The 72,089-nt window shown below is 39.3% G+C and overlaps 3 protein-coding genes and 1 pseudogene across 3 annotated transcripts; 1 reads left to right on the top strand and 3 right to left on the bottom strand.

The window, feature by feature from the left end:
* Positions 1 to 22,454: 22,454 nt before the first annotated feature.
* Positions 22,455 to 23,394, bottom strand: LOC131760327 (olfactory receptor 10T2-like). The gene is given in 2 exon segments (XM_059070250.1): positions 22,455 to 22,865; positions 22,867 to 23,394. Coding segments are annotated over 2 exon segments (939 nt in total).
* Positions 23,395 to 38,788: 15,394 nt separating this feature from the next.
* Positions 38,789 to 47,705, top strand: LOC131760326 (olfactory receptor 10T2-like; annotated as a pseudogene).
* A 392-nt stretch (positions 47,706 to 48,097) lies between these two features.
* On the bottom strand, positions 48,098 to 49,024 carry OR5P2 (olfactory receptor family 5 subfamily P member 2). Its single transcript, XM_059069127.1, is given in 3 exon segments — positions 48,098 to 48,449; positions 48,451 to 48,539; positions 48,542 to 49,024. Coding segments are annotated over 3 exon segments (924 nt in total).
* A 14,452-nt stretch (positions 49,025 to 63,476) lies between these two features.
* OR5P3 (olfactory receptor family 5 subfamily P member 3) lies at positions 63,477 to 64,371 on the bottom strand. The gene is given in 5 exon segments (XM_059069128.1): positions 63,477 to 63,544; positions 63,547 to 63,771; positions 63,774 to 64,015; positions 64,017 to 64,071; positions 64,074 to 64,371. Coding segments are annotated over 5 exon segments (870 nt in total). The 5' UTR covers positions 64,354 to 64,371.
* Between the last annotated feature and the right edge of the window lie 7,718 nt (positions 64,372 to 72,089).

Raw genomic sequence — 72,089 nt, 5'->3', positions numbered from 1 at the left:
AACACTCTTCCCACTCTTCCTTTCCCCAATATCCCTGAAATTCCTGGACATAATTAAACCTCTTCTCTTCTCTGGAATCCTCCCATTCATATTCTAAGACTCATAATGTGAGGAGAGGAGTACTTCTTTCTTCTTACAGTTTCCCACTGTTACACTTCTCATTTCCAAATCATCTCTTCCTTTTTATACTGGATGTTTTAAAATAATACCCTCATAGTTTTTGTTTGTTTTCATGGCATTCTCTGCTTGCCCTTAGTTATTTTATAGTTCACCTCACAATCTCCACCTTTCACTTGCCTTCAGTGTCAAGTGTATTTTCTCCTGTCCAACAGGAAATAAACAAGGCATCTATAAAGACAGAGTCAGTGACTCCCACCTAGAGACTGGATTAAAGTCGAAGTCTGAGAACATACTGTAACTTCTTGTTCCTGATCCAAATTCATAATAAGAAATGCATATTGAATAAATGAACTAATGGCAGTTTTGAAAAACCAGAAAGGTGAAGGGTATTTAATGGGCCCTAATTATTAGTATTCCTAGAAAGATAAAATCCAACCAAAGGAAAGATGCCTATTAGAAGAAAACTGCTGAAAAAGTTCAAGATTAATAGAACTTTGGAGGCACTAGCAAAGGTGAGAAGAATTTCCTGGATAATAAATATTATTTTTTGAGGTATCCCAGTAGAAGAATTAGGCATTTTAATCTGTTCCACTCTAATTTCAAGCAGGAATCTGTTTCAGTGTTTTCCCCTGGAAGGGAGATGAAAGGAATTATTTGGGTCCAAGAAACAAAGGCAGCATTCCAGGTGGCTGGCAACATCCAGAAAGAATAAGAAATGAACAAGTCCAGAAGTCCAGCCCCTGGGACTTCCTATCTACCAGTACATCTTGTCTCAGAGGCACTGAGGTGGCTTTGGTAAGTATTTATGGCATTCATATAAACGCTAATGGATAATTGGAAGTACAAAGTTGACCAAACAACAAGAAAGAGCTAATCATTGAGAAAAAAAACAAAAAAACCCAATACCATGAAATACTAAATGTAATCATCAAAAGATCCAATGCCTAAGGAAATGAGTTAATAAAGTAATTAGAATAAAGACTCTGGAATAAGTATAATTAATATACTCAGAGGAAAATAAGAATATATTGCATACATAAAAATCAACTTGAGATGCTGGAAATAAGTTTATTGTTGAAATTAAAAAAAAAACCATCAAGAGATGGGTTGAACATCAAAATGGACATAGGGAGGACTCTACTAGTGAGATGGAAAACAAAGCTGAAGAATGTGCCCAACATGTAGCAAAAATGATCAAAGAGGTAAAGAAAAGAAAAGTTAAAATCTGTGGAGGCTAGATCAAGAAGTTCCAACATGTATCTAGTGGGAGTCACAGAAAAGAGAGTGAGAATGGGGGAGTGGGAGAAGAGAATTAATACCTAATGCCATAATTGAAGAAAAAATCTCAGTGCTGGACAGACAAGAGTCTGCAGAGAGGAAGATTTCCTTCAGTACCAAGTATGAATAATGGTGAGAAAGTGCTATCTTCAAAATTGTGTGATGGGGCTTCCCTGGTGGCGCAGTGGTTGAGAATCCGCCTGCCGATGCAGGAGACACGGGTTCGTGCCCTGGTCCGGGAGGATCCCACATGCCGCGGAGCGGCTAAGCCCGTGAGCCATGGCCACTAGGCCTGCGTGTCCGGAGCCTGTGCTCCGCAACGGGAGAGGCCACAACAGTGAGAGGCCCGCATACCGCAAAAAAAAAAAAAAAAAAAAAAAAAAAAAAAAAAAAAAAAATTGTGTGATGAAATATAGAAAACACCCTAAAAGTTTCTATAAATAGCAATAACAATCTATAGAAGGACAAAATATTGACATCAGACTTTTCATCAGCAAGGTAGGAGGCAAGAAGATAAGGAAGGAACTCTAAGCTGGGAGGTGGGGAATTCTTATGTATACAGAACTCTATACTTTAAAAGTATATGATTCAGGGCTTCCCTGGTGGCGCAGTGGTTGAGAGTCCGCCTGCTGATGCAGGAGACACGGGTTCATGCCCCAGTCCGGGAAGATCCCACATGCTGGGAAGTGGCTAGGTCCGTGAGCCATGGCCACTGAGCATGCACGTCCGGAGCCTGTGCTCTGCAACGGTAGAGGCCACAACAGTGAGAGGCCCGCGTACGGCAAAAGCAAGAGGGAATCTAAAGACATTTTCATATCATGGAAGGACTCAGAAATTATTACTACTCGCCTGACATATTTTTCTGGATGAAGAGAGAGAGAAACTAAGGAGACACATAAAACACAATAAGCTGGAATGAGCAAAGGAACAAACAAAATTAATTTAGAGAAACTAATTCCAGACACTGGTAGAAAATGTAAACAAAGTGTTGAAACTTTAAGAGTTGTGAAAGAATAGAAATACGATGCATAAATTCTATATTATTAGATTAAAAAATAGTTCAAAGGAAACTGATTCAACCTAGAGTAAATAATGATAGGAAAACAACCACAAAACAACAACAAAGAGAACATAGTAAATAGAAAACTTGATAATTCACATTAGATCACATTGTTCATTGCAAATGAACAAGTTTAATAATATCAATGGTTAACTAAGGAGTGAGGGAATGTGTACTCTCAGATACTGTCAGTAGAGAGCAAATCCACACAGATATTTTTAAAGGGTTTATAAAAATAAAAGGTATAATTTACATGGAAGTCATAGCAGTGTTAAACATCTATAAACCCAGTAATACAGTGCCTAAATATTTAAAGCAAAACCTAATAGGAATATAAGAAACTGAAAAATCTGCAATCATAATGCAAGACTTTCAGAAGTTGGTAGGTCAAATAAATGACTAAAAAGTTAGTTTGATCTAATAAATTATTAATATAAACATCATTTAAAAACAATGTAGTTTTCTTTAAGTGTAATTTGGCAGTATCTGCTGGAATTTAAACTGTGCAAACCTTTTGACCTAGTAATTCCACTTCTTAGAGTACATCTAAAAGAACTACTGGTATACAAGCACAGTAAACACTAACAGTGGTATAATTAAATACTCATTAAATACTCTGGAATACTGTGAATCATTACAAAGAATGAAGACAATTAATATATACTCACATGAATTTGTCTAAAAATATTTTTTAGTAAAGAAAACCAATTTCAGAGCAGTACAAACAATAACATCACTTATGAAAAATCACATGGAAATCAGGAACAAGGAAGATATTCTCAGCTTATCAGAATGGGAGAGTTGGGATGGAGATAAATATGGAGCAGGGAAAAGAAGAAGTATCTTTTTTAAAAAATTGAAGTACAGTTGTTGTACAATATTATATAAGTTACAGATGTACAATATAGTAATTCACAATTTTTAAAGACTACACTCCATTTATAGTTATTATAAAATATTGGTTATATCCCCCACATTGTACAATATACCCTTGTAGCTTATTTTATACCTAATCATTTGTACCTTTTACTCCCCTATTCCTACACTGTCCCTCTCACTTCCCTCTCTCCACTAGTAACCACTAATTTGTTCTCTATATCTATGAGTGTGCTTCTTTTTTGTTATAAGGAAGAAGTATCTTTGATAACTGGCTATCTATCTATCTCAAGAGTCCAGGGTTTGAGGAAAACACTATGATAAGTGGGAAATGCCAAGGCTGAATTAAATCATGGGTCACTCTGACAAAGAGAAAAGCATCTGGCTCTTCCTGCAGTTTCCACAGGTGCAGCTAAACAGGAACCACAGGACCGTGCTCAAGAAAATAGTTCCAGGTACCTTGTCATGGTTGCTTCTCAGAAATGTCACAGATGATCACAGCATAGCCCACATTAATTATGTTGGTCCAAATCAAGTTTCAAACCTAATTAGATCTTTGTAGTTATAATAACTGTATAAAAATAATGAAGAGAATAAATGAAACCCTTGAGACCTAAATATCCCAGCAAGCATAATCATGTAGGAACATATAAACACATCTGATTTCCTCAATCTCACTGGATTTTCTCCCATTGGATTTTCAATAGGATATTAACAAACCTGTGCATGTCTGATGCTAGGGCACTTATGGTCTTTCTTGTACTCCAAATGGTCCTAAATCCTGCAAAAATAAGCCCTGTTGTACAGAGGTGATTCCTGGAGTTTGTCCCCATCATAATATTAAGCAGGTAACGTTCATACATTGTTACTGATTTATAAATGTCCTTTGCACTTGTAGTGGAAGCTCATATTTGCTTATTTGAAGTGATCCTCATTTATGGATTATTCATTCATTGCCATCCATTGCTAGCTGTATTAACATATACCATTTAGGGCTTCCCTGGTGGCACAGTGGTTGAGAATCCGCCTGCCGATGCAGGGGACACGGGTTCGTGCCCCGGTCCTGGAAGATCCCACATGCCGTGGAGCAGCTGGTCCCATGAGCCATGGCCGCTGAGCCTGCACGTCCGGAGCCTGTGCTCCTCAACAGGAGAGGCCACAACAGTGAGAGGCCCGCATACCGCAAAAAAAAAAAAGAAAAAAAAATACCATTTAACACAGTGACCTTGTGAGGTAAATATTATTATCTCAATTTTTAAAATAAGGAAATTCCATCTCAAGAGGGTTTTATAACTTTTCCAAGATCACCCAGTTAGTGGCAGACCTGGATTTTATCCCTAGAGCTTTTGGCTCTGAAATCTTTTATTTTCATTGTAGCACTGTATGTCATGCTTTCCATATCATACTGGGATTCATGTCATATTTTGATTTCATCTGAGTCTTTCATGTATATATTTTCTCATAAAAATATAAGATTTATTCCAGATTTGTGTCTTTTGAACCTCTGACACAATCCTGGGACTAATTAATGAAGTCAGAGATTTAGCATTCTTACATTATTCTTATGAAGTTAATTTATATGAACAATTGATTAAATGCATTAGTTTTAATCATGACTTCGTAGAGTATAAGGTTTTCATAGTTGACTAAGAATTGGGTTAAAAATAAGGTACAGATAGTTATTTACCTGTATATTTAGTAAAAAATTTTCAATGTTGAGGTCTTTTAAAAAGTAGCAAATATTCCAATTGACAATTCAGGAGTCTACACATGGTCAACTCTGTTCCTTTCAAAATCCATGCTATTTCTTCTCCCTCAAGGCTTTTGATATTTAATAGCAGTACTTCTGAAGTACTATTTGATATTTGATAGTACTTGCTGATTGTTTTCATTTTTTTGTACTTGCTTTTTCAGTGGTCTGGCTTACTTCTTACTGGGATGCTGGAATGACCTCAAAACTATAGGTAGCTGCAGTTTAGTTGAGCTTCTTCTCTTTTTAAAAAATCCTGTAGGGCTTCCCTGGTGGCACAGTGGTTGAGAGTCCGCCTGCTGATGCAGGGGACGTGGGTTCGTGCCCCGGTCCGGGAAGATCCCACTTGCCACGGAGTGGCTGGGCCCGTGAGCCATGGCCACTGAGCCTGCGCATCCAGAGCCTGTGCTCCACAACGGGAGAAGCCACAAAAGTGAGAGGCCCGCATACCACACACACAAAAAAATCTTGTATTGGCATTCTCTTCACATTTCCCCTGACTCAACTACATATTCCTCTTTAACACATCAAATATTTCCCTAATATGTCCACTATCCTCATTCCTTATTACTGCCCCCAAGCCAGCACCATATTGCACCTGGACTACTACAACATTCTAGCAGGGCTTTCTGTTAATTCTCTTACTCCTCTGCAATTTAGTCCCCTCGATTTGCTGGAGTTATCTTATTATTATGTAAATTAGAGTACGACATTTTGATTAAGACTTTGCATTGTTCCCATTGACTTAGAATAATGTTTAAACTTCATCTTCACGTGGTTGTTTTTGTGTCATTTATGCTTTATTTTAAATGCCCCCTCTACATAGACATTTCTCCTGACTAATTTAAAATTAGCCACAAACCCACTATCAAATCACCTTATTTTAGTTCTCTGCATAGCACTTATCATTGTCTAAAATTTCTTGCTTATTTACTTTTTTTCCCTTCTTTTTGCAATGTCTGCTGTCCACAATAGAATGTACAACATAAGAGGGCAGTATTCTTGTCTGTTTTAGCAGAAACTCACAAATACCTAGATGAGTGTCTGATAAACAGAAAGCACTCAATAAATTTTTTTTTTTTTTTTTTTTTTGCAGTACGCGGACCTCTCACTGTTGTGGCCTCTCCCATTGCAGAGCACAGGCTCCGGACACCCAGGCTCAGCCGCCATGGCTCACGCAATCCTCCCAGACCGGGGCGCGAACCAGCGTCCCCTGCATCGGCAGGCGGACTCCCAACCACTGCGCCACCAGAGAAGTCCAATAAATATTTTTAAATGAAAAATAATTTGTGCCTTTTTGATATTTTCCTAGATATAATGAATCCAGTATGCATTCTGATATCTGATTTTCTTCTTTGGACAATTGCATGGAAGCTATGTGCTCTTCAGCTGTAGTCATCAATTAGGTAATGGAATATATGTTCCAGTTTTCAGCTTAGTTAACAATAATATGTATGACAATGACAAACTTTTCTAATCTCTGTAGGCCACAGTATACTCACTCTTTATGAGACATGAGGTTGGAATGGAAGGATAAAAAAATGAATTTACTAGGAAAATATAGTATAACTGGACATCTATGTAGGCAAACTTGAAGATTGTGGTCATAACTTAAAGTGATACCAGTCAACATATTTGTGTGTTTTTCTCAAGACACAGTTTGATATTAGAGTATAGGTGTAGGGTAAGCTGAAAAGTGCTTTCAATCACTTTTACAAGAATAAAAGAAAAGAGCAGCAAGGAAATTGAGATGTAACCATAGGAATGATTATAATGATGATTTGTGGCATCCTAACTAGGTAAGAAGGGATGTGGAGACATAACAGAAGGCAGAGTTTGAAAATATGGTTGCATCAATGATTGGTGCTTCCAGTGGGATCAAAGAAATTTTGAACAATGGACCTAGAGTTGACACTGAGAGAGTGGAATGTCTGAAATTGTTATTTTGGAATTGATAAAATTATTGATAATGACAAAATCTATGCCATAATCATATGAATGGGTATGAAGAGTAAAAGCCTTTTCTCCCTTTATGTCTCTGTCTCTTTACTCTCCCCTGTTTATTACACTACAGTTGTTTTAAGTATTTCTTCTACATATGTTAAGAACCACATCAGAAAGTCTTATAGTTTTTGCTATGATCATCAAACATCATTTAGAAAACTTAAGGAGAATATCTTGTTTATCCATATTTTAACTTCTGTTTTACTTTCTTGCTTCCTGATGTTTCAATATTCTTTCTTTTAAGTTATTTTATATTTAAAGGACTTCCTCTAACCATTAATTTAGCTTTTGTCTGTTGGTAATCAGTTCTCTTAGTTTCCCTTCATCTGAGAATGTCTCAATTTTCTCTTCATTCCTGAAAGGTATTTTTGCTGGATATAGAATTCATGGTTGACAGTTTCTTTCATTAGCACCTAAAAATTCTCCTTCTGACCTCTATAGTTTCTGATAAGAACTTGGCTATAATTTGAATTGGTTTTCTGCTATAGGTAATGTGCCATTTCTCTCTCACTAGTTTCCAAATTTTTTCTTTGTCCTTAGTTTTCAGAAATTTGATCATGATGTATCTTGGTGTAGATGTCTTTGGATTTATACTTTTGTGGTTTGCTCAAACGTTCTGGAATGTATAGTTTTGGATCTTTTGCCAAATCTGAAAAAGTTTAAGCCATTATTCCTTCAAATATTTTTTTAACACCACCTATTTTCTCCTCTGTTTCTAAGACTCTGATAACACAAATGTTAGATCTTTTGTTACAGTTCCACAGTTCCCTGAGTCTCTCTTCATTTTTTTTAGTCTATTTTCTCTCAGTGTTAGAATGGGTACTTTCTTTTGTTCTAGCCACTATGTTAGTGATTCTTTCCTAGATCCCCTCCATTCTGTTGTTGAGTTCATTCATTGGGTTTTTAATTTGAGGTATATTTTTCAGTTCCAAGATTTTCATTTGCATCTTATTTATATCTATTTCTCTGCTGAGACTTTCTATTTTAAAAAATAGTTCAATTATGTTTTTGATTACTTGTTGAAGCATTTTTATGGTGACTAGTTTAAAATCCTTGTCAGATAATTCAAACATCTCTGTCATCTTGGTGTTAATGACTGTTGATTGTTTTTTCTCATTCAAGTTGATATTCTGGTTCTTGTTATAATGACTGATTTTCAGCTGAGTCCTTGACTTTGGGGTATTACATTATGAGACTCTGGATATTCCTTAAAACTTTTTAAATTTTTCCCCCTTAAATCTTCTGTGCAACTGGCCTCCTCCAACACTGCTCTGTTGGGGAAAGGTGGAGAGTGAGGGTGCTACCTTATTATTGTCAGATGGGGACAGAAGTTTAGGTTCCCCACACGGTCTCCACTGACAGTGTGGTCTGAGAGGCAAAGGCAGAGATGAAAGTTTTAGCTTCCTACTCAGTCTTTTCTGACACCATCCTAGCAGAAGATTGAGATATGTCATTATATCCTGGTGAATATGGAAGTCTAGGCTCCCAATTCATCCTTTTCTGGCGGGAGTGAGACTTGGATTTTTGTGTGCGTGTTACATTTAGCTGGAGCAGAACACTTATTGTCCAAAAGTTTTCTGTCTTACTAGGCTGCCTCCTCTCCAGTTGTTTGGCTAGAAAGAGCTAAACTTTGTTGGGGCTATTTTTTGGTCTTCACCTGTTGGTGTTTTTAAGTTGCTGCCTTTGTCATCCCCACCTCTGGGATATAAAAGACAAAAGAAAAGCCTGGCAACTTATTTCTCTGTCATTCTTTTGGTCCTGGGGTTCCTAACCAGTCTGTATTCCATTCTCCACCTTTTAGAGTCTCCTTATGCTTATTTCATGTATGATATCCAGGGTTTAAAGTTATTCTTAACAGTAGGAATAGGGAAATGTACTACACCTTTCTGGAAGTGCAATTTTGTCATTTACTTTAAAATTTTGATCTTAAATCCAAAAACACTGCCAAACTTTTAAATCACAGTAATTAATTTATACACTCTTTTAAATTTTCTATATAGATCAGACTATGATATCATCTATGTATTATGAGAGTTTATTTTTCTCCCCATGTCATATTTGCTCAAACACTTCTGGAATATGTAGTTTTGTGCCTTATATATTGTGGGATTTAATATACTGTTTTGGAGTGAGAAGATGGCGGAAGAGTAAGACGCGGGGATCATCTTCCTCCTCACAGATACATCAGAAATACATCTACACGTGGAACTTCTCCTATAGAACACCCACCGAACGCTGGCAGAAGACCTCAGACCTCCCAAAAGGCAAGAAACTCCCCACGTACCTGGGTAGGGCAAAAGAAAAAAGAATAAACAGAGACAAAGAATAGGGACGGGGTCTGCACCAGTGGGAGGGAGCCGTGAAGGAGGAAGGGTTTCCACACACTAGGAGCCCCTCCGTGGGTGGAGACTGCGGGTGGCGGAGTGGCGAAGCTTCGGAGCCGTGGAGGAGAGCGCAGCAACAGGGTGCAGAGGGCAAAGCGGAGAGATTCCGCAGAGGATCGGTGCCGACCAGCACTCACCAGCCCGAGAGGCTTGTCTGCTCACCCGCCGGGCGGGCGGGGCTGGGAGCTGAGCCTCGGGCTTCAGTCGGATCCCAGGGAAAGGTCTGGAGTTGGCAGACTGAAAACAGCCTGAAGGGGTTAGCGCACCACGGCTGGCCGGGAGGGAGTCCTGTTGAAGTCTGGAGCTGTCGAAGAGGCAGGAGACCTTTTCTTCCCTCTTTACCTCCTTGTGCGCAAGGAGAGGGGTTTAAGCGCGCCACTTAAAGAGCTCCAGAAACGGGCGCGGAGCTACCGAAGAGACAAGAGACTTTTTCTTGCCTCTTTGCTTCCTGGGGCGCAAGGAGAGGGGATTAAGGGCACCGCATAAAGGACCTCCAGAAACGGGCGCGAGCCGCGGCTGTTGGCACAGACAGTAGAGACGGGTGTGGGACGCTAGCGCTGCTGCTGCCGCCACCAAGAGACGTGTGTGCGAGCACAGATCACTCTCCACACCGCCCCTCCCGGGAGCCTGTGCAGCCCGCCACGGCCGGGGTCCCAGAATCCAGGGACAGCTTCCCCGGGAGAACGCATGGAGCGCCTCAGGCTGGTAAAGCATCACGCCGGCCTCTGCAGCCACGGGCTCGCCCCACATCCGTGCCCGTCCCTCCCCCTGGCCTGAGCCAGAGCCCCCGAATCAGCTGCTCCTTTAACCCCGTCCTGTCTAAGCAAAGAGCAGACGCTGGTGGACGACCTACGTGCATAGGCGGGGCCAAGTCCAAAGCTGAACCCCAGGAGCCGTGCAAACAAAGAGGAGACGGGGAGGTCTCTCCCAGCAGCCTCAGAAGCAGCGGATTAAATCTCCACAATCATCTTGAAGTGCCCTGCATCTGTGGAATACCTGAATATACAGCGAATCATCCAAAGTTAAGGAGGTGGACTTCGGGAGCAAGATACATTATTATTTTCCCCTTTGTCTCTTTTTGTGAGTGTGTATGTGTGAGTTGCTGTGTGAGATTTTGTCCGTATAGCTTTGTTTTCACCATTTGTCCTAGGGTTAGACCGACCTGTGTTGGTTTTTTTTTTCTTTAATAGAAATTTTTCTTCTTAATAATTTTTTATTTTAATAACTATATTTTATCCTATTTTATTTTGTCTTCTCTCTTTCTTTCTTCCTTTCTTCCCTCCTTTCTTCTGTACTTCCCTCCTTCATTCCTTCCTTCCTTCCTTCCTTCCTTCCCTTCCTCCCTCCTTCCTTCCTTCCCTTCTTTCCTTTCTATTTTTTCTCCCTTTTATTTTGAGCCGTGTGGATTAAAGGCTCTTGGCCCTCCAGCCAGGTGTCAAGGCTGTGTCTCTGAGGTGGGAGAACCAACCTCAGGACACTGGTCCAACAAGAGACCTCCCAGCTCCACACAATATCAAATGGCGAAAATCTCCCAGAGATCTCCATCTCAACACCAAGACCCAGCTTCACTCAAGGACCAGCAATGAACAGTGCTGGACACCCTACGCCCAACGAAGAGCAAGACAGGTCTACAGCCCCATCCATTAGCAGAGAGGCTGCCTAAAATCATAATAAGGCTACCAACATCCCCAAACGCACCACCAGACGTGGACCTGCGCACCAGAAAGACAAGATCCAGCCTCATCCACCAGAACAGAGGCACTAGTCCCCCCAACCAGGAAACCTACTCAACCCACTGAACCAACCTCAGCCACTGGGGACAGACACATAAAACAACGGGAACTACGAACCTGCAGCCTGTGAAAAGGAGACCCAAAACAGTAAGTTAAGCAAAATGAGAAGACAGAAAAACACACAGCAGATGAAGGAGCAAGACAAAAACACACCAGACCTAACAAATGAAGAGGTAATAGGCAGTCTACCTGAAAAAGAATTCAGAGTAATGATAGTAAATATGATTCAAAATCTTGGAAATAGAATAGACAAATTGCAAAAAACAGTTAAGAAGGACCTAGAAGAAATAAAGAGGAAGCAGGCAATGATGAGCAACACAATAAATGAAATGAAAAATACTCTAGATGGGATCAATAGCAGAATAACTGAGGCAGAAGGATGCATAAGTGACCTGGAAGATAAAATAGTGGAAATAACTACTGCAGAGCAGAATAAAGAAAAAAGAATGAAAAGAACAGAGGACAGTCTCAGAGACCTCTGGGACAACATTAAACGCACAAACATTCGAATTATAGGGGTCCCAGAAGAAGAAGATAAAAAGAAAGGGACTGAGAAAATATTTGAAGAGATTATAGTTGAAAACTTCCCTAATATAGGAAAGGAAATAGTCAATCAAGTCCAGGAAGCACAGAGAGTCCCATACAGGATAAACCTAAAGATAAACACGCCAAGACACATAATAATCAAACTGTCAAAAATTAAATACAAAGAAAACATATTAAAAGCAGCAAGGGAAAAACAACAAATAACACACAAAGGAATCCCCATAAGGTTAACATCTGATCTTTCAGCAGAAACTCTACAAGCCAGAAGGGAGTGGCAGGACATATTTAAAGTGATGAAGGAAAAAAACCTACAAGCAAGATTACTCTACCCAGCAAGGATCTCATTCAGATTTGATGGAGAAATTAAAACCTTTACAGACAAGCAAAAGCTGAGAGAGTTCAGCACCACCAAACCAGCTTTACAACAAAGGCTAAAGGAACTTCTCCAAGCAAGAAACACATGAGAAGGAAAAGACCTACAAGAACAACCTGGAACAATTAATTATATGGTAATAGGAACACACATATCAATAATTACCTTAAATGTAAATGGATTAAATGCTCCCACCAAAAGACACAGACTGGCTGAATGGATACAAAAACAAGACCCATATATATGCTGTCTACAAGAGACCCACTTCAAACCTAGGGACACTTACAGACTGAAAGTGAGGGGATGGAAAAAGATATTCCATGCAAATGGAAATCAGAAGAAAGCTGGAGTAGCAATTCTCATATCAGACAAAATAGACTTTAAAATAAAAACTGTTACAAGACACAAAGAAGGACACATAATGATCAAGGGATCAATCCATGAAGAAAATATAACAATTGTAAATATTTATGCATCCAACATAGGAGCACCTCAATACATAAGGCAAATACTAACAGCCATAAAAGGGGAAATCAACAGTAACACAATCATAGTAGGGGAGTTTAACACCCCACTTTCACCAATGGACAGATCATCCAAAATGAAAATAAATAAGGAAACACAAGCTTTAAATGAAACATTACACAAGATGGACTTAATTGATATTTATAGGACATTCCATCCAAAAACAACAGAATACACATTTTTCTCAAGTGCTCATGGAACATTCTCCAGGATAGATCATATATTGGGTCACAAATCTAGACTTGGCAAATTTAAGAAAATTGAAATCGTATCAAGTATCTTTTCCGACCACAACACTATGAGACCAGATATCAATTACAGGAAAAGATCTATAAAAAGTACAAACACATGGAGGCTAAACAATACACTACTTAATAACGAAGTGATCACTGAAGAAATCAAAGAGGAAATCAAAAAGGACTTAGAAACAAATGACAATGGAGACACAACGACCCAAAACCTATGGGATACAGCAAAAGCAGTTCTAAGAGGGAAGTTTATAGCAATACAATCATACCTTAAGAAACAGGAAACATCTCGAATAAACAACCTAACCTTGCACCTAAAGCAATTAGAGAAAGAAGAACAAAAAACCCCCAAATTTAGCAGAAGGAAAGAAATCAAAAAAGATCAGATCAGAAATAAATGAAAAAGAAATGAAGGAAACAATAGCAAAGATCAATAAAACTAAAAGCTGGTTCTTTGAGAAGATAAATAAAATTGATAAACCATTAGCCAGACTCATCAAGAGAAAAAGGGAGAAGACTCAAATCAACAGAATTAGAAATGAAAAAGGAGATGTAACAAGTGACATTGCAGAAATACAAAAGATTATTAGAGATTACTACAAGCAACTCTATGCCAATAAAATGGACAACCTGGAAGAAATGGACAAATTCTTAGAAATGCACAAGCTGCCGAGACTGAACCAGGAAGAAATAGAAAATATGAACAGACCAATCACAAGCACTGAAATTGAAACTGTGATTAACAATCTTCCAACAAACAAAAGCCCAGGACCAGATGGCTTCACAGGCGAATTCTATCAAACATTTAGAGAAGAGCTAACACCTGTCCTTCTCAAACTCTTCCAAAAGATAGCAGAGGGAGGAACACTCCCAAACTCATTCTGTGAGGCCACCATCACCCTGATACCAAAACCAGACAAAGACAACACAAAGAAAGAAAACTACAGGCCAATATCACTGATGAACATAGATGCAAAAATCCTCAACAAAATACTAGCAAGCAGAATCCAACAGCACATTAAAAGGATCATACACCATGATCAAGTGGGGTTTATTCCAGGAATGCAAGGATTCTTCAATATACGCAAATCAATCAACGTGATACACCATATCAACAAACTGAAGAAAAACCATATGATCATCTCAATAGATGCAGAGAAAGCTTTTGACAAAATTCAACACCCATTTATGATAAAAACCCTGCAGAAAGTAGGCATAGAGGGAACTTTCCTCAACATAATAAAGGCCATATATGACAAACCCACAGCCAGCATTGTTCTCAATGGTGAAAAACTGAAACCATTTCCACTAAGATCAGGAACAAGACAAGGTTTTACACTCTCACCACTCTTATTCAACCTAGTTTTGGAACTTCTAGCCACAGCAATCAGAGAAAAAAAAGAAATAAAAGGCATCCAAATAGGAAAAGAAAAAGTAAAGCTGTCACTGTTTGCAGATGACATGATACTATACATAGAGAATACTAAGGATGCTACCAGAAAACTACTAAAGCTAATCAATGAATTTGGTAAAGTAGCAGGATACAAAATTAATGCACAGAAATCTCTGGCATTCTTATACACTAATGATGAAAAATCTGAGAGTGAAATTAAGAAAACACTCCCATTTACCATTGCAACAAAAAGAATAAAATACCTAGGAATAAACCTACCTAAGGAGACAAAAGACCTGCATACAGAAAACTATAAGACACTGAAGAAAGAAATTAAAGATGATAGAGACTGATGGAGAGGTATATCATATTCACGGATTGGAAGAATCAACATTGTGAAAATGACTCTATTACCCAAAGCAATCTACATTCAATGCAATCCCTATCAAATTATCACTGGCATTTTTCACAGAACTAGAACAAAAAATTTCACAATTTGTATGGAAACACAAAAGACCCCGAATAGCCAAAGCAATCTTGAGAACGAAAAATGGAGCTGGAGGAATCAGGCTCCCTGACTTCAGACTATACTACAAGGCCACAGTAATCAAGACAGTATGGTACTGGCACAAAAACAGAAATATAGATCAATGGAACAGGATAGAAAGCCCAGAGATAAACCCACACAAATATGGTCACCTTATCTTTGATAAAGGAGGGAAGGATATACAGTGGAGAAAAGACAGCCTCTTCAATAAGTGGTGCTGGGAAAACTGGACAGCTACCTGTAAAAGTATGAAATTAGAACACTCCCTAACACCACACACAAAAATAAACTCAAAATGGGTTAAAGACCTACATGTAAGGCCAGACACTATCAAACTCTTAGAGGAAAACATAGGCAGAACACTCTATGACATCAATCACAGCAAGATCCTTTTTGACCCATCTCCTAGAGAAATGGAAATAAAAACAAAAAAAAACCAAATGGGACCTAATGAAACTTAAAAGCTTTTGCACAGCAAAGGATACCATAAACAAGACCAAAAGACAACCCTCAGAATGGGAGAAAATATTTGCAAATGAAGCAACTGACAAAGGATTAATATCCAAAATTTATAAGCAACTCAGGCAGCTCAATAACAAAAAAACAAACAACCCAATCCAAAAATGGGCAGAAGAACTAAATAGTCATTTCTCCAAAGAAGATATACAGATAGCCAACAAACACATGAAAGAATGCTCAACATCATTAATCATTAGAGAAATGCAAATCAAAACTACAATGAGATATCATCTCACACCGGTCAGATTGGCCATCATCAAAAACTCTAGAAACAATAAATGCTGGAGAGGGTGTGGAGAAAAGGGAACACTCTTGCACTGCTGGTGGGAATGTAAATTGATACAGCCACTATGGAGAACAGTATGGAGGTTCCTTAAAAAACTACAAATAGAACTACCATACGACCCCGCAATCCCACTACTAGGCATATACCCTGAGAAAACCATAATTCAAAAAGAGTCATGTACCAAAATGTTTATTGCAGCTCTATTTACGATAGCCAGGACATGGAAGCAACCTAAGTGTCCATCAACAGATGAATGGATAAAGAAGATGTGGCACATATATACAATGGAATATTACTCAGCCATAAAAGGAAATGAAACTGATTTGTAATGAGGTGGATAGACCTGGAGTCTGTCATACAGAGTGAAGTAAGTCAGAAGGAGAAAAACAAACACCGTATGCTAACACATATATATGGAATCTAAGAAAAACAAAATGTCATGAAGAGATTAGTGGTAGGACGGGAATAAAACACAGACCTACTAGAGCATGGACTTGAGGATATGGGGAGGGGGAAGGGTAAGCTGTGACGAAGTGAGAGAGTGGCAGCGACATATACACACTACCAAATGTAAATTAGACGGCTAGTGGGAAGCTGCCGCATAGCACAGGGAGTCCAGCTCTGTGCTTTGTGACCACCTAGAGGGGTGGGATAGGGAGGGTGAGAGGGAGGGTGACGCAAGAGGGAAGAGATATGAGAACATATGTATACGTATAACTGATTCACTTTGTTGCAAAGGAGAAACTAACACACTATTGTAAAACAGTTATACTCAAATAAAGATGTTAAAAAAAAGAAAAAGATTAAAAATTTTTAAAAATTCAAAAAAAAAGGGGGAAAAAATATTAGGAGTGGTACAAAGCATCTTCCCTAAACAGTGTGTCAAAAACTAAGGATTGGGCTTCCCTGGTGGTGCAGTGGTTGGCAGCCCGCCTGCCGATGCAGGGTACACGGGTTCGTGCAACGATCCATGAGGATCCCGCATGCCGCGGAGCTGCTGGGCCCGGGGGCCATGGCCGCTGGGCCTGCGCGTCCGGAGCCTGTGCTCCGCAACGGGAGAGGCCGTAGCGGTGAGAGGTCCGCATACCACACACACAAAAAAACCACCAAAAAACACACACAAAAAAAAAACCCAAAAAAAACTAAGGATCAAGAACACCCCTGTGGGGACAATAAAAAACTCCTTTTGTAAGATTATTTTTTTGCAAGTTCCCTACTTACTATGGATTATATAGATTGTTACATAGAAGGCAGGATTTGATTGGGGAAATTTTAAAAGATCCTGAACTGTTGTGATATTAAAAGATTCTTAGTCTATATAAATTTCAGGAAGATTTTCTTCTTCTGAAATGGACTGGGACTTATGAGGTCACTGACATTTCCCAGATTCTGTAAAATACTCACTCTGTAGTGGACTGCTGGAGAAGATTGAAAGCAAAGGGGCAAGAGGTAATATCTTGGTGGTGAGGAAATCACTGTATATTGTGATTGGGTTGGTGGTTATACTTGTCAAAAGTCATCAACCTGTATATTTAAATTGTTCATATGTAAATTATACTTCAAAAAGGTCGCTATTTTAGAAGGTATTACAAGAGAGTACTCTTTCTTTTTCCCATTTTAAACTGAGTCTATAGGAAGTGGTAACCGTATCATCATCATCCACCTACCCATGTAAGCCAACTGAGTTCCTTAATTATTTCTCAAAGATGTTCCCTTACCTAGTGTACCTTCTCTAGTTTCATATATATTTATTATTTTTGGTGACCTTCATTCCTTTCTTTAAAACCTATACCTATATCAGCATTAATTTTACTTCTGCTTTAAAAAACACTTTATTATTTCTTCTTTTAATGCAGGTTTGCTTGTGATGCATTTTAACAGATTTTTTTTAATCATAAAAAAGGTCTTTATTGCACCTTCATTTTTGAGAGATATTTCTATTTTAGGTAGAATTCTAGGTTACCAGCCAAAAATCTTTGAGCACTTTTAAGATTTAATTTTCTTGCTTCCATCAATACTTTCCAAAACTCAGTTATTAGTCCTTTGATTTTTTTTGAAGGGAATATGTCTTTTACTTCTCCTCTGGAAGCTTTTAACATTTTTCTTTTGTTTTGGGCTTCCTGCAGTCTTTTTATGATTTCCTTGACTGTGGTTTTTCTTATACTTATCATGTTTGGAATCTGCAAAGTTTCTTGAATTTGTAGCTCATGGTCCTTCATCAGTTTGGAAAATTATCATTGAATATTGCTTCAGAAATTTCTCCACTTTTTTTCTAGAAATTCATTACACGTTAGATCTTTTTATAATTTCTTATACAGCTCTCACACTCTTTTTGTATTTTTGATGATTTTTTCTTTGTCTTGTAATGTGTATGTTTTCTACTAACCTACCTTTCAGTTTACTAATCATCTTTTCTGCTGTGCCCAATCTACTATTAACCCAACAGCTGAATTCCTAATTTATTTTGTTTTTCATGTTTTAAGATTTAAACTTGATTCCTTTTTTCTTTTTGTATTCATTTCTGTGGTATGACTCTTTTCTTAGATGTATTATTAATATTTATTTAATATTTAAGTACCTGGTTTTTATGCATTTGGTCCTATCTTGTGGCATATCTTATCTTTTTTTTAACTGATGAGCAATGTGGATAAAAAATTTTAGAGGTTCTAGATGAGATTATCTTCTTCCGTACTGTTTTCAATTTTATTCTAGCAGAAAAATAAAGCACTGGCTTGATCCCTTTGAGGAAATGAAAATAGAGTGCCCAAAGGGGTCATTCACATAAAAAAAGAACTGATGCCTCCATGTACAGTATAACTCCTAAACTTGCATCCTAATAGAATGTGGTGGTTGGGTGTTGTACTTTGTTGGGGATAATCTATTTCTGGTTTGACCTTATTTCTAGGATTCAGCAATTCCTCCTAAGGTGTAGTACTTCAGGACTCTCAAATAAAAGCATAAGGTGTTATAGGGCCCTCTACCTTAAACAGCCTACCTATCAAACTCTATCAAACCAGCAATGCAAAATGCCAAAATCTCTGCTAAGATCATCAGGCTCTCATAGGCTGATTTCCACTTGATGTTTGATATCTCACCAGCCCAAGTGCAACTTGGGAGTAGTCAAATTCCATAATGAGGAATTATATGTAGAATTTCAGGCTCACTTCTCTACAGCTTTTCCTCTCCAGGATCTTGGCCTCACAAGTCTTAGGCATCTTTAACCTCAAAGTTCTATGTACTTACCCTACCTCACTGCCAAAAGCCCCAGGCTGTGTCTTTTTGCTCAGTCTCTATTCCATAATATCATTTGGCAAATGCATTTATTTGTGAGGCTCAAGAAAGGCTTTACCAGAGAAATGACATTTAAACTGAGACATAAGGAAAAAAAGAGTTAACTGGTCATTAAGAGCTGGTAATGCAGTTGCAGAAACTTTGGTGGGTGGGTAAAAGTAGTGATGTGGGAGGTTGAACTAATTATCCTTAGCTCAAAGTACAGTGTCTGGTACACAGCAAGTATTCAACAAATGTCTGTTGGTTAAACATTAACTCTAATTCAATGAATATTTATTTAGTGTCTCTTCTATTTCTAGCACGAGGTTATGAACTTTGGAAACAAAGTTAAATAGGTTATGTGCTTGTCTTTCAAGAAGTTCACAACAAAGAAATGTTTCTTAAAAATAGAATGGTTTCAGGGCTTCCCTGGTGGCGCAGTGGTTGAAAGTCCGCCTGCCGATGCAGTGGACGCAGGTTTGTGCCCCGGTCCGGGAGGATCCCACATGCTGCGGAGCGGCTGGGCCCGTGAGCCATGGCTGCTGCGCCTGCGTGTCCGGAGCCTGTGCTCCGCAACGGGAGAAGCCACAGCAGTGAGAGGCCCGCATACCGAAAAAAAAAAAAAAAAAAAAAAAAAAGAATGGTTTCAGGCTTCCCTCGTGGAGCGTTGGTTGAGAGCTGGCCTGCCGATGCAGGGGACACGGGTTCATGCCCCGGTCCAGGAAGATCCCACATGCCTTAGAGTGGCTAGGCTCATGAGCCATGGCCGCTGAGCCTGCGCGTCCGGAGCCTGTGCTCCGCAACGGGAGAGGCCACAACAGTGAGAGGCCAGCGTACCGCGAAAAAACAAAAAACAAACAACAACAACAACAAAAAACCAATGGTTTCCATTCAAGCGGTATGAATAAAGTGCTAGTTGACATGTTCTTTTAACCTTTAAAACAATTTTAAGATGTTTTAATTTTTTTAATAAAATTTATGATTTAAAGTGTTCAGCATGATGTTTTGACATACATATACATAGTGAAGTGATAAATATAACCAAGCTAACATATCCATCTACTCACATCTCTTTATCTTTTTTAGGTGTGATAAGAGTAACTTAAATTTACTCCTAGAAAATATCCAGTATAAAATACAGTATTATTAACTACAGTTACAATGCTCTACATTCGATCTCTAGAACTTATTCATCCTATATAACTGTAACTTTGTACCCTTTGACCAGCATCTCCCCATTCCCTCCATTTCCCCAACTGTGGTAACTACCATTCTATTCTCTGCTTCTATGAATTTGACTTTCTTAGATTTCACTTATAAGTGAGCTCATGCAGTATTTTTCCTTCTGTGTCTGGCTTATTTCATTTAGCACAATGTCTCCAGGTACACCTATGATGTCACAAATGGCAAGAGTTCCTTCTTTCTTAATGGCTGAATAATATTTCATTGTGTATATATTCTACATCTATTGACAGAATCACGTGGTTGTTATTTTTCATTCTATTAATATGGTGTATCACACTGATTGATTTTCATATGTTAAACCAACCTTGCATCAGAGGGATAAATACCATTTGGTCAAAATTTTGAGTCTTAATGAATGAAATAAAAAGTTTAGATAATTATATGAGGAGGCAGAGACTTTTACACTAAACAGGACATTTGTGAAAATGGAATGGTGAAGTTTATGAGGTGGTTGGTCAGAGAACCTCTAGCCAAATTTTAATTCAATGTTGAGCAAAGAATGAGAAATGTAGACCCAATAGGCTCTGACACCACCTATAGTCAATGGAGCTATGATTTGAATCTCAGCTGCAAGCCTTTTGGGAGCTCTCTTCGCCAGTATTCACTTATTCACAACTCTCGGCGTCATCTCTTTGAAATTCTCTTTGTTTGCTGGGGTTTCTCCTATATGTTTTACTTTCATTCTGGAATCTCCTTTCTATTCCACCCATCAACTTTTCCCAGAGTACATGCTCCACCTACCTCTCCATCTTAACCAAACCTAGTTGTCCGAGGAGGGCACATATGCTTCTCAGCAATACTGAAGAGAAGCTGCTCATTCCTATTCTATAGATATCTGCACACAATGTTGACATTCTCCTAGCTCCTTACCATATTTCTAAATCATTCATTGGCAATCTGTATGACAAAACATTTTACTCATTGACACAAATATTATCCAGATATGAAACAATATACTATTGTTTTCAGAGTCCTTTACTGACCACCCAGTTTCTTCTCATTTATTAAAGACTTTGCCACCAGCCCCTTGATTCTTTCTCCCATCTCGGTCCCTCAGTCCTGCCACAGCATTGGTAACATTACTCACCATATGGATTCGCCATTAGACAATGTGACCTCAAAATGCCAAGCCTTCCCTACAGCATCTCCCTAAGTATCCACGTGAGAACCTTACGACAATGGCCTTGATTAGACTCAGTTATTTATAGCACCTTCCACCTCTGTGGTTTTCATAAATTCCAAGCTATTTATCTTTGTCTATGCTGTTACTCAAACAGCATTTGAATTATTTGCTTTTTGTGGAAGTTCATTATGAAACCATCTAGTCTACTCCTTTGTTGGGGGCTGGAAAGAATAGCTCTTTGACAGACGTCTATATTATTCCTGGAATTTGGTATGTTAAAAATGCATATTTCTTCTGCAGTAACTTTCATCATTTTATTTTTTTTTCAGAAATTCATCCATTCCCATCTAGTTTCCATGTTTCTTTGAATAGAGTTAAACAGGTATTTTCTTAAAATGTTTTGAGGGTAGGATAGGGAGGGTGGGAGAGAGGGAGATGCAAGAGGGAAGAGATATGGGAACATATGTATATGTATAGCTGATTCACTTTGTTATAAAGCAGAAACTAACACACCACTGTAAAGCAATTATACTCCAATAAAGATGTTAAAAAAATTAAAAAATAAATAAAAAATAAATGTTTTGAAATTTCTCTGCATTGTGGTCTTTCACTCATTTCAATGCTAAATTTGTGTGTTTGTGCTTTCTCCTTTTTTGATTAAGTAAATCAGTGATCTTTCTCTTTCCCTCCTTCTCTCTCTCTCATTCTGTCTCTCTCTCCCTCTCTCTTTCCTTCTTTCTTCTTTTCCTTTCTAATATAATTTTCTTCCTTCTCCAAAGGAAACCAAAATTATGAAAATACAGTATTCTAAAACATTTTTGATACATTTACTACATACATATGTGCATGTGTGTATGCATGTATGTGTATATATGTATATGTACATATATATGTAATAACATTTTAGAATATTTTATTTCATTTTAAAATGTTTTAAAACTACATCTGGTTTCATAGTAAGAAAGAAGTGAGACCAGAGCATATCAGGCAGTTAGAACACACTTTAATTGCTTTGTATACAAAGTGATGATTTTTATTGGAAGTACTCCACTTTCTCCACTTTAATTTATCAATGCTCTGTAAAAATTTTAAAAAGTGTTCAGAGCTCTTTTATTTACCATCTAGGGGAAAACCTACATATATTGCCTAGTACTTTCTTTAGGGACATTTTCATTTCTTTCTTTCTTAGACTGTAAACAATGGGATTAAGCAGAGGTGTCAGTACTGTATATGTCACAGCCATCAGCATATCTTCACAGAATGAGTCACTGTCCTTGGGTCTCAGATAGACAAAGCCATCAAATCCATAGTGTATGCACACCACAGTGAGGTGGAAGGAGCAAGTTGAGAAGGCCTTAAACCTCCTCTGGGCAGATGGCATCCTCATAACTATGGACCCAATGAAGACACAGGAAATCGTAATGAAAATAAAGCTCCCCACCAAAACAAAGGCAGTGAAGGCAAGAACCATTTTCTGAAAAAAGGTGTAATCACAGGCAAGGGAGACTACAGATGTAATGTCACACAAAAAAGTGCTTGATGGTGCTGGAGTCACAGAAAGACAAGTTGAATACTACAAGGACAATGCACAGTGACACCACAATCCCAGTAACACAAGCAACTGTCATGAGCTGAAAGCAGATCTTTTGGGTCATCAAGACGGTGTAGTGCAGCAGGTTGTGAATAGCAGTGTAATGGTCATAGGACATGGCAGCCAAGAGTAAGCAGTTGTTAGCTCCCAAGCCAAAGAAGAAAAACATCTGTGTGGCACGCTCAGGAAGAGAAATGGTCTTGCTTTCTGATAGCAAGTCCACAAGCATGCAGGGGATGATTACCATAGTGGTACAGTTTTCTGAAAAGGACAAACCACAGAGGAAAAAGTACATGGGGGTGTGAAGATTTTGATTGAGCTTGATGGCCACCGTTATGGACACATTTGCAACTACGATGGTCACATGGGAGAAGAAAATTATCACGAAGGAGAGATCTTGCAGGTCTGGAAAACTGGAAAATCCCCACAGAAAGAATGTGCTCACTGTGGTATGATTGTCCATCCTCCTGGTGCACATAACAACTCTCCTCCAAAGGTGCAGAGGTTCTTGGGGTCAAGACTCTGATAAGATTGCAGAAAGCACTGACATCACCTGGCCTTTAATCAAGGACATTTACAGACAACTCTTAATGAGAAAGCCTGAGAAATGGAAGTTAAATGTAACTGGCTGAATTCCAGGTCAGGACTCAGAGTGATGAAGAAAAAGATTCTCAAGGGAGAATGTATGTAAATGCCATAGAGTAGCCCCAAATATATTCTGGGAACCCCCTAATTTATCACCCCTTTCTATCTTCAACAGTCAGAATCTGAATGAATGAGGGAAATATGAAAAAAAAAGTTCATTTTCTCACCTACAGAAGTATGAGGAGTAAAGGGTATAAAATGTTTATGTGTGGTCTAATCACAGCCTGGCATACATTAGTACTTAACAATGTTGACTGAATCAATACTAACTTAAGGAGAAGTAAGGAAAATTGTTTCTCTATTTGCAGTGTTCTTCCCCCCTGCTTCTTAAACCACAGTCCTTGTTTCAAACCCAGTTTAAATGTCACCTCCTTAAATGTAAACTGGTGCAACCACTGGGGAAAACAGTATAGAAGTTTCTCAAAAAACTAAAAATAGAACAGCCATATGACCCAACAATTCCAGTCCTGGGTATGAAATCCAGAAAACCCCAAAAATGCTAATTCAAAAAGACACATGCACTCCAGTGTTCACAGTATTATTTACTATTCCCAAGGTATGGAAGAAAGCTAAGTATCCATCAACAGATAAATGGAAACACACATGTATACACACCATACACACACACACACACACACACACACACACACACAAAAATGGAATACTACTCATCCACAAAAAAGAATGAAATTTTGCCATCTGCAGCAACATTGATGGATTTTGAGAATGTTAACTGAAATAAGTCAGACAGAGAAAGACAAATACTGTATGATATTACTTATTTGTGGAATCTGAAAATACAACAAAGTAGTGAATAAAACAAAAAAGAAGCTGACTTACAGATATAGAGAACAAACTAGTGGTTACCAGTGCAGAGAGGGAAGGTAGGTGGGGCAATAAAGGGGTAAGGGGGGAAAAAGGCTTATTATGGGATTATATGAAATAACATGTGTGAAACTTTTAAAACTGAAAAGCACTATAGAATTTAAAGAATCTTTCATTCAATAAAATAATTTCATTACACATATATATGTTACAGAAAAAATACAGTTTCATCTTGATTGCTTTTGAATTTTATTAAAATGGAATTCTACAAAAAAAGTCACTTTCCTAAAAAATCATATCCAATCACTCTGATTGAGTTAATGAGTTCCGTGTTCATGTCTGATTGTATTAGGATGACATTTTAACATATCTGGCTTCTATACTAGTCAGAGCAGAGGGCTATTTTACCATTTTGTATACTACCTGCAGCAAAATATGGTAAATATGAAGGTTCGTGTCATGAGAGTTCAGTGAGTAAATGGAGTGCCATCTTCCCCCAGGAAACTTCCCTTGTTTTTTTTCTAGATGCACTGACTAATTATTTCCAATTAAATTGTTTTCTCTATCATTTACTTAAACGGGACATGTGCTAAATGTTGTTCACTGTCTCTTTCAATACATTTCAAGACCCATTAAGGAATAGCCACATCACCTAGCAATGTGATAGTATCAATACATACCAATACCACTTACAGCAAACCCATAGCTAATATAATACTCAAGGCTGAAAAGCTGAAAGCCTTCCTACTAAATTCTAGAACAAAACAACAATGCCCACTCTCATCTCTTCTATTCAACATAGTATTGGAAGTTCTAGCCACAGCAATTAGAAAAAGAAATGAAAGGTACCCCAACTGGAAGGGAAGAGGTAAAACTGTCATTGTATGCAGATGACATGATACTCTATAGAAACCCTAAAGACTCCACATAAAAACTATTAGAACTAATAAATGAATTCAGCAAGGTAGCAGGATACAAGATTAATATGCAGAAAACTGTTGCATTTCTTTATACTAACAATGAAATATCAGAAAGTAAAAAAAAAAAATCCCATTTAAAACTGCGTCAGAAAAAATACTTAGGAATAAATCTAACCAAGGATATGAAAGACCTATATGCTGAGAACTAAAACACTGATAAAGGAAATTGAATATGATACAAAGAAATGGAAAGATATCCCATGCTCTTGGATTGCAATAATTAATATTGTTAAAATGGCCATACTACCAAGGCAATCTACAGATTTAATGTGATCCCTATCAAATTACCCATGACATTTTTCACAGAGCTAGAACAAATAATCATAAAAATTTATATGGAACCACAAAAGACCCAGAATTGACATAGCAACTCTGAGGAAAAAGAACAAAGCTGGAGGCACAGCCCTCCCAGACTTTAGACAACACTACAAAGCTACAGTAATCAAAACCACATGGTTTGGGCACAAAAACAACCATATGATCAATGGAACAAACATAGACAGTCCAAAAATAAACCCACACACCTACGGTCAATTAATCTTTGACAAAGGAGGCAACGTGGTACAATGGAGAAAAGACAGTCTCTTCAGCAAGTGGTATTGGGAAAGCTGGACAGCCCCATGTAAATCACTGAAGTTAGAACACTCTCTCACACCATACACACACACACACAAACTCAAAATGGCTTAAGGATTTAAATATAAGACATGACACCATAAAAATCCTAGATAGAACATAGGCGAAGCATTCTCAGACATAAATTGCAGTAATATTTTCTTAGTTCAGTCTCCCAAGGTAATAGAAATAAAAGCAAAAATAAACAAATGGCACGTAATCAAAATTATGCTTTTGTATGGCAAAGGAAACCAAACAAAATGAAAAGACAACCTATGGAATGGGAGAAAATATTTGCAAATGATGCTACCAACAAAAGCTTAATTTCCAAAATATACAGACAGCCTATGCAACTCAATATCAAAAACCAAATAACATAATCAAAAATGGGTAGAAGACCCAAATAGACATTTCTCCAAAGAAGACATACAGATGGCCAACAGGCACATGAAAAATAGCTCCACATTAGCTGATTATTAAAGAAATGCAAATCAAAACTACAATGAGATATCACCTCATGGTAATCAGAATGGCCGTCATTAAAAAGTCCACAAATAATAAACACTGGAGAGATGGTGGAGAAAAGGGGACCCTCCTACACTGTTGGTGGGAATGTAAATTGGTGCAGCCACTATGGAAAATAGCTGGGAAGTTCCTTAAAAAACTAAAAATTGAGTTACCATGTGACCCAGAAATTCCAGTCCTGGGCAATACTGGGAAAAGATGAAAACTCTAATTCGAAAAGATACATGCACCCTTATGTTCACAGCAGCACTATTCACAATAGCCAAGACATGGAAGCAACCTAAATGTCCAATGACAGAGGAATGGATAAGGAAGATGTGATATATATATATATGTGTGTGTGTGTGTGTGTGTGTATACACACACACACACACACACACACACACAATGGAATATTACTCAGACATAAAAAAGAAAGAAAGAACGCCATTTGCAGCAACATGGATGGACCTAGAGGTTATCATACTAAGTGAAGTAAGTCAGACAGAGAAAGACAAATATTATAGGATAGCACATATTTAGAATCTAAAAAAAAAATGCAAATCAACTTATTTACAAAACAGAAGCAGACTCACAGACATAGAAAACAAACTTATGGTTAACAAAGGGGAAAGAGGAAGGGAAGGGATAAATTAGGAGTATGGGGTTAAAAGATACATACTACTATATATAAAACAGAAAACAACAGGGATTTACCTTAGAGGACATGGAACTATATTCAATATCTTGTAATAACCTATAATGGAAAAGAATCTGAAGTTGTACACCTGAAACTAACACAATGTTGTAAATCAAGTATAGTTTTGGGTTTTGTGAGGGGGGGGTTGTGTGGTACATGGTGCGGAGCACAGGCTCCAGACACGCAGGCTCAGCAGCCATGGCTCACGGGCCCAGCCACTCCGCAGCATGTGGGATCTTCCCGGACTGGGGCACGGACCCGTGTCCCCTGCATTGGCAGGAGGACTCTCAACCACTGCACCACCAGGGAAGCCCTTTTTCCTCCATTCTTTTGCCGAGGTCCTGGATCATCTTCACTGTCATTATTCTGGATTCTTTTTCTGGAAGGTTGCCTACCTCCACTTCATTTAATTGTTTCTCTGGGGTTTTATCTTGTTCCTTCATCTGGTACATAGCCCTCTGCCTTTTCATCTTGTCTATCTTTCTATGAATGTGGTTTTTGTTCCACAGGCTGCAGGATTGTAGTTCTTCTTGCTTCTGCTGTCTGCCCTCTGGTGGATGAGACTATCTAAGAGGCTTGATGGGAGGGACTGGTGGTGGGTAGAGCTGACTGTTGCTCTGGTGGGCAGAGCTCAGTAAAACTTTAATCCACTTGACTGTTGATGAGTGGGGCTGGGTTCCCTCCCTGTTGGTTGTTTGGCCTGAGGCAACCCAACACTGGAGCCTACCTGTGCTCTTTGGTGGGGCTAATGACAGACTCTGGGAGGGCTCACGCCAAGGAGAACTTCCCAGAACTTCTGCTGCCAGTGTCCTTGTCCCCATGGTGAGCCACAGCCCACCCAGCCCGCCTCTGCAGGAGACCCTCCAACACTAGCAGGTAGGTCTGTTTCAGTCTTCCCTGGGGTCACTGCTTCTTCCCCTGGGTCCGGATATGCACACTACTTTGTGCGCCCTCCAGGAGTGGAGTCTTTGTTTCCCCCAGTCCTGTCAAAGTCCTGCAATCAATTCCCACTAGGCTTCAAAGTCTGATTCTCTAGGAATTCCTCCTCCCGTTGCCAGACCCCCAGGTTGGGAAGCCTGACGTGGGGCTCAGAACCTTCACTCCAGTGGGTAGACTTCTGTGGTATAAGTGTTCTCCAGTTTGTGAGTCACCCACCCAGCAGTTATGGGATTTGATGTTACTGTGATTGTGCCCCTCCTACCATCTCATTGTGGCTTCTCCTTTGTCTTTGGATGTGGGGATCATTTTTGGTGAGTTCCAGTGTCTTCCTGTCGATGATTGTCCAGCAGCTAGTTGTGATTCTGGTGTTCTTGAAAGAGGAAGTGAGAGCACGTCCTTCTACTCCGCCATTTGGTTCCTCCTCTATGCTCCCTATTATAGGAGCAGTTATGGCAATTGTGTCTTATTTGATGCCACATAAAGTGAAGCCTATTGTCCAGGCCAGAAAGTAATAGTCCTCTTTTCTTTGTTCCAAGTTTAGAGGGGGAGAGGGGAAATACACTTTATTCATTAAACAAACATGTATTAAATACTGGTATGTATTTACTTTTTTAATTTGCTGAGTCATGCATTTATTTTTTTAACTACTTTCATCTCTAGTTTCCTATTCTTTTGCCTGTCTTTTTTTAATTGTTAAACTATAGTTGTGGGCTTCCCTGGTGGAGCAGTGGGTTGAGAGTCCACCTGCTGATGCAGGGGACACGGGTGAGAGGCACACGTACCACAAAAAAAAAAAAAATGGAGGCAAAGATCAAGAAGATGCAAGGAATGTTTAACAAAGACCTAGAAGAATTAAAGAACAAACAAACAGAGATGAACAATACAATAACTGAAAAGAAAACTACACTAGAAGGAATCAATAGCACAATAACTGAGGCAGAAGAATGGATAAGTGAACTGGAAGACAAAATAGTGGAATTCACTGCTGCAGAACAGATTAAAAAAACAAGAATGAAAAGAAATGAAGACAGCCTAAGAGACCTCTGGGACAACATTAAAGGCAACAACATTCGCATTATAAGGGTCCCAGAAGGAGAAGAGAGAGGGAAAGGACCAGAGAAAATATCTGAAGAGATTATAGTTGAATACTTTCCTAACATGGGAAAGGAAATAGCCACCCAAGTCCAGGAAGTGCAGTGAGTCCCATACAGGATAAACCCAAGGAGAAACACACCAGACACATAGTAATCAAATTGGCAAAAATTAAAGACAAACAAAAATTATTGAAAGCAACAAGGGAAAAATGAAAAATAACATACAAGGGAACTCCCGTAAGGCTAACAGCTGATTTCTCAGCAGAAACTCTGCAAGCCAGAAGGGAGTGGTATGATATACTTGAAGTGATGAAAGGGAAGAACCTACAACCAAGATTACTCCACCCGGCAAGGACCTCATTCAGATTTGATGGAGAAATCAAAAGCTCTACAGACAAGCAAAGGCTAAGAGAATTCAGCACCACCAAACCAGCTCTACAACAAATGCTAAAGGAACTTCTCTAAGTGGGAAACACAAGAGAAGAAAAGGATCTACAAAAACAAACCCAAAACAATTTAAAAAATGGTCATAGGAACATACATATCAATAATTACCTTAAACATGAATGGATTAAATGCTCTAACCAAAAGACACAGACTGGCTGAATCGATACAAAAACAAGATCCATATATATGCTGTCTACAAGAGACCCACTTCAGATCTAGTGACACATACAGACCGAAAGTGAGGGGATGGAAAAAGATATTCCATGCAAATGGAAAGCAAAAGAAAGCTGGAGTAGCAATTCTCAAAACAGATAAAATAGACTTAAAAAAAAAAGATACAAGAGACAAGGAAGGACATTACATAATGATCAAGGGATCAATCCAAGAAGATATAACAATTATAAATATATATGCACCCAACAAAGGAGCACCTCCATACATAAGGCAACTGCTAACAGCTCTAAAAGAGGAAATCGACAGTAACACAATAATAGTGGGGGACTTTAACACCTTACTTACACCAATGAACAGATCATCCAAAATGAAAATAAATAAGGAAACAGAAGCTTTAAATGACACAATGGACCACTAGATTTAATTGATAATTATAGGACATTCCATCCAAAAACAGCAGATTACACTTTCTTCTCAAGTGCGCACAGAACATTCTCCAGGATAGATCACAACTTGGGTCACAAATCAAGCCTCAGTAAATTTAAGAAAACTGAAATCATATCAAGCATCTTTTCTGACCACAATCCTATGAGATTAGAAATGAAATACAGGGAAAAAAACCGTAAAAAACACAAACACATGGAGGCTAAACAATATGTTAATAAATAACCAAGGGATCACTGATGAAATCAAAGAGGAAATCAAAAACTACCTAGAGGGCTTCCCTGGTGGCACAGTGGTTGAGAATCCGCCTGCCGATGCAGGGGACACGGGTTCGTGCCCCGGTCCGGGAAGATCTCACATGCCACCAGAGTGGCTGGGCCCGTGAGCCATGCTGGGCCCATGAGCCATGCTGGGCCCGTGAGCCATGGCCGCTGAGCCTGCACGTCCGGAGCCTGTGCTCCACAACAGGAGAGGCTACAACAGTGAGAGGCCCGCGTACCACAAACACACACACACAAAAAAAACCCACAACTACCTAGAGACAGATGACAATGAAAACAAGATGATTCAAAACTTGTGGTATGCAGGAAAAGCAGTTCTAAGAGGGAAGTTTATAGCTATACAAGCCTACCTCAAGAAACAAGAAAAATCTCAAGTAAACAATCTAACCTTACACCCAAAGGAACTAGAGAAAGAAGAACTAACAAAACCCAAAGTTAGCAGAAGGAAAGAAATCATAAAGATCAGAGCAGAAATAAATGAAATAGAAACAAAGAAATCAATAGCAAAGATCAATAAAACTAAAAGCTGGTTCTTGGAGAAGATAAACAAAATTCATAAACCATTAGCCAGACTCATCAAGAAAAAGACAGAGAGGACCCAAATAAATAAAATTAGAAATGAAAAAGGAGAAGTTACAACAGACACTGCAGAAATACAAAGCATCCTAAGAGACTACTACAAGCAACTCTATGCCAATATAATGGACAACCTAGAGGAAATGGACAAATTCTTAGAAAGGTATAACCTTCAAAGACTGAACCAGGAAGCAACAGAAAATATGAACAGACCAATCACAAGTAATGAAATTGAAACTGTGATTAAAAATCTTCCAACAAACAAAAGTCCAGGACCAGACGTCTTCACAGGTGAATTCTATCAAACATTTAGAGAAGACCTAACACCCATCCTTCTCAAACTCTTCCAAAAAATTGCAGAGGAAGGAACACTCTCAAACTCATTCTATGAGGCCACCATCACCCTGATACCAAAACCAGACAAAGATACTACAAAAAGAGAAAATTACAGACAAATATCACTCATGAATATAGATGCAAAAATCCTCAACACAATACTAGCAAACAGAATCCAACAACACACTAAAAGGATCATACACCATGATCAAGTGAGATTTATCCCAGGGATGCAAGGATTCTTCAATATATGCAAATCAATCAATGTGATACACCATATTAACAAACTGAAGAATAAAAACCATATGATCATCTCAATAGATGCAGAAAAAGCTTTTGACAAAATTCAACACCCATTTATGATAAAAACTCTCCAGAAAGTGGACATACAGGGAACCTACCTCAACATAATAAAGGCCATATATGACAAACCCACAGCAAACATCATTCTCAATGGTGAAAAACTGTAAGTATTTCCTCTAAGATCAGGAAAAAGACAAGGATGTCCACTCTCACCACTATTATTCAACATAGTTTTGGAAGTCTTAGCCACGGCAATCAGAGAAGAAAAAGAAATAAAAGGAACACAATTTGGAAAAGGAGAAGTAAAACTGTCACTGTTTGCAGATGACTTGATACTATACATAGAGAATCCTAATGATGCCACCAGAAAACTACTAGAGCTAATCAATGAATTTGGTAAAGTTGCAGGATACAAAATTAATGCACAGAAGTCTCTTGCATTCCTTTACATGAATGATGAAAAATCTGAAAGAGAAATTAAGGAAACACTCCCATTTACCACTGCAACAAAAAGAATAAAATACCTAGGAATAAACCTACCTAGGGAGAAAAAAGACCTGTATGCAGAAAACTATAAGACACTGATGAAAGAAATTAAAGATGATACCAACAGATGGAGGGATATACCATGTTCTTGGATTGGAAGAATCAATACTGTGAAAATGACTCTACTACCCAAAACAATCTACAGATTCAATGCAATACTTATCAAATTACCAATGGCATTTTTTATGAAACTAGAACAAAATATCTTAAAATTTGTATGGAGACACAAAAGACCCCGAATAGCCAAAGCAGTCTTTAAGGAAAAAAACGGAGCTGGAGGAATCAGACTCCCTGACTTAAGACTATATCACAAAGCTACAGTAATCAAGACAATAAGGTACTGGCACAAAAACAGAAACATAAATCAATGGAACAAGATAGAAAGCTCAGAGGTAAACCCACACACCTATGGTCAACGAATCTATGACAAAGGAGGCAAAGATACAGAATGGAGAAAAGACAGCCTCTTCAATAAGTGGTGCTGGGAAAACTGGACAGCTACATGTAAAAGAATGAAATTAGAACACTCTCTAACACCATACACAAAAACAAAGTCAAAATGGATTAAAAACCTAAATATAAGGCCAGATACTGTAAAATTCTTAGAGAAAAACATAGGAAGAACACTCTTTGACAGAAATCACAGCAAGATCTTTTTTGATCCACCTCCTAGAGTAATGGAAATAAAAACAAAAATAAACAAATGGGACCTAATTAAACTTAAAAGCTTTTGCACAGCAAAGGATACCATAAACAAGATGAAAAGACAACCCTCAGAATAGGAGAAAATATTTGCAAATGAATCAACGGACAAAGGATTAATCTTCAAAATATATAAATAGCTCATGCAGCTCGATATTAAAGAAACAAACAACCCAGTCCAAAAATGGGCAGAAGATCTAAATAGACATTTCTCCAAAGAAGACATACAGATGGCCAAAAGCACATGAAAAGCTGCTCAACATCACTATTATTAGAGAAATGCAAATCAAAAGTACAATGAGGTATCACCTCACACCAGTTAGAATGGGCACCATCAGAAAATCTGCAAACAACAAATGCTGGAGAGGGTGTGGAGAAAAGGGAGCCCTCTTGCACTGTTGGTAGGAATGTAAACTGATGCAGCCACTATGGAGAACAGTATGCAGGTTCCTTAAAAAACTAAAAATAGAATTGCCATATGATCCAGCAATCCCACTACTGGGCAGATACCCAGAGAAAACCATAATTCAAAAAGACACATGCACCCAAATGTTCACTGCAGCACTATTTACAATAGCCAGGTCATGGAAGCAACCTAAATGTCCATCGACAGATGAATGGATAAAGAAGTTGTGGTACATATATACAATGGAATATAACTCAGCCATAAAAAGGAAAGAAATTGGGTCATTTGTTGAGACATGGATGGATCTAGAGACTGTCATACAGAGTGAAGTCAGTCAGAAAGAAAAACAAATATCGTATATTAATGCATATATATGGAACCTAGAAAAATGGTACAGATGAACCAGTTTGCAGGGCAAAATTTGAGACACAGATTTAGAGAACAAATGTATAGACACCAAGGGGGGAAAGCTGCGGGGGGGTGGGGGGGATGATGAACTGGGCAATTGGGATTGACATGTATACACTGATGTGTATAAAACTGATGACTAATAAGAACCTGCTGTATAAAAAATAAATAAATAATAAATAAATTAAATAAATAAAAAGCAAACAACCCAATCCAAAAATGGGCAGAAGACCTAAGCAGACATTTCTCCAAAAAGACATACATATGGCCAAGAAGCACACGAAAAGCTGCTCAACATCACTAATTATTAGAGAAATTCAAGTCAAAACTACAATGAGGTGTCACCTCACACCAGTTAGAATGGGCAGCATCAGAAAATCTACAAACAACAAATGATGGAGTGGGTGTGGAGAAAAGGGAACCCTCTTGCACTGCTGGTGGGAACATAAACTGATATCGGCACTATGGAGAACAGTATGGAGGTTCCTTAAAAAACTATAAATAGAACTATCATATGACCCAGCAATCCCACTACTGGGCATATACCCAGAGAAAACCACAATTCAAAAAGACACATGTACCCCAATGTTCATTGCAGCACTATTTACAATAGCCAGGTCATGGAAGCAACCTAAATGCTCATTGACAGACGAATGGATTAAGAAGTTGTGGTACATATATACAATGGAATATTACTCAGCCATAAAAAGGAATGAAATTGGGTCATTTGTTGAGACATGGATGAATCTAGAGACTGTCATGCAGAGTGAAGTAAGTCAGAAAGAGAAAAGCAAATATCGTATATTAACGCATATATGTGGAACCTAGAAAAATGGTACAGATGAACCGGTTTGCAGGGAGAAATTGAGACACAGATGTAGAGAACTAACGTATGGACACCAAGGGGGGAAAGCAGCGGGGGGTTGGGGGTGGAGGTGTGATGAATTGGGAGATTGGGATTGACATGTATACACTATTATGTATAAAATGAATAACTAATAAGAACCTGCTGTATAAAAAAATTCAAAAAAATTTCAAAAAACAAAAAGGAAAGAATGTAGAAAGCATCTATACATGCGTTTGCAATGCTACGTGACATTATTCTTAAAACTATTTCGAGAGAAACCAATTATGTTTAGTACATATCCAAACAAAATAAATACTAAGGAGAGCTAGTGGCATATTGAAGATGGGTTAATAAATGCACTGAAGTATAAGCATGGAGGCTTTCTGGAGAATATGGATTTTTTCCCTATAGCCTCTCAACTAACCTTAGTAAAAATTCTACAATCACTAGGCTCAGGATGCAAGTTGGGGCATATAAAATTTTAAAACAAGTCTCTGCTCTCTGTAGTACAGGAGTCAAGCACATGCACACACACACACACACAACAAACAAAAAAACCCAAACAACAACAAAAACCCAACCTACTGGGAATTCCCTGGCAGTCCAGTGGTTAGGACTCCACGCTTCCACTGCAGGGGGCACGTGTTCAATCCGTGGTTTGGGAACTAACATCCCACATGCCACATGGCAGAAAAAAAAAAAAAAAAAACTTCCTCACAATAAAATGATGTAAACCTAAAAGAAGAAATGGCTAACACACATAGGGAGGTTTGAGGAGAATTCCAAGAGACAAGACATTTGAATTGTCTTTCTAAGAATGCTGTTTTTAGCAGTCATAAAGGGCAAGAAGAACACTACAACTTATAGAAAACAACATGTACAAAATAGAAGAGTCACAAAGGATAAACTGTTTTTTGGAAACAGTGGGATGGTCCCCCTATAGGGGAGGTTTGAGGCAGGAAATGAGGTTAGGGCAGTTGCACTGAGGGAAGCCTTGCAATCAACTAGCCAAGCAAGTGGCTCTCTAGACTCTGACTGCCTTGCTGTGCGTATGTTACACATGTACACTTACCAGCTATACCACTTCTGGCAAATTAAGTAACTCTCTAGGCCATAGGTTCCTCACTACAAACATGGTCGTGATAATGGCACTTATCTCTTGGGATAGCCATGAGGATATATGAGATGGTGTAACTGAAGCACACAATGAAGCCTTGAAGTTATTAGAATTATCTACTTTGTAAGCAAAAGGTACCTAAAAATCTAAAATGGAATGTACAGTGATTGTAGATTGGACGGAGAAAAGCTGGTAGCAGGTGAAGGAAAGGACTGGGAGAGGGAAAAAGTAGAGGCTGTGGCAAGAACCCACGAGTGAGGAAGTAGGATGCAGGAGACATTTCTTATTCAGGATCCTGGAATCTAGAAAATGTGGACAACAAAAGAGGATGAGGAATCAAAGAAATCCAAGCTGGGTCCTGAAAAATGAGTAAAAGTCTACAGGAAACAAAATGGAGGAGGAGAAGCTGTGGCAGAGAGAACCCCACATGCAAGGGCACGGCAGTATGAAGGATCGTGGTGTGTTCGGAAAAGAGAGGGCACTACTGTCTGGTTTGAGTGTAGGGTTACTTAGAGGGATGTGGTGGAAACTGAGCCAGGAGCAGCGTCTAGGGATCCATTTGCGATGAGCATCCAATATCATGCTGCGGTATTTGGATTTCCTCCTATAAGCAGTGTACAGTCATTCACTGTTTTTGACACTATTAGTGACTTAATATATCCTCTGTTTAGGAATCCAATATCTGGTCACGATGTAGTGAATAAAAACGCAACAGATTTGCGACTAATAGAAAACTACAGAGGCACCATATTCACCCTATCGGATAGGTCAAGGACAATGGCAGAGAGAAAAAAACAAAAAGCAAACAACAAAAAAGATGATGGCAAAAGGACATCTGGAATTTTGGAAGTGAATTTATGTGTATAAAGGTGAGGAAGAAATCAAAATTGGGGTCTGATGGTAGCTGTCTAATGTCTGTAACTAACTCAAATAGGAAGTGTAGGAGAAAAGTCTGACATGTGGGGGAAATATGACCAATTCTGTTCTGAACATCTTACATTCAATACTAGGAGGACATTTTGGCCTGGAAATGGGCCAAAGAAAATTGGAGATTCCTTTATGGTAGAGGTTAGAATTGCAGAGTCATACAAGGTGAGTGATAGCTAAAGCAATAAGAATGGAAAAATGTTTCCTTTAGAGGAAATAGACTGGAAAACCTCCAGAGGAAAGAGAGTGGAGTGGTCTCAAAGACAAGCCATTTGGGTCTAGCCTGAAGCTTGCTTAGGCAGATGAGTGTCCCACCTTAGTGTCTTTGAGTTAGCTGTGAAACACGCCAGTAATGCTCTCTCCCCTAATCTTCACCTGTTGGTTGCTTTTGCCATTCTGTTTTCCACTTAAGCACATCGCCTCCTCAGAGAGGGCTTCCTTGACTCCACAAACCAAAGTAGTCATTCACTCTTTCATCACAGAGATACTATGTGTCTGGTTACATTTTGTGTTTCCCATGTATAAAATTGCCTGGCCCATCATATGCATTTAGTCAGTATGTGTTGAATAAATTCACGACTTCTATAGTCACTTAACCACTCTATAACTCACTTTATGTTTTATAAAATCAAAATGAAATTCCAAGCACATAGACTTGTGAGGATGACATGAGACATCTCTGTCTAACCCCAGCATATTGTCTGGCACATTATAGGTATTAGGTGGGTGCTGGTTACCTGGCCTGAATCCTCTTGTATTCTTTGCCCATAATTACAATGCAAAGAGAAAACAGCAACCCTTCAAATCGCAATATATTTGTTAGTCCTACAAAATAATTTCCAGCCTATGTTTCTTTCTCTTTCATACTCCTTCATTTTCCACTGCTGATTCCTTACTATTTTTCTTCCCCTTCACCTTTAACAATGACTGAAGTTAAAATCAAAATTCCATGGAGTGTCTTCATGTCATTTTTCTGCCCTTACCTCTTCAAGATTTGAATAATAAATTGTTGAAATAAACATATGATTTACAAAATTGATCTGAGGAATTGGAGTTTATTCCATTCAGGTCTGCACTTCAAAGCAAACCACATAACAAGTAAACCTGCTAGAAAATGTCCTGGAGGTTTTGCTAAAAAATCCAAATTTGATTAGAACATCATGACCAGAATATGCCACTCTAAATGAGACAGTGCCTTCAAAATCATTTTGATGCCAAGTTAATCCATTAACATTATATTAGGCATCTGAAAAGACCTTCAATGAGAAATTATTAAGAACTTAAAATTATTGCCATGTATTAAGAACTAATGATATTTTAAATCTCAAGCTTTAATTATTACCATGGATAGGAACCCAGCAGAAGTTACAACAAGTTAAATTCATTTATGTGGTCAGGTCATTGTCACAATTATTGTCACAATTACTGGCTCTAAAATTAGAGCCAGTACATGGTGAAACACTGATGGAGAGAGGATTTCATTGAAGGAAAGTGAAAGTTCTTTTGGAAAATTTCACTGATCTCCCTAATTTAAAAAAAAATGTTATTTTCATTTTAAGTGATTTAAATGATTTGATTATTTTATTCATTTAGTCAATAGTTTACAAAGCACTCCTGAGTACCGAGTTACCATTATATCTGAAAGAGCATTTGAAAAATGCAGCATCACAAAAACCGGTGGATGAGAACAAAGCAATTTTATTCCTATTTCCCTCTTACATGCAGATTCAGGTTGGAAAAGAGAGAGATAAGAATGCTTTTATGAGTATAATCCAAGAAGATGCTGGGGCCCACTCCATGTCATTTATACAGATTTTCATACTAGAATTATTCTCATCACTCTCACTCCTGAACTTTATTCAGTCAAATGCATTCAGCATCACTTCCTCAGGCTCTCCCATGAAGAGGTGCCTGGTAGCTCTGGTCCCCCTGATTAAAGTCTAGGTGACATTGGTGCACAAGGATATTTTACAATCATCTCAGAGTCTTGACTTCAATAACCTTGCACCTTTGGAAGAGAGCTGCTACGTGCACCAAGAAGATGCGCAATCATACCACAGTGAGCACATTCCTTCTGTAAGGATTTTCCAGTTTCCAAGATCTACAGAGTCTCCTCTTTGTGAAGATTTTCTTCTCCCAAGCTATCATCCTAGCTGCAAATGTGTCCATAGAGGTGGCCATCAACCTCAGTCACGACCTTCACATCCTCATGTAGTTTCTCCTCTGTGGTCTCTCCTCTTCAGAAACCTGTACCGCTATGGTAATCATCCCCCACGTGTTGGTGGACTTGCTATCAGACAGTAAGACCATTTCTCTTCTGGAGTGTGCCACACAGATGTTTTTCTTCTTTGGCTTGGCAGGCAGTAACTGCTTCATCATGGCTGCCATGTCTTATGACCGTCACACTGCTACTCACAACCCACTGCACTACTCCATCCTGATGACCCAGAAGATCTGCTTTTAGCGGATGAAGGCCGCTTGGGTGGCTGGGTTCCTCGTTTCCGTGTGCATTGTCCTCATAGGATTCAACTTGTCTTTCTGTGACTCCAACACCTTCCAACACTGCTTTTGCGACATCTCACCTGTGGTCTGCCTTGCTTGTGACTATACTCCCTATCATGAAATGGCTCTTTTTCTGTTCTCTGCCATTGTGTTGGTGGGCAGCTTTACTTTCATTATGATTTCCTGTGTCTTCAATGGGTCTATAGTTATGAGGATGCCCTCTGCCCAGGGGAGGTATAAGGCCTTCTCAGCTTGCTCCTTCCACCTCACTGTGGTGTGCATACACTATTGGATTTGCTCGCTTTGTCCATTTGAGGCCCAGCACAGAGACTCATTCCCTGAAGATATGCCGATGGCTGTGACACATAAATGGTGCCAACACCTCTGCTTAATCCCACTGTTGCTTTCTTTTTAACTTCAGTGATTATATTTTTCAGATCTAGAAATTTCCCTTGGTTATATATCATAATTCTATTTCTTTGCTGAAACTTTTCTATTTCAAAGAAATAGAATTTCAATGATTGCTTATTGAAGCATTTGTTTGATGGCTGCCTTAAAATCCTTACCAGATAATTTAAACGTTCTTTTCATCTTGATGTAGACATATATTGTCTTTTCTCGTTGAACTGTGATTTTTCTGGTTCTCGGTATGACAGTGATTTTTACTGCAGCAGAGACATTTAGGGTATTATGAGACTCTGGATCAGATTCAATCCTTTTTTAGGAGGATGTCCCCTGTCACTGCAACTACTAGGTGTATGTGTATCTCTTCAGCTTCCTGCTGAGCACTACTGACACAGCTCTGGGAAAACGGAGTGCTGACACCCACTGCCTCCTTGCAGATGAATGAGATGAAAGCACAGCTCCTGCCACCACCCTGTGGTCTCCTTCCCAGTTATAGAGTGATGCCAATTTGCGCACCTCCTTTCTTCCAAGTAAGGTCAGTTCCTTGTTGGGCCCCACTGCCACTAGGGCGAGGGGACCTGCAGAGCTGGCTCACACTGCTCTGTTGTTGCAGGTGGAGGTGGAAGCTCAGGTCCCCACTGGACCCCTACTCACAAGGGGGGTGCGGTTACAGGGGAGCAGAGTACCAACTAGTACCACCTCACACTTCTTCATTGTCTCATTGCTGCCAGAGGACAAAGGAGGTTCATTTCACTGCTGGACCCCACTGACAATACCCTGGCAGGGGAATCAAAGGGTGGGTGGGGTGAAGAATACCTCCCTGCTTGGCCCCAATGAATCCTGCCAGTGGGAGACAGGTACGATTTTTCCACTGGTATTTGTCTGGAGTAAGACAGGCATTGCCAAAATGTTTTCTATTCTGTTAAGGTCACACTTTTTCCAGTTCTTTGGCTAGCAAGAACAGACTTTTCTTAAAGCTTTTTTTTGTCTGCGTCTCTTTTTTTTGTTTCTTTGTTTTTTGTTTTTGTTTTTTTGTTGTTTTTTTTTTTGTGGTACGCAGGCCTCTCACTGTTGTGGCCTCTCCCGTTGTGGAGCAGAGGCTCCGGACGCGCAGGCCCAGCGGCCACGGCCCACGAGCCCAGCCACTCCATGGCATGTGGGATCTTCCCCGGTCCACTCCGGGATCTTCCCGGACCAGGGCACAAACCCGTGTCCCCTGCATCAGCAGGCGGACTCTCAACCACTGCGCCACCAGGGAAGCCCTGTCTGTGTCTCTTGATGGTTCTGAGTTGGAGGTTTGTGCAGCAATCTGCACAGGATATATGGAAGCAATAAGAAAATGCAGGGGGGACTTCCCTGGTGGCGCAGTGGTTAAGAATCCACTTGCCAATGTAAGGCACACGGGTTCGAGCCCTGGTCTGGGAAGATCCCACATGCCGCAGAGCAACTAAGCCCGTGAGCCACAACTACTGAGCCTGCGCTCTAGAGCCCTCAAGCCACAACTACTGAAGCCCGCGTACCTAGAGCCCGCACTCTGCAACAAAAGAAGCCATCACTTCAATGAAATGAAGAGTAGCTCCAGCTCGCCGCAACTAGAGAAAGCCCGCACACAGCAACGAAGACCCAGTGCAGCCAAAAATAAATAAATAAATAAATTTATTTTTTAAAGAAAAAAGAAAAGAAAATGCAGGGACTCAGCACTATGTGATTTCCTCAGGTCCAAAGTCCCTAGGGGTTTGCTGCCTTCTTTGTCCTGTTTAGAATCTTCCTATGCTTGTTTGTTGTTTCATCTAGGAATGTTTTTAGTAATAAGAGGGAGGACCTGAAGGGTATGGAGCAACTTCATCTTCAATGAAACCAGAAGTCTGTGTCTTCAAACATTTAACAATATTTTTCCTGCTTCTTATTTACTTTGTGACAGAAAGTTGATCTAATACAAGTTTGCCTGACATATCCAGATGTAGGAGTCTGCATACTTACTCTGCACAGAGAGGGCTGGCTGGAAAGAAATGTGTCACAGACCAATGAAAGTCTTCTAGTGGTAAAGTATTAAAGAGCTCCTCATTCTGCCCCTCCACAGAGAGTATGTGCCTTAAAAGAAGTCAGAGTATTAAGAGGATATTTGTGACCTTGAACTTCTGCTTAACCTTTATATGCCTCAGTTATATCTTCTGTAAAGTACGAATTAAAAAACACCTTTTGGGGTTATTCTGAGGATTAATTGGGTCACTACTTGTAATTACTGGGAACAGTAACTGGAAGGTAGTAAACTATCTCCTATTGTTCGCTCCTTTGCTAATTCTCTTGCTACGGCTACTACTACTCTTACTAACATTTGACTTGTACATGTTCTAACTCTCCAACCATTCCAAGGCATAAGGGAGACATTATTCAGCAGAAAGTGGTTACATAGCTTTTACTAAACCAGGCTGAGATGCTATTTACCAATCTGAGTTAAACAGTGTCATGGCAGTGGTGTAACTGTGGTGAGCATGGGTTTGTGTAAAAGCCTATCACAGGTGTAGCAGGATCTGACACAAACGTTCCATCACTTGAATCAGGCTGACATTCAACAGATTCAAAGGCCGCCAAGTCAGTGGTTCATGCTAGAGCAAAACCTTCATACATCCACTCATTTATTAATTTTTCATTCATACATTTTAAATATACATTTATACTTACTGTGTTTCAAGAAGTGTGTAAAAATTAGACACACAGGAAAAGAAAGACATTAAATGTGTCTATATGAAGAGCCTAGCATTCTGGAGAAAACAAATACTGAATCTGTAGTTGCAAGTGCACTGAGTATTCTGAAAAAAAATATGCGGGTGGGGGCGGGCGTCTACGGGGGACAACAGGTGTACTTAATTTGATCTGGAGCCTGAAGAAGGCTTCCAAGAGCATGGGAAACAACATTTAAGGCATACATATAGCATAAGTTGGTGTTACAAAGGTGAGAGGGAAAATGCATTCAGGCAGAGGTACTGCATGTGAGAGTGTCCTAAGGTGGCAAAGAATATGGAAATACTTGTGGTTTTAAAAGAATACCAATGGGGCTTCCCTGGTGGCGCAGTGGTTGCGAGTCCGCCTGCCGATGCAGGGGACATGGGTTCGTGCCCCGGTCTGGGAGGATCCCACATGCCGCGGAGCGGCTGGGCCCGTGAGCCATGGCCGCTGAGCCTGTGCTCCACAACGGGAGAGGCCACGACAATGAGAGGCCCGTGTACCACAAAAAAAAAAAAAAGAATACCAATGATACCTAGAGTTTGAATGTTTGGGGAATGAGGGAAGAATGCTGAGAGATAGAAACATAAGAGGGACACATTCAGGACTTTGTAAACATGTTAAGAATTGTTGCCTTTATTCAAAGTCTTTGGGGGATATTAACAAAGGAATTACTCTCTTTAGATTTTGTTTGTTTTGTTTTGTTTATTCAAGACCCATTTATTCTCTAGTTCTGCCCACATGGAGACACCCTCCTTGAAAAGGCATCCCTTCACTTTAACACCTTGTGCTGAAAACAAAACACGTGTTCCGAGGTTTCAACTATGAGAGCCACATTCTTAAAGCACGAATTCTTAAATCTCATCTAGATTTCTCCCCTTGGATGGCGGGGAGAGGACCCAAACACAGCAAAGAACTGCTCAGGACTGTGGGCTCTGCTCGCCCAGAAGACCTTGCAGCTGCCCTGACCACCCGGCTGGAGCCAGAATTTGGGCCCTGAGATGAGGGGTGCCTGCTGGGCTGCCGCCAGCGCCACCGCCCCCAGCTCCTGTCCTCTTCACTGGCTTGCTGTCACCTCTAGTTTCCCTAGAGTTTGGTGATTCCAGACGGTCTCTGCTCACACTTCTGTATCACGCCTGCTACCTCAGCACTGCTGATCCACACCAAGGGGGAAAAGTACACAGAACTGCTTTTCAACACACCAATGTTCCCCACAAAAGTTATTGTATAAGCCTGTGAGTTCTTTTTCATCAGAGAACATTCCCAAGGCCATGACTTCCCCCGGCTCCCCACTGCCCTTGCCCACAGACTGGACATGCGTGGACGCAGTGCTGAGTCTGGCACACCCCCCCCCGGGCTCCACTCCGGCGCACTCTCCCGGAGGACTGAGGGCGGTGCCCTGGGCTCATCAGCAGGATCTGTCCTGAAGCCAGGAGTGACAAGAGCCACACCTGCAGGTCTATTCCACTGACCAGCAGCCCAGGACCGAGCTGGGCCCACGGACCTTGGTCTGGATTGTGTTGGCTGGTCATTCTTGCCTAGGTTCACAGGCCAGCAGCCAGTGTCCTTCCTTCCCTGCTCATCGCTGCACCAGCGGCTCACCCCTACCTGCTGCCGTCACGCGCCTGGCAACCTCGTGTTCCGGGGCCAGCCAAGAACTGAGACCCCAGCAGGACCCTAGTTCCCAGCAGGCAAACTCCCCATTAAACTACTGCTGCCTAGCCGTCTTCTCAAGGCTTCAGAGCCGGGAAAGTGCGGAGAGCATAGCAAGCCGTGGCGCCCCCAGCCCGGACCCGCGATGCTCCGCGGAGGCGCCGGAACCTCCCAACACAAGCGACCTCTGCGCCCGCCTGTCCCGTGGACCCGGGCGCATCTCCGACCACCGCGACCCAGGACGGAGGCACGGGGCGCGGGGCTCGGCCGGCGGCGGGCGCTGGGGCGGGCGGGGACCCGGGCTCCGGCCCCGAGGCCGCGCGGACCCGCCCAGCCCACCCTCCGTCCCCACGGCCCGGAAAGCAATCTATTTAGATTTATGCCATGGTTGGTATATGGAGACTGAGTTGTAAAATAGTAAGAGTGGGGAGAGGAAAGCTGATTAGAGTTCTATTAGCTAGGATTCTCCAGAGAAACAGAACCACTATGATGTTGTTGTTGTTATTTTAAAGGAATTGGCTCACACAATTATGGGAGCCGGCAATTCCAAAATGCCAGGGTGGTCCAGGAGATTGGAAATTCCAGTAAGAGTTGATGTCACAGTTTTGAGTCCAAAAGCATCCTGGAGACAGAATCCTTCTTTTTAAGGGAACTTAAGTCTTTTCTCCTAAGGCTTTCAACTGATTGGATGAGGGCCACCCACATTATGGACAGTAATCTGCTTTATTCAAAGTCTACCGATTTAGGGCTTCCCTGGTGGCGCAGTATTTGAGAGTCCGCCTGCCGATACAGGGGATACGGGTTCGTGCCCCGGTCCAGGAAGATCCCGCATGTCGCGGAACGGCTAGGCCCGTGAGCCATGGCCGCTGAGCCTGCGTGTCCGGAGCCTGTGCTCCGCAACGGGAGAGAGGCCACAACAGTGAGAGGCCCGCATACCGCAAAAAAAAAAAAAAAAAAAAAAAACAAAGTCTACCGATTTGTTAATCACATCTAAAAAAACACCTTCGCAGCAACATCTAGACTCATGTTTGACCAAACAACTGGTCACTGTAGCCTAGCCAAATTGACACATAAAATCAAATATTACAGGAGTACTACTGTAAAATAAATATATAAGGTGGTAGCTGGGGAAAAAAAGTGCTGACAATAAAAATGAAGCAATGGGAGAATAAATATTGGACTCAGAATGTACAAGACTTTGTCACTGAGTGCAAGCATGTGGAGGGAGACAAATAAATTACCCTCAGGTTTCTAATCAATATGTTGATTGAATGATGGTGCCTCTTATTCGGATATGGAACATTGGAGGGGAGCAAGTTGGGGGTGGAAGGAGATAATTACTTTAGACAATTTGTGCTTGAGACTCAATAGACAAAAATATTTTTGTCTAAAGCACGAAATAAAGGACAGGGAAACAGAAATAAATATGGTAGTCATCAGTGTATACAGATAAATTAAACTTCACAGGGGAAACACAATCATTCCCTCAATCTTCCTTAACAGGCTGCATCTGACCACGAAAAAGTCACTTAAAGAGCTTGTTTACTCACTCCCTAGGAATTCAGGAACCCTGCTTATTTCCACAGAGAAGTCACCAGTTTTGACCTAAGAATTCACAGCTGGTTTGGTCCGGGGCATCTCATCCTGTTCTTTATGAAGTCTCCTGTAACTAGGCTGGAGCCAGACTAGGAATACAGGCCAGCATTTATGGGTCCAAAAAGCCCATCATCTACAGATAACCATGCAAAAAGAACGTTTCCAGTAATCTTACTGTCTGGTTCCACTTGGTCATCTCCCCTCAGAATGTACTCAGTCATAACTATAATTATCACACTCATTCCAGGACAAGCTGCTCTTGGAATGGACACAGTCTCAAAAGTTTGGAGGTCCAAAAACCTTAACTTATAGCAGAGTACAACTTTGGAAAAGATGTGAATAAAATTTTATAGAATTTTCTGCAGATTATTTTTTCACGTTAACCAATTTGTGTTACTAATTAATAATTAAATTTCATTTTATTAATGGTAGCTCACTCTGGGCTTCTAATGTACTTTCTCATATCAGAAAATCTAACCCTGACCTTTACTAAGAGCCTTCCCATTGTCTAATAACATACAGACCAATATATTTTGACCACAGACACTCTTTGTCCTTTTATTGTTATTTTATGGTCTATCATTAGGTCAAATACTAAAAAAATTACAAATTAATTAAGAAAATATTTTTCTAGCAAGCTCTCTCTTTACCCCCAAGCTGAGGTGAGCAAGTGAAGCTAGACTAAGCACAAAGGAAAAACAAAGCAATCTTCATCGAATAGGAAGAGGCGATTTTAAAGGTCATTGCAAGATTAGGGAGAGTGGCCAAGACGTCGGAGTACAAGGACACTGAGCTCACCTCCTCTAGGGAGCACACCAAAATCACAACTATCTGCACAACAACCATCGATGAAAAAGACTGGAACCTACCAGAAAAGATCTTCTACAACTAAATATACAAAGAAGGAACCACAACAAAACAGGTGAAAAGGGCGGATTCAAGATATAATCAAACCCTATTACCCCCGGTGGGCGACCCTCAGACTGGAGAATAATTACAGTGCAGGGGTCCTCCCACAGGAGCGAGAGTTCTGAGCCCCACGTCAGGCCCCCAACCCAGGCGGGGGTCCAGCACCAGGAAGACAACCCCCAGAGCATTTGGCATTGAAGGCCAGTGCTCCAGGCAGTTAGCAGGAGCCCCTCAGGACTGGGGGAAACAGAGACTCCACTCTTAGCGGGCGCACACAAAATCCCACGCACACCTGGACTAAAGCAATAATTTGATAGGAGCTTGGGCCAGACCTACCTGCCGGTCTTGGAGAGTCTCCCGGAGAGGCAGGGGGCATGGCTGCGGCTCGCCCTGGGGACAAAGTCACTGGCAGCAGTTTTTCTTAGGAGCTACTTGTGCTGCGTGGACGCCGGTGCTGGCGGGCGCCATTTTTAAAATCTTCCTCCAGCTCATTAGCCCAACAGCCTGCAGGTGCCGGCGCTGGGACGCCCCAGGCCAGGCAACTAACCGGGCAAGGACACAGCCCCAGCCTTCTGCAGACAGGCTGCCTAAAGACTAAACAGCCCACAGCTGCCTTTAGACGCAGCCCTAGACAAGGCCCTGCCCACCAGAGGGCCAAACCCCAGCTCGACCCACCAGGGGGCAGACTCCAGCAAGTCCCACGAGGAAGCCTGCCTCTAGACCAACCTCACCCACCAGGGGGGAAACACCAGAAGTAGACACCAGAACGTAGGCCAGACCCTACCCTGGGACCAGCTGGGTCCTGGCCCCGCCCACTAGCAGGCCAGTGCAACCTTTAGGACCTCCCGGACCCCATACCCAACTGTGTCAGGAACCAGCCCCCACACCGATGATCTGAAATGAGCTCCAGGATCTCTGAGCCCTGCAGCCAGACTCCAGGAATCAGCTCTTCCTGCCAGTATCTGGCACTTACCCCAGGACTTATCTTCACCTGCCAGTGGGTGGGCAGCAGCCTCAGAATCTTTGGGACCCTGACTCCACCCACCACTAACCAGCATGAGTCCCGAGACCCCCTAGAGTTCTGCGACCAGCCACCTCGTGACCGGGACCCACTAAGCAGCAGCCAGCAGCATCCGCACGAGGGAGGGCCTTGCAACCAACCAGACTAGGGGCCATGCAAGCCCACCAGACCAGCCACATGCCCACCACAACAGAAGGACCTACGCAGCCCTCTTAGGGGGAACCCCTAGAACATATAGCTTGGGTGATGAGAGGGGAGTGCACTGCTGGGATGCATAGGATGCCTTCTACAGAGGGCCACTTCTCCAAGGTCGAGAAATATAACTAACCTGCCACAGATACAAAAATAAAAATAACAACTTAGAAAAAATGAGGCTGCAGAGGAACATGTTCCAGACAAAGGAAAAAGGTAAAACCCCAGAAGAACTAAGAGGTATGCAGATAGGCAATCTACCTGATTAAGAGTTCACAGTAATGATCGTAAAGATGATCAAACAACTTAGGAGGAGGATGGATGCACAGATCGAGAAGTTAAAAGTTTTTAACAAAGCTCTCTCTTCAGAGCCTCATTAATCTCACTGTTCCTCAGGCTGTAGATGAGGGGGTTCAACATGGGAATCACCACCACGTAGAACACAGACACCACCTTGTTCTGATCAGTCGAGTAGCTGGACTTGGGCATCACATAAATGAATGTGATGGTCCCATAGAACAGAGTGACTGGTGTGAGGTGAGACGTGCAGGTGGAGAAGGCCTTGTGGTGCCCCTCGGTGGAGCATATCTTCAGAATGGTGATGAGGATGTAGATGTAGGAGATGGCTATGACAATCACCGTGACCACAATGATGGAGCCAGCTGTAAATGAGGGGACAGCTGCGGGGATACTGATATCAGGAGAGTTCAACCAAAGGAGCAAAATCGCAGAAAAAATGATTGACTCGATTTGGTCCACAGAAAAGTAAATAATAGAAGCAAATAGTAAAGAGCAACAAGCATTGAGAAAACCACCTATATAAGCCACTGTGAGTAACTGAACATAAACTCGTGTGGACATTTTGGTGGAATAAAGCAGTGGGCTGCAGATTGCCACGAAGCAATCATATGCCATGGCAGCCAGAAGGAAGCACTCAGTTGACCCAAAGAAAACAACTGAACCAAGTTGAATGGCACATCCAAGATAGGAGATGGTATTTCTCTCCACTAGGAAATTCACAAGCATATTGGGTGTAACAGAAGATGAATAGCCTATGTCAGCAAAGGCCAAGTAGCTCAGAAAAAAATACATAGGATGATGGAGCTGAGAAGAGATTCTGGTAAGAATGACTGTGCTGAGATTGCCACATATGGTCACCAGGTAGATACAAAGGATGATCGTGAAGAGGATGACTAGAAGAATTGGATCATTTGTTAAGCCCAGTAAAATGAACCCTGTCATTGCAATATTGTTCCCAGGTCCCTGGGAATCCATGAGATAGGGCAGCTGCTACCAAAATGAACCTGTGATGAGACATTACGTTAAAGAAGTTTTGAACTTGATGGTTTTCTTTTTATTAATACACATAGAGTTTATTATAAACAAGTAAATTATTCAAGTTAGGTTTGGACTAATTTTTTTTACTTTAGAGTAAAAAACTTATATTCTTTTATTTTTATATATATTTTAGAGTAGAAAATTTTATTTATTTATATAATGAGCATTCTGTATTTAAAAAATTGTTTTCAGCACTAACACGGGAAAACCTGCTTCAAATAATGTATATCTTTTCCTCTTTATGTTATATAATACCTAACGGTTATTGAATATTTACTAAATGGCAAGCCTTGGGTTAAGAATTTTCTATATAGTTCTATTTTAATTTGTATGAAATAATATTAAGTATTTTATCTCATTTGTAGACAGTGAAACTGAATTTGGCAATGTAACTGAGCTAAGTTTACATAGCAAATTGTAGAATCAAGATGTGAACCTCAGGTAGTATGAATACAGTCCATTCCTTTAGTAACTATGCTATAAATGAAATTAAAGAATACTTATGATGAAGTCAAGTCTTTTGGAAATACATTGCTACTTTCTGACAGCTAAAGTATAAAAGAGGCACCTAATTAATCACAAAGTTTACATATTCTCTCAATAAAACAAGACTATGTTTTTAAAAGGAGAAATACAATTTTCTTAATTGGACAAAGACGAAAGGGAAAGAAAGTTCGAATTGAGGTTATAAATGAAGTCAGCTATTATAAATGTATTATGTTTATTTAACATTTACAATTAAATATTGTTTTCTCAAGTAGTTTGAAATATCAATATAATTACTGTGCAAAATCTTACATGTTTAATATCTAGGACATAATTAAACTACATTCATTCAAATCTGATCATTTCCTAATGTAATTATGTTTTCACATTAGAGTAATATAGAACAAAATAGTATTTGTTTCAACATAATATACAGGTGAATAAAGTTCCAGCTTAAAAAGTTAAGAAGTGTACCCAGGTTCGCTCAGCAAGTTGCCAGGTTGAAACTCATCTCCAAGTTTTCTGGCTTTGTATTCTCAACTTTGCCCAAAAGCTTCTGGTTGCCTGTAAGCCTAAGCCTTCAGAACAATAAACAAAGGAAGTCTTTCCAAGATATTTACAAACAGTAAGTCCCCAAAGCACCTTAAATGTAGTGAATTTTACAGTATAATTTAATATCATTGAAAGACCATGTGAGTTTCTGGTCTTATGGGTGGAAAAATGAGGAATCATGGTAACTTGAATTATGCCTATTTCTACACTAAGTAGACTATAGAAACAGGTTAATTCAGCTAAGGTTACTTGCTAGCTGACTGCTGGATAGCATCTGCCCTGTTTCTCCTGGCTTGTGAGAACAGATACAACTTTAGAAAGTAAAGTGTTCTCAAATGGTTATTGAAAATCGGGACAACTGATTAACTCACAAAAGCCAAATATCTTACCTTTAAAAATGAGAATTCATTCATCTTACAGTAATAAATTCAAAGTCATTGTTGTAATATAACAGCTGTGCTATTTTGTTTGCCTTTGAGGATAAATCTCTGAAGATTCTTGAGATTCAAATGTGAATTCAAAAGCACCAGGAGTCAATATCACATTCTCAAGTGAATATTGAGCAGTGCACCTCACACAAATATAACTAATCTTTAAGGATTCTGTCAATTCTCAAGCAACCAGTTTCTTTTTTTTTTCTAGTTGTTTGTGCACTTCCATTTGATAATTATTGGAAGTATAATATAATAACTTATCTCATAGCTAAACATTTGTTCTGTTTAATACATCAGGTTAAGGACTACACTACAAATATAAAATGGTAGAAGAATGTGTGATCAAGATAGCAGATTAGGAGGACCCTGAGCTCACCTCCCACAAACACATCAAAATTACAAATATATATATAGCAACGTTCTCTGAGGATAACCTGAAAACTAGACAAATGACTCTTCTACAGCCAAAGAAAGAACCACACAGAGTCTAATAGCAGAGGAGAAGTGATCGAGTTGGGACCCACACCCTCAGTGGGCAACCCAGAGGAGGAGAATATCACAGGCTCAGGGATACTCCCTAAGAAGAGAGAGGTTTCAGCCCCACATTGGGCACCCCAACCCTGGGGTCAAGCACCAGGAAGATAAGCCCCATTTCCTGGTTTTGAAAACCAGTGGGGCTTAACAGAAGGCTGTAGGAAACTGAGACTCTGCTCTTGAAAAGCACACTCACAGACTTGCTTGCTCTCAATATCAGTGCAGAGGCAGAAGATTGAAAAGTTCCTGGTGCTCTGGCTAACCTGTTGGATTGCCCCAGAACACCCCACCCCAGCCTTCACCAGTCGCCAGCTGCAGCCTCTCTGTCAAAGCCCCACCAAGGTGTGACTGCCAGCATGTCTCAAGACTAGCTGCAGCTTGCTCCAGGCTGTAGTTCAAGCCCCTCTGGCTCCAGCCATACCCCAACCAAGGCAGCAACTGCCATCATGCCACAGGAGAATCCACAGTTTACACCAGGCTTTTACTCTAGCCACTCTGTCTCCAGCCCTAATCCCCACCAAGGTGGTGGCTGCCAGCTCAAACCAGAAGTCATGACCCTTGCTCATTTCAAATCTAGATCTCCCACCAAAGCCACTGAGCACACACAGACTGCAAAGGGATGCTCCCCCACAAGCACATACCTTCAAGACCAGGATAGGTAACTGTTTCACCTAATTTCATAGACAAAGAGAGAAAGTCAGACAAAATGAGAAGACAGAGGAATATGCTCCAAATGAGAGAATGAGATAAAACACCAGAAAAGAAACATAATGAAATGCAAATAAGTAACTTACCTGATAAAGAGTTCAAAGCAATGGTTATTAAAATACTCACTGAACTTAGAAAAGAATAGGGAACATAGTGAGAATTTCAACAAAGGACTAGAAAATATTAAAAGAACTGTTGAGAGTTGAAGAATACAATAACTGAAATGAAAAATACACTAGAAGGAATTAATGGCAGATTAGGTGATACAGAACACATAAGCAACCTGGAAGACAGAATGGTTGAAATCAGCCAATCAGAACAAAAAAGGAAAAAAAAATTTAATGAGCATAGTTTAAGGGACCCATGAGACAACATCAAGTGTACTAACATTATAGGGGTCTCAGAAGGAGAAGAGAGGAAAAGGCCAAAAAAACATATTTGATAAAATAATGGCTAAAATTTTCTTTAATCTGAAGAAGGAAAAAGATATTTAGGCCCAGGAAGTACAGAAAGTTTCAAGGAAGATGAACCCAAAGAGATCCACACCAAGACATATCATAATTAAAATGGCAAAAGTTAAAGATAAAAAGAAAAAATTTAAGTTAGTGAGACAAAAAGAGAGTCACATAAAAGGGGATCCCCCTAATGCTGTCAGCTGATTTTTCAGCAGAAACAGTGCAGTCCAGAAAGAAGTGGCATGATACATTTAAAGTGCTGAAAGGAAAAAACCTACAACAAAGGATACTCTACCTGGCAAGCTTCAGAATTGAAGAAGAGATAAAGAATTTCCCAGACAAGCAAAAACTAGAAACACACACACACACACACACACACACACACACACACAAAAAAAAAAAAAAAAAAAAAGAAACACTCATCATTGTTAAACCAGCCTTACAAGAACTGTTAAAGGGTCTTCTTTAAGTGAAAAAGAAATGACTATAACAAGAAATAAGAAAATATATGAAGGAAAAAAATCTCACTGGTAAAGGTAAATGTATTAAGTAAAAGCAGTGGATCAGCCACTTGAAAAAAACTAGTGCAAAAGTTAAAAGACAAAAATTGTATAACTACAATGAACAGTTAAGAGGTACACATAATGATGTAAAATATGACATCAAAAACATAAAATGTGGGGTTGGGAGTAAAAATTGTGTAGCTTTGAGAATGTGCTTGAATGTAAACAACTATAGTTTAAAACAAAGGGATATATTATCTCAATATATATGAACCTCATTGTAACCACAAATCAAAAACCTACAATATATACACACAAAAAAACAAAGAAAATGGAACTCAAGCATAACACTAAAGAAAACTGTCAAACTGCAAAGAAAGAGGCTAAAAGAATAATAAAAGAACAGAGAAGGCTACAAAAGCAACCAGAAAACAATGAACAAAGTGGCAGTAAGTACATACTTATCAATAATCACTTTAAATGTAAATGGACTAAATGCTCCAATTAAAAGACAAATGGGGACTTCCCTGGTGGTCCAGTGGTTAAGACTCCATGCTTCCACTGCAGGGGGTGCAGGTTCAATCCCTGGTCAGGGAACTACGATCCTGCATGCCTCACAGTGGAGCAAAAAATAAATAAAGGTATAAAGACATATGTTTGTTGAATGGATAAAAAAATAAGACGCACCTATATACTGCCTGCAAGAGACACTTTAGAGCTGAAGACACACAAATGTTGAAAGTGAAAGGATGGAAAAAGATAGTCTATGCAAATAAAAATGAAAAAAAAAGCTGGGGAGCAATACTTATATCAGACAAAATAGACTTTAAAATAAAGTCTATAGCAAAAGACAAAGATACAACATTCATAAACATATATGTACCTAATATAGGAACACCTAAACATACAAAGCAAGTGTTAAGAGACATGACATAAAGAAAGAAGTTGACAGTAATACAATAGTAGTAGAGGACTTTAATACCCCACTTACATCAATGGATAGATCATCCAGACAGAAAATCAATCAGAAAAGAGTGGCCAAATGATAGGCTGGATCAGATGGACTTGACAGATACCTACAGAACATTTCATCCAAAAGTAGCATTCTTCTCAAGTGCACATGGAACTTTGTCCAGAATAGATCACATGCTAGGCTACAAAACAAGTCTCAATATTTTAGAAGACTAAAATCATATCAAGCATCTTTTCCAACAATGATACTATGAGATTAGAAATCAACTAAAAGAACAAAACTGCAAAAAAACATGAACAAGTGAAGGTTAAACAACATACTACTGAAAAACCAATGGGTCAATGAAGAAATCAAAGAGGACATCAAAAAATACCCTGAGACAACTGAAAATAGAAACACAACTTTCCACAATCTATGGAACACAGTAAAAGCAGTTCTAAGAGGGAATTTATAGCGATACAGGCATACTTCAAGAAACAAAACAAAAACTCAAATGAACAACCTAACTTTCTGCCTAAAGAAATTAGAATAAGCAGAAGAAACAAAGCTCAAAGTCAATGGAAGGAAGGAAACAATTGGAAATAAATAAAATAGAGACATAAAACAGAAAAGATCAATGAAACTAAGAGGTGTTTTTTTGAAAAGATAAACTAAATTGATAAAACTTTAGCCAGGCTCAGCAAGAAACAAAAGGGCCAAAATAAATAATATTGGATTTGAAAAAGAAGATACAACCAATATTACGGAAATACAATCATAATAGAATACTACAAACATTTATACACCCAAAATTGGACAACCTAGGAGAAATGGATAAATTCCTAGAAACATACAATCTTCTAAGAGTGAATCAGGAAGAAACAGAAAATCCAAAAAGAATGATTACTATTAATGAAATTGAATCAAAAAACTCCCAACAATCGAACATCCAGGACCAGACAACTTAAAAGGGGAATTCTACTAAACATTTAATGAAGAGTTAATACCAATCTTACTCAAGCTATTCCAAAACATAGAAAAGGGAACATTTCTAAATTCATTCTACAAGGTCAAGATTGCCCTGACACCAAAACCAGACAATGATATTACAAAGAAAGAAAATTACAGGCCAACATCTCTGATGAAGATAGATGCAAAAATTCACAACAAAATATTAGCAAAATGAATTCAACAATATATAAAAAGGATCATGCTTCACAATCAAGTAGGATTTATCCAGGGATGCAAGATTGGCTCAGTATCTGCAAATCAAACAACATAATACACCACATTAACAAAATGGAGGATAAAAATCACACGATCATCTCAGATGTAGAAAAAGCATTTGACAAAATTCAACATCCATTCATGATTAAAACTCCCAACAAATTTGTTATAGAGGGAACATACCTAAACACATAAAGGCCATTTATGACAAACCCACAGCTAACATCATACTCAGGAGCAAGACAGTGATGCCCACTCTTGCCACTTCTATTTAACATAGCATTAGAAATCCTAGTCACAGCAATCTGACAAGAAAAAAAGGGTGGGGAGGCATCCAATTGGAAGGGGAAGAAGTAAAACACTCACTGTTTTCAGATGACATGATACTCTATATAGAAAATCCTAAAGACTCTGCCAAAAAAAACTATTAGAACTAATAAATAAATTCAATAAAGTTGCAGGATACAAAATTAATTTACAGAAGTCTGTTATTTTATAAACTTATAATGAACTACCAGAAAGAGAAATCAAGAAAACAATCCAATTTACAATTGCATCAAAAAGAATAAAATACCTGGAATAAACTTAACCAAAGAAGTGAAAGATCTATAGTCTGAAAACTAAAAGACACTGATGAAGGAAAGTGAAGACAACACAAATTAATGGAAAGATATCCCATGTTTATGTACTGCAAGACATGGAAAATCCTCTACTCATTTTTTAAGAGGATTGTTTCTGGAGGGTCTTTCTGTTTGTCTGTTTGTTATTGATTTGTATGAGTTATTTATATATTTTGGATATTAACCCCTTATCAAATATATAGTTTGCAAATATTTTTTTTCCATTTTGCAGGTTGCCTTTTCACTTGTTTCTTTTACTGTGCAGAAGATTTTTAGTTTGATGTAGTCTTGTTTGTTGATTTTTGCTTTTGTTGCTTATGCTTTTGGTGTCATATCCAAAAAATCACCACCAAGACCAGTGTTAAGAAGTTTATTCCCTATGTTTTATTGTAGGAGTTTTACAGTTTCAGGTTTTATGTTTATGTCTTTAATCCACTTTAGGTTAATTTTATGAGTGGTATAAATTAGGGGTCCAATTTCACTTTTCTGTTTGTGATTATCCAGTTTTCCTAACACAATTTGTTGAAGAGATCATCCTTTCCCCACTGCATCTTTTTGGCTCCCTTGTCAAATATTAGCTTACTGTATATATGGGGGGTTATTTCTGGGCTCTCTATTCGATTCCATTGGTCTATGTGTCTGTTTTTATGCCAGTACCATACTGTTTCAATTACTATAGATTTGTAGTGTAGTTTGAAATCAGGAAGTGTGATGCATCAGCTTTGTTATTCTTTCTCAGGATTGCTATAGAGAATGAGATAGTTTTCTTTATTTCATTTTCAGATATTTTGTTGTTAGTGTATAGAAATACAGCTGATTTCTGTATGTTGATTTTATATCCAGCAGCTATACTAAATCCATTGATTAGTTCTAACTGTTTTTGTTATTTTTTTAGGATTTTCTGTATATAAGATCATATAATCTGAAAATGACAATTTTACTTCTTCCTTTCTGATTTGGATGCTTTTTATTTCTTTGTATTGCTTAACTGGTCTAGCTAGGGCTTCCAGTACCATGTTAAATATGAGTGGTGAGAGTGGGCACCCTTGTCTTATACCTGATTTTAGAGGGAAAGCTTTCAATCTTTCACTGTTGAGTATGATGTTAGTTGTGTATTTGCCGAATATAGTCTTTATTATGTTGAGGTATATTCTTTCTATACCCAATTTATTGAGGGTTTTTTTTTTAATCATGAGAGGATGTTGTGTTTTTGTTTTTGTTTTTGTTTTTGCAGTACACGGGCCTCTCACTGTTGTGGACTCTCCCGTTGCAGAGCGCAGGCTCCGGATGTGCAGGCTCAGCGGCCATGGCTCACAGGCCCAGCTGTTCTGTGGCATGTGGGATCTTCCCGGACCAGGGCACGAACCCGTGTCCCCTGCAACAGCAGGTGGACTCTCAACCACTGTGCCACTAGGGAAGCCTGGATGTTGCGTTTTGTCAAATGCTTTTTCTGAGTCTACTGAGATGATTATATGATAATTATTTTTCATTCTATTAATGTGGTGTATCAATTTATTAATTTGCCTATGTTAAAACATCCTTGCATTCCAGGGATAACTCCCACTTGTGCAGGATATATGATTTTTTAATGCATTGTGGAATTCAATTTGCTAATATTTTTTGAGAATTTTTGTACCTATGTTCATCAGGGATATTGGTCTAAGTTTTCTTTTCTTTCAGTGTCCTTATCTGGCTTTGGTATCAGAGTAAAGCTGACCTCATAAAATGAATTTGAAAGTGTCCCCTCCTCTTCATTTTTGGAGGAAGAGTTTGAAAAAGATCGGCATTAAATCGCCTTTAAATATTCGGTAGCATTCACAAATGAAGTCATCTGGTCCTGGGCTTTTCTTTGTTGGCAGGCTTTTGATTACTGATTCAATCTCCTTACACTTGTTTTTGGTCTATTCAGATTTAATATGTCTCCCTGATTCAGTCTTAGCATGTTGGGCTTTTCTAGGAATTTATCCATTTCTTCTAGGTTATCCAATTTGTTGGCATATAGTTGTTTCTAGTAAGTCTCTCATGATCCTATGTACTTCTGTGGTATCAGTTGTAATGTTTCCCCTTTAATATCTGATTTTATTTATTTGATCCTTCTCTCCTTTTTCTTATTTGGTCTAGCTAAAGGTTTGTCAATTTTATTTATCTTTTTGTAAAATCAGTTCTTAGTTTTGTTAATATTTTGTATTGCTTTCCTGTTCTCTATTTCATTTATTTCCAGTCTGATCTTTGTTATTTCCTTTATTCTATTAACTTTTGGTTTAGTTTGCTCTTCTTTTGCTAGCTCCTTGAGGTTTAATGTTAAGTTTTTTATTTGAGGGCTTTCTATTTTCTTTCTTTTTAAAATTTTTTTTTATTGGGATATAGTTGTTTTACAATGTTGTGTTAGTTTCTACTGTACAGCAAAGAGAAGTAGAGTTCCCTATGCTATACAGCAGGTTCTTATTAGTTATCTATTTTATAGAGAGCTTTCTATTTTCTTAAAAATGCATATATTGCTGTAAACTTTCCTCTCAGAACTGCTTTTGCAGTATCCCATTGGTTTGGGTGGGTTGTGTTTCTATTTTCATTTGTTATGAGATTTTAAAATTTCTCTTTGAATTTCTTCTTTGAGCCATTGTTTGTTCTGGAGTATGTTATTTAGTTTCCATATGCTTATAGATTTTCTAGCTTTCCTCTTGTTAATTTCTAGTTTTACACCATTGTAGTCAGTAAAGATACTTGGTATGATCAGTCTTCCTAAATTTGCTGGGAATTGTTTTGTGGCCCACCAAATTATCTATCCTGGAAAATATTCTGTGTGCATTTGAGAAGAATGTTATTCTGCTACTGTAGGATGGTATATTCTATATATGTCTGTTAGTCTATATATGTCTGTTTTGTCTAACATATTGTTCAAGTCCAATGTTTCCCTGTTGATTTTCTGTCTGAATGATCCATCCATTGCTTAAGTGGAGGACTGGTCTTGTACTAGTATTGTATGGTTGTCTATTTCTCCCTTCAGATCAGTTAGTACTTGCTTAATATATTTAGGTGCTCCAATGCTGGATACATATATACTTATGATTGTTATATCTTCTTGATGAATTGACCCCATTATCACTATATAATGACTTTGTCTCTTGTTACCATTTTGGCTTGAAGTCTATTTTGTCTGATATAAGCATAGCTACCCCTGCTTCTTCTTGCATGGAATATCTTTTTTCATCCCTTCACTTTGAGCCTATGTGTGTCCTTAAATCTGTAATGTCTCTTATAGGAAGCATACAGTTGGCTCTTGTTTTTTTTTTTTATCCATCTAGTCACTCTGTGCCTTTAATTGGCAAATTCAATCCATTTACATTTAGAGCAATTATTGATACATAAGGATTTAGTAATGCCATTTTATTAATGGTTTACTGGCAGTCTTATAGTTCAGTTATTACTTTTTTCCTTTGTTTCTGCTTACACTTATAAATTGGTGGTTTTCCATGGTGGTATGCTCTATTCCCCCTTTCTTTATCTTTTGTGAACCTACTCTAGGTTTCTGCTTTTTAGGTTATCATGAGGCTTAATAAAACATCTTATAGATATAACAATCCTTCTTAAGCTGTTAGCAACTTAAATTTTTTCACATACATAAGCTCCACCATTTATTCCCTCCTTTTTTGATGTTACAGTTTACCTCTTTTTATATTGTGTATTCACTAACAAATTATAGTGCTATATTTATTATTTTTTTTTTACAAATAATATGATTTTATTCCTAAGGAAAAGTGACACATTCTTTGTTGGGCACATGTACCAATAGAATAGAAATGTAGAAGCTTATAATAGATCTCACCTGTAAATAGTTATATCTTTATAGGTGAATTCCATTATAATAATGTCATACATAAGAATATATTTAGCATATGCTTGTTGATAACAAGGAAAGATCCAGTTTCAGCAACACTACAGCTTAAAGCTTTCTACAGTGAGGTGCTTTACTACTTCTGCGTGCATGTGTAGTGCTCATCCACCACAGGCATCCCTATAGGATGATGCAGATCTGCTCTTCCACTAGAAAATATCCCAAATATCCAAACATTTAGGTCTTTTCTCTTAGGCCAGTTTCCCTTGAAAGGAATTTTCCAATCTCTTACCAGGGTGTTAGGCAGAGGCCTGGCTTCCAGAAACCCAGGAGCCAATCAAGAGAATGGGGTTGGTGGTAGTACTATATTTATTTGTAATACTCTTTTCCTTTAACCTTTATCCTATAGTTGAATGGTTAACACAGTATCATATTACAGAGTTAGAGTTTTCTAAATATGACTGTATATTTACCTTTGTATATTTTCATATGTTTTCATGTCATTAGTTAATACTTTTTCATTTTAGCTTGAAGAACTCCTTTTGGCATTACTTGCAAGGCACATCTAGTGGTTATGAACTCGTTCACCTTCTGTTTGGGAAATCGTCTCTCCTTCATTTCTTTCTTTTTTTAAAATAAACTTTTAATCTCAGAACATTCTTTTTTTTTGCTGTGTGGGTCTTTGTTACTGCACGCAGGCTTTCTCTAGTTGCTGCGAGCAGGCGCTACTCTTTGTTGCAGTGCACGGGCTTCTCATTGAGGTGGCTTGTCTTTGTTGCGGAGCACAGGCTCAGGCACGTGGGCTTCAGTAGTTGTGGCACACAGGCTCAGTAGTTGTGGCTTGCGGGCTCTAGAGCGCAGGCTCAGTAGTGTGGTGCGGCGGGTTTAGTTGCTTCACGGAATGTGGAATCTTACCAGACCAGGGCCCGAACCCGTGTCCCTTGCATTGACAGGCAGATTCTTAACCACTGTGCCACCAGGGAAGTCCCTCTCCTTCCTTTCTGAAGGATAACTTCAGTGGATAGAGTATACTTGACTAGCAATTTTTTCAACACGTTGAATATATCGTCCCATTCTCTCCTGGACTGTACGGTTTCTGCTGAGAAATCTATTGGAATGAAGGTTCCTTTGTAGGTTACAATCTTTTTTCTCTGACTGTTTTTAGCATTCTCTTTTTATCTTTGATTTTTTGACAGTTTCATTATAATATGCCTTGGACAAGGTCTTTTTGCATTGAGATAATAGGGTGATCTATTAGCTTTGTCAACTTGGATGTCCATGTCTCTCCTCAGATTTGGGAAGTTCTTAGCTAACCTTCTGCCACCTTCTCCCTCTGTTCTCCTTCTGGAACACCAATTATTTTAATATTTGTACATTTGATGACATCCCAAAGATCATATAGTCTTTCTTTGTTCTTTGTCATGCTCTTTTCTTTCTTCTCCTCTGAATGGGTTATTTCAAAGTTCTATTATCTAGATCACTTATTCTATCTCTCATTTGGTCTAATCTACTACAGATGCCCTCTATAGTATTTTTCATTTCATTTATTGCATTCTTCAGCTCCAGAATTTCTGTTGGATTCTTTTTATTATTTCTATCTCTTTGTTAAATTTCTCATCTTTTCATATATTGTCCTTCTGTGTTTTCTTGTAGCTTGTTGAGTTTCCCCAAAACAGCTATTCTGAATTCTTTGTCACACTGCAATATTTTGTGCCATTGAGTTCAGTTACTGGAGGATTATTGTTATCTTTTGGTGATGGTATATTTTCTTGATTCTTCACATTCCTTGTAATTTTACGATAGTTTTGCATTTGAAGTAGCAGACACCCCCTCACACCTTTACTATTTGCCTTTAAGTGGGATATAGTCTTCATTGGTCCTATTATATCTGGGATTTTTCCCTGACCTTGTATGGACACACCTCCTCCCAGAGGCTGATGGGTGGACTTCTTGCTGAATTACAGTCAGCTTAATTACATCCCTTTAATGCCCTTTAACATTCTTATCTGCTTCTCTTCTGATCTTTTCCCTCCCCTGCCCATCATGAAGGTCCTGCCTCAGTAACACTTTTTTAAATAGGCTTCTCCAGCAGTGTCTTGAAATGCCAGGGGACCCAAGCACTCACTCACTGCTATCCTTTTCCTATGCAGGAGAGGACACTGCCTGCTAGTTCTGCCCCAGGCAGTGTTTCCTTGGGGAAGCAATGGCACTGGCAAAGTTACAGTCTTCACTGCATCCAAACCCATGCTTTATTATTACTACTATTATTATTATTATTATTTGGTCCAACAGCACACTGGAATCACTTCTCTGGAAGGTTGAATTTCTACAAAGTCTCTCTGATCCATAGGTTTCTGCCCAAGTATGCACTCTCCAGGTTTTCCTTGGCCAGGGCCAAGGAACTGGGGCAGGTTCACTGGTTCCTGCTGATTTTGAGGCCCATACTAAGTTCTTTCTGCCTATTACTAGATGCACGGGTGGGCAAGACTCCTCCTGGATCCCTTAGTGTATGGTCTGGATCCCACAATTCCCACTGAGGCACCTCTGTTCATGTATGGATGCCTAATTAGTTGTTTAAAAGGGGGAACAGAAAGGAGAGATGTCTTACACTGCCATGAAGTTAATCTCACTCTGGACTTAATATTGTGGACAGTAGAATCATTGTTGATGATGAAATAGAAAGATCACATGATATAATTATATTAAGATTAATCTGGTATTTACATTATTAAAGGAAAAATGATATCCTTAAAAATATTATCCCTTTTTAAGAGATATGGGAACATATGTATATGTATAACTGATTCACTTTGTTGTAAAGGAAAAACTAACACACTATTGTAAAACAGTTATACGCCAATAAAGATGTTTAAAATATATATATATTATCCCTTTTTATTAAAAAATATCCACTCAGAATAAAACAACTGGGAGAAAAAGCACAAAGGGGTCTATAAGAATACAAATAATTTTAAATTCTATAAGTGAAACCGTCTGGTTTAAAGAGAGAGTTTTCAGGGCTAATACAGAAGTTCCAGTGAAATTATGTGCAAGAAATCTGAGAATTTCAGTATCAGAGGCAATAGGACCAGGAGGGAAAGAAATGGTTTAACACACATTACAGAAGTATGTAGCGCATATTTGATAAGATTGAAATAACCTTTAAAAAAGGAACCTTACTTTTTTGATCTAGAAAGGAGCCAGGTCATGCCAATTAGCCCCCAATAGTCTTTCTTCTGGAAACTTTTGAACGTATTTTGTAGAATAGATCCCTGAAAGGGAAGAGCTAAGATAAATGGAGCTTTCAGATATCCTCTGATTTGGCTTGCTGAGGCTCACCTGCAGAGGTATTGTGGAAGGAATCTTGTTTCTCAGCCTCAGACCACAAAGCAGCAGAAGCTTTACAACTACCAGCATCACTGATTTCAATCCTTAGATTATCTGTGCATCATGGACACCATCTCTGTCAGATGACAAGATCATGGATGGCAACACTACTCTTTGTTTCCCACTCAAGGAGTTCCAGGTGCTTCCAGCAGTTATTTCCGAAGACTGCATTCAAAGAGCATAGAACTTATTTGAAAAGATTTGTACTTGTAGATGCAAGAAATGGTGGGTAAAGTGAGAATAAAATATTTTTTTTGCTAATATTCCTATCTTGGTGAATGTACATTTATTTTTTTACACTGAAAATTTTCTTGAGAATAACAAGAAATGAAATTGGTGAGTCTAGAATACTATGAATATACACTGAAATTTACTTAGTACATTATTTATTCATCTGCAGTAGAGGTCTTCATTACACAGTGCTTATTATTAAAAATCAGATTACTTGGGCTTCCCTGGTGGTGCAGTGGTTGCGAGTCCGCCTGCCGATGCAGGGGACACGGGTTCGTGCCCCGGTCCGGGAAGATCCCACATGTCGCGGAGCGGCTGGGCCCATGAGCCATGGCCGCTGAGCCTGCGCGTCCGGAGCCTGTGCTCCGCAACGGGAGAGGCCACAACAGTGAGGCCTGCGTACCGCAAAAAAACAAAAACAAAAAAAGTCAGATTACTTTAGAAGAACTACCAATGTGTTCTAGCCATTCATTTTCTCATGGTCTCTTTAACCTCCTTCTTCCTGAGACTGTACATGAGGGGGTTCAACAGAGGATCACAGACACCACTTTGTTTTGTTCAGTTGAGTAGCTGGACTTGGGCATCACATAAATGAAGGTAATGGTCCCACAGAACAGAGTAACTGCTGTGAGGTGGGAGGTACAAGTGGAGAAGGCTTTATGCTGCCCCTCAGTAGAGCACATCTTCAGGATTGAGAAAAGGATGCAGATGTAAGAGAAAGCGATGATAAACACCGTAACTACAATGATGGAGCCAGAAGAATGGCTGGAATTATTTCAGAAGTAAAATCATGAGAAGAAGAAAGCTTCAGAAGTGGTGAATAATCACAGAAAAAGTGATTGACTTTATTTGGTCCACAGAAGGACAGGCTTAACAAACAGCCACTAAATGTCCAAGCATTCACACACCCACCTTAATAGGAAGCCCCCACTAAGAGAATGCAAACTCTGGGGGAGATGTGGGTGGAGTAGAGCAGGGGCAAGCAGATGGCCACATGGCAGTCATAGCAAGAAGCACTCAGCCGTCCCAAATGTGACTGCAGAACAGAGCTGAGTGACACAGCAACACAGATAGAGGTTCCTTCCCTGAGGAAGCCCATGAGCATGACAGGTATGACTGATGAGGAGTACCCAATGTCTACAAAGGCCAAATGGCAGAGGAAAAGGTACTTTGGGGTATGAAGCTGAGGGCTGCTTCTGATTAACGTGATTATGCTGACACTGCCCATTAAGGTGACCACGTGGATTCCTAGACACACAATAAATAAAATGGCACGAACTGTAGCATCCTCTGCTAACCCCAAAATAATGAACTCTGTTACAGTTGTGTAGTTTCCAGTCCCCATTTATACTGAGAATGACATCCACTGAAAGAAAAACAAGTGGATATTAGAATAGAAGAAAATAGTATAATCTGCATACTTAGTTTTACAATAGCTATATAATAAGAAAATCCCAACATACACACTCACATGTAAATATTTGCGGAAAATATTTTCACACACAATACCTTGCGTAAGCCTTAAAAATATAAATGTGCATTGATAGAAGGCCAGGAATACTCAGAAAAATCTTTTTTTTTCAACTTAACACATTCAAGTCACATTTGCCTTATATAATTAGCTTAGGTGGTCTGTAAGGAATAGACTCACATGAGCACATCCTAGAGACAGCCACTAGATGGTATGAGGGACCCAGTAACTATCTTCTAAGCCAAAGACATGGTGAAAGGGAGCAGAAATGTCAGAAGGGGCCAGCTCCCATGGAAAAGAACAACTGTTTAAAATGATATCTGAGGTATCATTTCTTGTATGAAAGAGGCTGAGCAGTCATATGAATCCTGAATTTAAACAGGTATCATAGTTAGAGGAAAGATGAACCAATATCCAGAAAGTTTGAAAAGAGGCAGAGTGTAGAAAAAGGTGCTCAAATCATGAACAAGTTAACCTGGAGAGACTGCAGTTTGGAAAAAGAGATGGCATCATCTTAGGATCAAGCTATCTGATTCATAATAGTGAGCCAACTCGGGAAAGGAAACCAGACACATTGATCAGGTTACTCCCGAAAGACTCCAGAGGTGCCTGAGACTTTGCATAAACTGGAGCTGGGCTGTTAACAAAAGGTTCCAGCCTCCTACTTCCCACAGGTACCCCGTGTGAATAGCCCCTGTCTGAGAAAAATCACACCTTTTGGTCAGCTTCTGGAAAGCTCTTTCCCATATCAACTTGTTTGAGAAAAAGCATGAAAAAGCAAGAAAAGCATGAGGAAAAAAAAGCAAAGCATGAGAGCTTTCTCATATAGTCACAGAATGCCAGGCTTCAAAAAGCCACTCCATCCATTCCATCTCTCTCATTTTACAAAGTTATAACTGAGATCTAAAGAAGTTAGGTAACTAATTTTAGGTTAAATGGCTTTCTGACAACTGAGCTGACATCAAAGCTCATTCCTGGAGCCAATTCATTACCATATTTATATAACACAAATGTTTTCTGTCATTTGTAAAAAGAATATAGAATATCAGAACGTATATTTGGTTCAATTATATGTTCAAAAAGTTTTTCAATTACGTTAATATATAAGTAATGTCTTTACTCTTAAAAGGATGATTTTGCAATCTAGTAATTCATATAAATAAATGGTTACACAGTAATGGCAACTCTGTGAGGCAGATGATAAAGGGCCTCCTTCAGTGCCCTGACCCAGAAAACTGATGTGCCCCTGTTTTCAACTGAACCATTATGGGTCCTTAGTAGATAAGGAATCAAATTTAACTAGGATTTTCTTTTTGCAGAGCAACAAAGGGGACAGGTATGGCATTTGAGGGTAGGTGTAAGGTAGAGAGTGAAATAACCATTACATTTAAGCTGAGCAAAGGTGAAGTGAGTACATGAAATGAGTAAAGCCTGCAATAAGGTGCCAGGCCCCCAGGGAACTGAAGATTTGCTTTAATTATTCTACTAGGGAGAATGAGCTAGAACGACAGGAGGTGGTGATGGTTACAATTTGGGATGCTTAAAATGAGATTAAAAGCTACAGTTGTTGGCAAATGACAATATTTAAAAGTCTAAACTCTGATGATGAGAGTGACTGGATATGGTAGCAGGGAAAAGAAGATGTTTGGAGGAGAGATCAAGAAACTAAGAGGCTGTAATGTTCAAAGGATCTTCTACGTGGAGATATTAAAACCCAATTCTCGTCCATCAGGAATTGTGACAGGAATACCGTTAAGGGAGAAAGAGCAAGCCAAAGCCAAAAACTTCCAAGGATGAGGAGACATAATGCCGGTAGTAGGTGATTGCAAAAGGTGGAGGAAGATAAGGAGGATTGGTTAGTGGAGTCTGATGATGTAAACTCAACTATAAGTGTTTGCAGGTAGGAGAGAGAAAATGTCTACAAGTGGCAATGGGGGAGAAGGAATACTATCCAGTACCAGGCCCAGGGCTATGAAGAGTAAGAGAAAAAACATACATCACTTGAGAAGACTGTAGAGAAAAAAATGTCCTCGGGGTAGCAAAGTATCTATTGAAAAGGACAGTGAAGAGAATGGAATGTTCTAAAGAGATTCTGAGGACATGAGATTTTGTTGATAATTGTGAGTGCCAAAGAACACAGGAAAAAGGCTTCGGGAGTTAAAGAGAGATGGAATCAGGACTTCTTGATTCAAGAGAAAATAAGGAAACTTGAAAATAACCATTCTTAGCTCCAGTTGAATGGAGATAACATTCAAAGACAGAGTAAAGAAGATAATACACAAAAATATTGAATATGTACTGTTATGTTGTGGTTAACAGCTGAATGAACAAAGAGGAGAATGAAGGCTACTCCCAAAATTGTGGAGGAAGGATGACGGGGAAATTCAGAGCCTGTTCTGAGTGCCAATAATGGTATGGAAGCAAAGGGTAATGCCATGAGCTTTTGCAGCCATATAGGCCTGGAATCAGATTCTAGCTTTGCCACTGATGGAATCTTAGATGATTTATATAAATTCTTCAACCCTTCATTATTTATTTGTTTTTTAAAAAAATACCTCACAGGATTCGTGTGTTGAATAAGATGACGTACATGATGATATCAAGTACTGTTCATTTTCTAAGTGGATGCTCAACAAATGATTATTTCTTTGAAATACTCAAACCTTAAGTTCTAATACAAAAATGAAAAACAAACATTCTTGTATCAATAGAAAAGGAAAATTATTCCCTGCAGATGTTTATACGTCAACGATAAGGACAAATGTCAAAGAATTGTCATTGTAAAGCAAAGCTGTATTTATGAGATTCAGGGTCTTTGGGGATGTAGGTCCTTGAGTACATTACTTGTTTGTGAAAATTCCACTGAAAATCCATCAGGACAGAGAAAATTATAGGTATATGTGCTCATATAAATATGTGTCATCTTGAGAGTATCTACAAACTTATTTTTGTGTGTACATTAGAATTTTTAATGAAAACTTTTGATGGATTTCTAAACTAATTCTAATTGTATTGGGGCACGCAAGAAGAAACAAAGATACAGTGTAGCAGGCATAATTTCAATCCAAAATAGAAATCTTTCTGGGAAAAATAAGTGCTTGTGTGTACACGCGCACGTGTGTATGTGTGTATGTGTATGGGTTGATTGTGACTAAAGGCAGTAAATATCAAACTAATATGAAAAGAAGAGACTTGGGATTCTCATGGCATATGGTTTAAAATCGTTAACTAAATATCACCTGTGATCCCCTAAAATAAAGTGCCCACTGAGGGCAAGTCTTTGACGACATAATGACCTAGATCAGAATGAAGAGCTTTAGAAATTCATTTACTGTGGTGTTGGATTACCTCTTCTAATCACTCTAGAAACCTCAAAGAGAATTACAGATTCATATTTGTAAATATTACTTTGCCTAAGTAATGGAGTGAAACCAAGGACTATCGATGACTAAGCCATAATTCCTAGGGCAAACATTGATTCTGTCAGTTGATATATTCTATCACTTGAGTTCAGAGGCTCCATAGGTCTATCATGTGGAATTTAAACATTGACCAGAAAATAATGGAAATGAGGATATACTGGAAAATTTGGATGACTCAAATTACCCTGAACCTCAAACTCTCCTAGAGAGTGTGCCAGCCAAAGAAGCTCCTCTTTGCCTGTATGATGAAGCTGTTCCTACATTGTTTGAGGACCCTTTAATGACTTCACCTGAGAAAATTACTCTAAAAGATAAATCAATACTCCTCATGCGTTACCCTTAGGGTTTTTTTTAAGCTCCCAGCATACTCCAGGAGACATTAAGTCAAAGCTGAGAATATAAGATATGTATATCAAAGAATTTTAGTATTTTCCCAATTTATTTCATACCTGTGTATAGGAATGGTATGAAGGTACTAAACGAAGGAGAGAAGAATATACTATTAGATCATTTGAATTTATGATGTATAGTTGACCCTTAAACAAAGCGGGGCTTGGGGGCACTGATCCTCCATACAGTAGAAAATCCACTTTTAAGTTATAGTCGGCACTCCCTATATGCGGTTGGATTCCTTGATTCTGCAGTTCCATATCTGTGGATTCAACCAACCATAAATCGTTTGGTATTGTAGTATTTACAACTGAAAAAAATCTGCATATAAGTGAACTCCCATAACTCAAACCTGGGTTTTTCAAGGGTCAACCATAGTTGCAACCAGCAGACATTCTAGATATCATACGTTAGCTAGAACATATGGGCATGGTTCTAATTGCTTGTTTAGTTGGTTAACTAAAACCTAAAATGAAGGATTCCCTGTGTAAAGTGAATTTAGAAGCCAGACAAAATTCCTTGGTATATTCAGAGGTAATCGAATGTTTGGAAAGATGTGGAATGGTGACACGAGTTTATCATGTGCAGTCCATTGTCGATGTATGCATCTTCCAAGGAGAGCTCAGAAGCATCTTCTACTCCATGGCACTGAGAAATTCATTGGTGAAGGAGCATAATTATTTTTAAGAAGAACTGAAATAGACATTGTCTGTAGCCCAGAGATGTGGGTGGGAGATACCAAATCTGAAATGAGATCAAATTTCAATAATACTAAAACCCTGAAGTGGCAGCAACCATATATATGTATGTGTTCATAGCACCATGCCAAGTTTGATAGGGCAATCATTCATAATATGGTATCCAAAACATCTGGGATCTTTAGGGGTAGATAATTAAGCATGGCATTCTTAAAACCATGGATAGACAGCCCAGTAAGCTACTATACTTGATATGTATGACCCCAAACACTACAGGGTCAGAGAACAGGGGCCTGATTTGAAATACTGTGAAATGTAGTAAGAGTTACTCATGTAATTCCCAGAGTAGAATCAATTCAGAGACCCAGAATCCCTTGAATTAGGAAGAGGCTGAGTACCCTTGATGAAAAAAATTGCAATAATATCACATTATCTATTCTGTGACTCTCATTCCTCATCTACTCCAAAGTAGATTTAAGGCCATTTAAAGGTCATTTTTCATGAGAAAAGGGAACTACCCAGACCTTTCAGGGGTTATTACATACAGGCTCTGAACTACACTAATATTTCAGTCCATCATGGACTGCACTGCAGTCCATCAATCAGAGAGGGTGCTTATAGGATTCATGCTAAAAGTGGAATGTTGACCCAATTTTACCTCATTGTGGGCCCAATAGAACCCTGATTTATAAATGAAATACATTTGGGCAACAACTGCCAGGATCTCCCCCTCACCCCATTTAGTTTTCTGATCCATGGAAAAAGGCTATTGCACTGGAAGGGCCAAGTGGAGGCTCCTGAAATCTACTCCTCCCAGCCAATATGGTAAATCAAAGGAACATTTCTTTCTTCAGGGAAATAAGAGATAAGTACATCCATCGAAGTTTCAGCGTAAGACCCTGGCAGTATTGCTGAGGCAGCAAGATCCAGTTTCTGGGACAGCAGGGCTGATGTTAGTGTCCTTAGTGCCCAGCATGCTGCAGCGGTTGCACTTATAATACATGCTGCAGCTCCTAGTGTTGAGCAGCAACCTCAGTGGGGTCGTCACTTGCCCAGTTCCTTGCAGGGGTTTGGGGCATAGCTTTCAACCTGACTCTACAGTCTTCCTGGTGGCTCTTGGACTGCTGAAAATATCCGGAGTCTATTTATGTTGCTTGCAATTGAAGACTCTCACTGGTTCATATGCATACACTATTAGCAATGTTTTTTATAAGTTAGAAATGCATGAAAATAGCAACAACATTGCTCACTAGAATAAAATCAATATGGATAAGATTCATTATTTAGATGGCATTCATTGAAATAACACCATTACATATGGAATCAGGTATTTATGTGATTAAATATGACAATATAAATGAATATAATGCAGAAGACATCATTTTAATAGCACCTTATAATTGACAGAAGGCAGAATAGTGTAAGGAGAAAGATCTAAACTCTGCGTTTGTTTGCTTGTTTCAAACCCCACCTCGGCCATTTACTAGCTTCGTGATCTTGGCCAAGTTACTTGACTTGAAATATTCATGTTCCTCACCTGCACTGAAGATAATAGAACTGTTGGAGATTAAGTGAGACAATATGTGTAAAAGGCTTAGAATAGTGTTTAGCATGTGGCAAGTACTCAGTAAATATCAGATACCATTAATATCATGAAAACAGTAACGGTAACACAAGAAAGAAATGTTAAAGTTTTAATTAGTTTTATCCTTTCAACACCCACTGAAAAGTATTGCTATTATCCCCACTTGACAAGTGAGGAAACAGAAGCACAGGAAGGTTAAGTAACTTGCCTACAGTCATATGATTAGTAAGTGGATGAGCTTGGATTCCAATCCTGAGTGGTGTGCCTCCAGAATTTTCACCCCTAATCACAAAACCAGAATTAATTCACTACTGCTATTACTACCTGCTACTCTTATTTTTTATTATCATTATTATTTAGTCCTACTAACACACTGGCTCTGATCTGAACCAAAGCTGACTTATCTTATTGCAATCATAAGCAAATATATTTTCAAGCTCATTAGAACAATTACTTGCCATTTTTGTTTTTGTTTTTGTTTTGTTTTGGCTTTTTTTGCCGGGGGAGGGGGAGCATTACACAGCTTGCGGGATCTTAGTTCCCTGACCAGGGATCAAACCCAGGCCCTTGGCAGTGAAACCACAGAGTCCTGACCACTGGACTGCCAGGGAAGTCCTCAATTACATGCCTTTTGATGTGAAAGTTGTTTTCCTGAAACTAGACTTGGGTTTGGACTAGTTGGCTCAGAGTAGATGGTTTTAATGACTCCTTGGGGAGCACAGCACCTCTGCTCATAGACAATTTTAGAGACCACAGTCAGTCTGCAGATTAGTCCAGGGATTCACATCTCCTATATTTGGAACTGAAGCTGAGGAACAGAGTTGAAGACTAGACCCAGAGGACTCACAGGTGAGACACCATCTCTGCCTATCCCTGCCTTCCCAGCAGATACATCTGCAAATCATGGCACATCCCCAGATAATGAGGGCATTAGATCACAGGAAAGATCATTAATTCTTAAATATATATATGCATTCAAACAGCAATACAAATACTAGATAAATACACCTTTTGCCCCTTTGGAGCCTGAAACTACCTGACTCCTTGAAATTTAACAAAACTGGCATTTTAAATAAAATTTCTAAAATCTCTGCTAACTGCTTTATGGATGGATGACTGGTGTATACCGTCTGAATCTGTAGCTTGCCCCACCACTGAGAGGGCCAACTGGATAGGTTTCACTAAGGAATCAACAGGTTTCAAAATAATCTCCTAGATCAGTCGCATTCCGAGCTAGTGTGTGCACACTGACCAAGTGAGAAATCAGAAAGATTATAGGAATGGTAGGAGCCCAGGTTTTAAGCAAATAGAATCTGACTTATAGTGAACCTAGAAGAGCATGAATGAGGCTAAAGAAGGCATTTTTAACCTCACATAAAAAGACCGTTGGAAAGGACCTTCAAGATGGCAGAGGAGTAAGACGTGGAGATCACCTTCCTCCCCACAAATACATCAAAAATATATCTACAAATGGAACAACTACTACAGAACAACTACTGAATGCTGGCAGAAGAC

Source organism: Kogia breviceps, chromosome 7 (genome assembly GCF_026419965.1).
Source record: "Kogia breviceps isolate mKogBre1 chromosome 7, mKogBre1 haplotype 1, whole genome shotgun sequence".
Taxonomy (NCBI): domain Eukaryota; kingdom Metazoa; phylum Chordata; class Mammalia; order Artiodactyla; family Physeteridae; genus Kogia; species Kogia breviceps.
This window is presented reverse-complemented; position numbering and strand designations above follow the sequence as displayed.